Source organism: Natrix helvetica, assembly GCF_964273705.1.
Source record: "Natrix helvetica genome assembly, chromosome: Z".
NCBI lineage: Eukaryota > Metazoa > Chordata > Lepidosauria > Squamata > Natricidae > Natrix > Natrix helvetica.
The window spans coordinates 18,428,086-18,500,174 of NC_138554.1; the positions used below are offsets into that span (position 1 = coordinate 18,428,086).

The following is a 72,089-nucleotide window of genomic DNA, read 5'->3' on the forward strand; positions in this document are numbered from 1 at the left end:
TAACAGTAATAGTAGATTGGTTCAGGCTTTGCTGAAGCTGAAACGCAAGTAGGCCGTGAGAAAATGACCTTAAAAAGTGCTTGCATAGGATGTTGGCTAACTGCAACATTTAACTATAGCTGTTTGCTCGTTACAATATTTGATAACTGTTTTCTTGTTATTTGTGGGAAATTACTGAGTGTACTTTTCTTGTACGTGCTTATCTCCCAGCCTTTGTAAAACTATGCAATAAATGGGTTTGTGCAGAACACGTCAGGAGAAATGTAGCTTTCACATTCTCCAAGCTTTCTGTGCTTGCCTCCCTCGAGAAAACTCTTTGTGTGATGTCTTGAATTGCGGCTTTCGTCCACGCGTGGACCCTCCAAATTCCCGGTGAGGACCGGGGCTCGTTCTCCCTCCCATGGGAGAACCCTGAAGACCCAAACAGGCGAATCCGGACTTGAGTGTGTCGCAAACCTTGCAGCGACAGTCTTCCAATGAAGAAGAAGGAGCAGAGAAAACATAGGAGCAAAGAAGAGAGCAGGAGACACGTAATGTTCCAGTTGTTGGCTTTCACAATAGGAGTGTTTGAATGCAACCTGAAGATCACCATCACAATGAGTGTAGTTAGAGAGAGAAAAAGTGTCAAAGATGTTAGGGTTGTTCCCAGAGCATCTTTATAGGACAGGTAAGTCATTACTTTGGGAATGCATTCCTGCTGGTTTGTGTTAGGATACAAATCTTCTGGGCACAGCTCACATTCATCTGCATCTGAAGATCACAATCATAAACTCAGTATTAGAAGTTTCTACTAATATATTTCATACTTTTCTTCTCTTTATACATTACCCGAAAGGAAAAAAGTTTAGTATTAAACTCTACAAAAATCATTTGAAAGTACAAATTGTGTAAATATACCATATTTTTCAGAGTATAAGACACACCTTTTTCCCCCCCAAAAGAGGGTGAAAATCTGACTGTGTCTTATACAGTGAATACAGCATTTTTGGCCTCAGGAAACTCTGCCCCCTTCACAAAAATGGATGTGCTTAGCCTTTAGGAGGCTTGTAGAATGCTCCTAAGGGCTGATGAGGGCAAAAACGAGGGGGAAAGTGGCAATTCTTTGCTCATTTTTGCCTCCCGCCAGCCCCCAGGAGCACTCTACAAGCCTCCTAAAGGCTATGAATACCCTTTTTTGGTGAAAAACATGCCAAGTTTTCCTTACCCCCCCCCCTGCAGCCCCAAGAGCACTTTGCAGTCCTCTCAAACTCTCTGCATGCTCTGTTTTTCACAAAAAATGAGGTGTGCAGAGGGTTTGGGAGGTCTGCAGAATGCAAAAACTTTTTTAAAAAATTTACCTCTTCAAAATCTTGATGCGTCTTATACTCCAAAAAATACAGTAGCCTTTAATACACTATTCAAGAACATAAATATAATACTTTATTGGCCAAGTGTGATTAGGAAGGAATTTATCTCTGATCTAGAAGCTCTTAGTGTACATGCAAAACAACAAAATAATAACAATAATAATAACAAAGAATAATTATCATAGTAGTGATAATAATAGATATGGTAGTGGAAAAGATGAGAAAGATAAAAAATAATATAGCCATACTACATGGGTAACCGACATAAGACAGACCTGTGGAAATTAAGTGTTCAGCAGAGTGATGGCACAAGAAAAAAACCTGTATAAACCTGTAAAAAAACTGTTTTGTCATGCAATGTTCTGTAGTGGCATCCCAAGAGGAGTTATCAAAACAGTTTATGTTCAGGATGTGAGAGGTCAGGATGTGAGAGGTCAGGATGTGAGGGGTATTTTCTCAGCCCTCTTTCTGTCCTGCAGTATACAGGTCCTTAATAGAAAGTAGACGGATTGCAATAGTTTTTTTTCTGTAGACCTAACTATTCATGGAAGTCTATAGCTGTCTCATGTGGTTGCTATACCAAACCAGAGAGCTATAGAAGAGCAAATCACAGACTAAATAATAACTGTATTGAGCAGCTCCTTGGGTGTTCTGAACTTTCTGAGTTGATGCAATGAAGAAAATTCCTCGTTGCACCTTTCTAATAATGGTTCTAAAGTTAGGTGTCCATTTCAACTCCTGGGAGTTTATAGAACCTGAAAACTTGAAGGACCCTTACAGTTGGTAGGGTAGAATATTTGATCTACTGGTTACTGTATTTGGTAGGTTATTTGATCTACCGTTAGTAGTACTGCTAGAAAAGAATTTTCTAGAGTACACCATTTATTATTATTATTATTATTATTATTATTATTAATAATAATAATAATAATAATAATAATAATAATAATAATAATAATAATAATAATAATAATATTGAATTTATTAGCCGCTCCCTTTCCAAGCAGGACTCGGGGCGGCGTACACTAGAAACATATAAAACATAACACATGTGTACAAACACATAAACATACATATATACAAAGACATACATGTACGGAGGACGTAATAAATTACAACATTAGACAATTAAAACCATTTACATACCCCAATAATAAAACCCAATATACAATAAAAAATTTAAAATTTAAAAGACAGTCGGGAAAAACGAAAAAATTACGGTTGAGCCAGGCCAGATAGTTGAAAAAGGTGGGTCTTCAACTGTACACGGAAGGAGCGGAGATCGGAAATAATCCTGATGTCACGGGGGAGGTCATTCCACAGGGCTGGGCCCATCACAGAGAAGGCTCTGCTCCTGGGTGTCGCCCCCCGACACTGTTTGGAGGACGGCACCCGGAGAAGTCCCTCTCTGTGTGAGCGAATTGGTCGTAGGGATGTGTGGGGCAGGATGCGATCCTGCATGTAACTAGGTCCTGAGCCATGAAGCGCTTTAAAGATCATAATCAAAACCTTGAAACGCACTCGGTAGACCACAGGAAGCCAGTGCAGCTCGCGCAGGAGAGGTGTTACAGGGGAGTATCTAGTCCTCCCCATAATCACCCGCGCGGCCGCGTTCTGGACCAACTGTAGTCTCCGAGTGCATCTCAAGGGAAGCCCCATGTAGAGAGCATTGCAGTAGTCCAGGCGAGACGTCACTAGCGCATGGGTGACTGTGCGTAGGGCATCCCGGTCCAATAAGGGGCGCAATTGGCGCATCAGGCGGACCTGATGGAACGCCCCCCTTGCCACGGCTGTTACATGGTCATCCATGGACAGCCGGGCATCTAGGAGGACGCCCAAATTGCGCACCTGTTCCATGGGGGCTAGTTGCACGCCCCCAATGGCCAGAGATGGAAGCACCTGGTTGAACCGGGGGGCCGGAAGCCACAGCCACTCCGTCTTGGAAGGGTTGAGTTTTAGTCGGTTGCCATCCATCCAGACCCGTACGGCCTCCAAACACCGGGACATCATTTCGACGGCCTCATTGGGGTGGTTCGGGGTGGAAATGTATAGCTGAGTATCATCAGCATACAGATGATATCCCACCCCAAAACCACGGATGATCTCGCCCAGCGGTTTCATGTATGTGTTGAACAGGAGAGGCGAGAGCACCGATCCCTGTGGCACTCCACATGTGAGTGACCTCCGGGTCGAACTCTGCTCCCCTGCCAACACACGTTGCGTCCGGTCAGAGAGGAAGGAGCCAAACCACCGTAGAACGGTGCCCCTGACTCCCAACCCCTCTAGCCGGTGCAACAAGATACCATGGTTGATGGTATCGAACGCCGCCGAGAGATCTAATAGGACCAGGATAGAGGAACAACCCCTATCTCTGGCCCTCCAGAGATCATCCACCAATGCGACCAAGGCCGTCTCCGTGCTGTGCCCGGGACGGAAGCCGGACTGGCGCGGGTCTAGATAATCATTTTCCTCCAGGTGACGTGGGAACTGCTGTACCACCACACTCTCTACAACCTTCGCTAAGAAAGGAAGGTTTGAGACTGGACGATAATTGACTAGGTCCGTTGGGTCCAGGGAAGGCTTCTTGAGCAGGGGCCTCACCACCGCCTCTTTCAAGGTGGCCGGTAGAGACCCCTCACCCAACGAGGCGTTCACTAGGCCCAGGAGCCAGTCGCGCGTAACCTCCCAGGATGCCAGTACAAGCCAGGAGGGACACGGGTCCAATAAACATGTGGTGGGTCGCAGACGTCCACGCAACCTGTCCAAATCCTCGATGGCAACCGAGTCAAACTCCTCCCAAAGCGGTCCCTCAAGACTCGCCACGGGCGTCTCTACTGGACCACTGAAAGGGGCCCATCCCATCCGGATTTGAGCGACTTTGTCCTGTAGATATTTCCCAAACTCCTCTGCTCTGCCCTGTAAAGGGGCTTCCCGCGGTCTCTCAGACAAGAGGGAGCGAGTCACCCGAAACAGGGCGGCAGGGCGGTTATCTGCGGACGCAATAAGAGCGGCGCAATGTTGACGTTTGGCCGCTCTTAATGCCACAAGGTACGTCCTCAAATAGGCTCGTGCCTGTGCTCGGTCAAATTCGGAACGGGAGGATCTCCAACGACTCTCTAGGCGTCTCTTGTGGCGTTTCATCACCCTTAGCTCCTCGGTAAACCAAGGGGCCAGGGTGGTTCGTCGCCGCAGGAGAGGCCGCAAAGGCACCACCCGGTCTAGGGCCCCGGTAGTCGCACTATTCCATGCGTCTACCAGGTCCTCCACTCGGGGGCGGGTCAAGTCCACAGGAGGTGGCCCAAGCTCCGTCTGGAACCTATCTGGTTCCATCAGGCGCTTGGGGCGGAACCATCTAATACCTTCCGGTTCCGCCTCCCCGCAGCGGGGGGTAGCACCAGGGAAGTCAAGCCGGAGAAGTGAGTGGTCTGACCATGACAGTGGAATAATAGTTGGATCCCCTATTCCCAGATCACTCGTCCACTGGCCAGAGACAAAGACAAGGTCCAGTGTGTGGCCTCCCTCGTGAGTAGGGCCCTGAATTAATTGGGTCAGGTCCATGGCTGTCATGGAAGCCATGAACTCCCGAACCCCCTCAGACACTTCTCCCATCGACGGCAGGTTAAAGTCCCCCATCACTAAAAGTTTGGGGGTCTCAACTGCCACCGATGAGATCAGCTCGAGGAGTTCAGGCAGGGCCGCTGATGTATAGCGAGGAGCCAGGTATACTATCAGCAGGCCCAACTGCCTCCCAGGGCCCCATCTCACGACAAGGGACTCACACCCGGATGTCTGCGGCACCGTGAACTCTCTCGGCTCCAAGTCTTCCCGGATAATCACTGCTACCCCACCGCCCCTTCCCTGGGCCCGAGGCTGGTGAAATGCTCGATAACCCGGCGGGCACATTTCCACGAGGGGTAAGCCTCCCTCGTGGCCCAACCAGGTCTCAGTTATTCCTGCGAGGTCCGGCTCCCCCTCCAAAATTAGGTCGTGGATGAGGGGGTAATAAAATGAATAATGTAGGTGTAAATAAAGGAGAAAGATACTCCAAAAGAACAATTTTGAAAGTTTCTAGATATTCTCCTAGGTAGACTTTCACTTACCCATTTGCATTGAGATCCTCCCTGAAGGAGACTGAATGCAATCATACCAAGAGATTTGCTCCCCCGGCTGTATAAACTTGTTCTGTCCAGGATGGCAGTCCTCAACACAGGTAGATTTTGGCACCATCTGTTAATATTGCCCAGAAAAAAGAGTCTGTAGAATAAGAAACAACTTTCTTCTCTCACTGCTAATTCTGAATTACATATGTTTGAAACAGATACATCTTAGAAATTATGAATCAGGGTATTAACATCTTAGAGAGATTCCCAATATCCCAATCTTATGACGTTCATAATTATAATATTTCTCTATTGCTGCAGATATTTCAGTCCTTGCTACCAATTCAAGAGCAGTAAGTCCTTCTTTATCAATATAGCTCTTCCTGGCCTTTTTAACCCATAGTTCCTTTAATGAGTGATAATTAATTTTTTTTCCTGAAAAGTTTTTTTTTTCATTTTTCCATAACCACTCTTACATCATTAATCTTACAGTGAGTCATCTGAGTACAGTCTTTGTATCATTATACTTAACAATTACATCATTTTAATCTATTATCTTGCCTTTAAATTTACATTTCAATTGCCCTTTAATTCAACTCCTCCCCTATAATTCTATGTTCTTTTCCAAATTATTTAATTTTCTGTTTCTTTTTGTCTATATTCATTTTCTATTCAGTGATAAAAACATCCCCATATCTTATAATACTCCGAATCTTCCTTCTCTTTAATTGCCAATGTTAATCTGTTCATTTCTACACAATCTAATATTTTTTTAATTACCGTATTTTTCAGAATATAAGACGTACCTTTTTCCCTCAAAAAAGGTGGTGAAAATTTGGGTGCGTCTGATACACTGAACACAAAATTTTTGGCCTCCTGAAACCCCACCCGCTTTGCAAAAATGGCTGTGCATAGCCTTTAGGAGGCTTCCAGAGTGCTCCTGTGGGCTGGGGAGGACAAAAATGAGCGAAAAACAGGTCATTTTTTGCTCATTTTTGCCCCCACCCTCCAGCTCCCAGGAACATTCTATAAGCCTTCTAAAGGCTATGCATGCCCTTTTTTTGACAAAAAAAATGGGCCCATTTTTGCGAAAAATGGGCCGTTTTTGGGAGGTCTACAGAGGGCAAAAACTTTTTTTTAATTTGCCTCTTCAGAATCTTGGTGTTTCTTATAGTCCAGTATGTCTTATACTCTAAAAATATGGTACCTCTTCCTCTGAGGGAATTTTTCCCATTTTCCAATTTTGTGCAAATACAATTCCAGTTGTAGTTATTACATGAATAATTAAATATACATTTTCTTTATGATCATAACACAGTTAAAACACTCATTTCAGTTACAGAAAGTTAAGTGTTAACAGATTTTTCCTATTAAGTCAGAATTCTTCTAAATACTCGCCTAAAAACAACAATCCCCAAATAGTAAAGGACATAGAGATATTGAATACACCTTCATCTAGCTATTTCTTACTCATTACAGATAGGAAATTAATTCCCATGTGGAATTATCTAATAATTTCTCCTTCTTTCAGACATTTCCAAACGTCCCAGGCATTCCTTTCCATCTTGTTCCTCAGGAAAGCCAGAGCTTTGATACTTCAAACATATCAGTTTTCTTTTAAATTTCATAACCAAGTACACATACTTGAGAAATAAAAATATGAAAAGAACAATTGTGGTTTTGTTTTTTCCAATATAGCCTTCAGTCAACATTCTTGCCATTCTCCATAGCATGTTTGTGAAATACCACTTAGATCAGGGGTCTCCAACCTTGGCAACTTTAAGACTTGTGGACTTCAACTCCCAGAGTTCCTCAGTCAGCTTTGCTCTGAGAGTTGACGTCTCAAACTCAAGTCTTAAAGTTGCCAAGGTTGGAGATCCCTGACTTAGATGACACTGATGTTAAAAAGAGGAAAGTATAATAGTCCCAACCTGATGATACTTGTGATTGCACGTAACAGCACTTCCATTAATGGTGACTTCTTTTCCAGCTGAAACATTGGAATGGATTCTTCCAATTTGGACTCTCTGGAAGGATTCGTTGGGGAACGTCACCAAATTCATGATGTCATAGCCCATTGCTAAGTCTCTATTTTCATCAAGAAATATTTCATCGCCAGCATTATTGTTAAAGCGGACATGCCTCAAAATAGAATTAATCTAAATGGAAAGCAGAAAAATAGGTTACTATTCTAAAGAGTAAAAAAAAAAATCAGTGATCTCAAATTTATTTATTTGTTTCTTCCTTCCTTCATTAATTTAATCAAATTTTGAAACCCATCTCTCTGACAGAGGACTCTGGGCAGTGTACAAATAAAATAGAGATTTAGAAATCTCTATTTTGCAGTGTACAAATTTAAATATAGATTTTACAAAGAAAAAAAAAAGTCCAAGCATTCCAAGAATTCAAAAGGTTTATCTAAGTAGACCATGAATGGATAGCCATAACAGCAATATTTTTTTTCATCTGAATCTTTCCAGATTACCATAGATTCTTCAAATTTGGTCAAAACCATGTAAGATAGGAAATTTTCCCTAACTTTTTCCTGAGGAAATGAGACTTAAATTTTAATTACCTAATTTTCAAATCCCTTCTCCAGTGGCTCAACTTCCTGTTTGATGAACGATATTGAGAAATCTTTTGTTTCCAAGAAATCATGCTAAGGCCATGATTTTTTTTCTACCTAAAGTACAGTTAGTTTACAGATGTTCAAGAGCAATCCAGCTATATGCAATCATACGATTTAGGCCTTTTACTTTTTTTGTGAATGGCATTCAAAAATCATTTCTTCTTCTCATGATAGGAGAAGCAACTGGTTGAAATCATATTATAGCTGGTTGAATCTGAATCATAACTAAATCACAGCTAATTTAGAGTACTTCAACTACAAACAATCATACTTGAATCATGGTTGCACAGTGGTTAGAATGCCATATTGCAGGCTAACTCTTCCAACTGCCAGCAGTTTGATCCTGTCTGGCTCAAGGTTGATTCAATCTTCTATCCTTCCAAGGTCAGTAAAATGAAGACTCAAATTGTTGGAGACAATATGCTGACTCTATAAACTGGTAATAGAGGGCTGTAAAACACCATAAAGCGATATATAACTCTTAAGTGCTATTGCTATACAATTTCAGGAGCCTTTACTCCTTTGGGAAGAACAGTCAAAAATAATACTCGTTGTTTCTTCTTATCCTGATAGTGGAATTAGGCAATTGGCTGTTTTAGTTAATTCAAGAAAAAAGAGACTCAGAATGGATTCAATTATCAATTCTTACCCATTCTGCCAAATTTAGACTCAATTAGTGACTTCCGGTTTGCTTGGAGGATCGTTTTGAGCGCTCCGAAGGCTTCAGGGACTGTCCAGAGGAGTGGAAAGGGGAGAGAGGAGTAGGAAAGAGGAAGGGTAAGCAGAGAAGGGAAGGAGGACAGAACGAAAAAAGGAGGTAGGGAGGGGGATGAGAGATGGAGAAGAAAGTGAACGCACAAATATAGTGTATGGAGAGCAGAAGAGCCAATAACTGGGGGTTTTTCTTTTTCTTTTGGGGAGTTGATGGTAAGATGAATTGATATAAACATTTAATAATACAATGCGATATTGGCTATGTAATAGTATACATGTGATTTATATGTTATGAAAATGAAAAATAAAAAACTTTATGGAAAAAAAACCTGACTTTTTAGTCAGTATTTCACCATCTTGTGCAGTCATATTTGTAACAAGCATTGCTGTTTTTATTTATTTTAAAGCCCGCTTTAAAAGTTCCAAACTCATTTAATTTATTCATCAAACATTCTATAACACTATTGTGAAAATATAACTAAGTCATCCGCAAATGGTCTCAATTTGTAAACTTCCTTTTTTCATATTTTCTCATCTTGCCTAATATCTTTATTTAAAACTTATAATACCAATATAAACTGCAAGGAAGATAAGGAATGTTAGAATAATTGTCAGCCCATGCAGTGTGTTCCATGAATGAAAAACCACAGTAGTAGGGGTATTTTGTTTTTATTTAATGAAAGGAATTCATGGGGTCAGAGAAATATTGGGGTAGGGGGACAATGACTTACTAAGCAATGACTCCAGAAGAAATTGGATCTTCTGTAAATTTCTTTTCTGTGAAATAAGCAAGTGTCACGGATACAAATTCTCCAATTATAATGTCATCTGAAGGATTTGATGAATATGTGAAAAGTTCTCCCCTATAAGGATCCTTTAGGTGCAAACATTTTCTGAAAGAATCATTGAGCTTTACAGGCAGGAAGATTAGAAGAAGAGCTAGGAGTGCTTGAGAAAATCCCCAACTCCAAATAGCCATCACGACAGACAACAACAACTCTAAATTGTGACTAAAAAGAAAGAATCATGCTGTTTTGGCAATGATTTTATGCACTAAAAGCAACTTGTCAGAGCTGAAGTGGTTTTACAGCCATTGATTTTCTACCAGTAGGATATCTCTTGAATTTCTTACATTAATCACAGTCATTACAGCAATTGCAGAGAATCAAAACCCTTTTGAGAAAGAAAATCATCCAAGCAAGACGAGGTTAAGACCTGTTTCTTTCCCCCCAGGCATTTGGGAGCAATAGACTGAAGTCCTACGATGTTTAGTCGCAATTTTATATTCAATACTTCATATTGATATTTTGTGTAAGTTTATTACATAGGGGGATATTGTTTCTTATTATTTATTTGTTTGTTTGATTGTTTGTTTGTTTCCTGTCTTTATTATTTTTACAAACAACCCAACATGGTGAACATATCCAACACATTTCGCCTCCTATTGTCCCCATAACAACATACTATATGGGGTGTGCTAAGCTAAAAAAAAGTGACTGGCCAAAGTGACCCAGTTGGCTTTCATGGCAAAGGCAGGACTTGAACTCTTAGTCTTCTGCTTCCTAGCCTGGTGCCTTAACCACTAGACCAAAACATCTCTGCTTTGTTTATTTTTTAATTGTATTCCACCCACTCACATTGTTGTAGTAAGGCAGCCTTATAAATCTAGTAAATAAATAAATCAACAAACAGACAGTGCTGATATGATCCCTACAGCGGACATGGCCTAAATCAAATCTCTTTTGAATCAAATCACTTCTAAGAAAAAATGATAATAATCTCAGCATAAACTAAGAGGAAGTAAGACCTGATTTTTGCCTTAGCCCCGTGGGTAGGATTCAGTCAGTTCAGACCAGCTCAGGGGAACCAGATGCTAATTTTACATCTGGTTTGCCCAGTGGTGGGTTCCGGCCAATATGGCTTGGTACAACCATACCAGTAGCCGGGAGCAGCTGACAGCGTACTGATATGGTGGCCAGTTTGACCCACCTACCTTCCCATGTTATATACCTATTTTTAAAGCAATCGGCCAATTGCACATGCACACACAGCGTGCGACATCTGCACGACCTTTGACAAGCAGCTGGGTGTCGCAGAGGCGGTAGATTGTGCATGCATGCACAGCATGCATGCACAAACAGGACGCATGGCCCTGTGAGCAGCGTACTGGTACCGACAGGGAGAGGAATCCACCACTGGGTCACCAAACTGGTAGTTGCAAGGACTGGCTGGCCCCACCCACCCTGCCCCTTCCAGGAGTCTCCACGTGGTGTGTTTTGGATTCTAGGTAAGGACAGAACCTGCGCAGAGCCTCTGGAAGGGCAAAAAACGGGCCTCCTGGAAGTTCCAGAAGCCCAGAAATGGTCCCATTTCTGGCCTAAAGAGGGCCTCTGGAACCAGAGAGGGGCATGTTTTCGCCCTCCAGGAGGCTTGAGGAATGCCTCCGGAGCCTGGGGAGGGTGAAAAAGAGGCCTCTCAGAAGTTCGAAAAGTCCAGAAAAGGGCTCGTTTCAGGTCTCCAGAGGGTCTCCAGAACCCGGGGAGGCCATCCTCAAGGAAAGCCTCTGGAGCCTGGGGAGGGCAAAAAATGGGCCTTCTGGAAGTCTGGAAATAGGCCTATTTCCAGCCTGTGGAGGGTTCTCAAAAGCCCAGGAGAGACTGTTTTCCTCCTCCCAGAGGCTTGAGGAAAGCCTACATAGCCTGGGGAAGGCAAAAACACCCTCCCTGGCCATGGTGCAGGAGGCCTTGTAGCTATGCCCACCAGGGCCATGCCCACATAGCAACCAGGGAGAGAAGCGGTTGCTAAAAAATTTCAATCCCACCCCTGCCTAGCACAAATATATTTTCCCAGTGAAAACGAAGCACTGACTGAGCTATATATTCCCAAATTAGTCAGCAGCTACTTCTATAAACCACACTTTCCCAGGGTAACTAAAAATAAAACAGTAAGAAGGCCAAGGAATTATGGTAAATCTATAGAAAGAGATGATATTACATAGTAAGTAGGGCTCTCAGAAAAAAAAAGATCATAATTCCTTACATAGAAACAGTGTTCATATAATATTCTCACATTGGTTTCCCCCCCCCCCCCAAAAAAATACCCCAGCTGAACACTGAACACAATAAGTATATGAAATAAGAAATTAAATAAATGTTTTAACTATTATTAAAAATTCAATAAGCTTGTAACGCTAGACACAAAAATCCTGGTTTCTTCATGTTTACTCAGAAGTAATAAATTGGATGAAGTCATTAGTCAGTTCAAGTACAAGCTGAATATAGGAAAAGGAGACTGAAATTTTAATTTAAGAAAATGTTTGTGCCTTTTCTGTATAATGACATCATCTTAGTGAATCATGCAGCTGTTTCTCAGAATTCATTTTTCAGCATTTTCAATCCTCTTAATTTAAATACGGCCCTCTTGAGTTGAAGGCACATGTTTGATTGATGTGCCCTCTTATAATTATATGGTTCTTTATTTAAAGCATCCTGTCCATAATAGAAAGTCCATAAGAGTAAGTTCCATATTTAACTGAATGTCTAGGAATTGCATATTTGCATTTGAGACCACACGTATCAGTCCTGCAGTTGAGACCTTCTGCCTCTTTCTGTTGGCCAAACACCTTGAAGGAGAGTAAGTAAGGATCATATTAAAAAGTATAATCTTTATTGTCATTGTACTTAAATACAATGAAAAAGCCATAATATAAATACACCTCAAAAGAAGAAATCATAAGTAGTTCAGGGCTGAATTGGGGAGCCCATGGTGCTCTTTGAGTTCTTCACTTGCAGAAGTTGCATTATCCAAATAGGCATTTCTTTATCCAACTAGGCAATATCAGTATCTGCACTAGCACTAATAACATCAATGGAGATTCTCAATCATGGTTGTCCCAAAGGTGCTTTTTCAAAAGGCAACTGGACTTTCTTGGTTTGTTCCTTGAAAATGTTTCACTTCTCATCCAAGAAGCTTCTTCAGTTCTGCTTCTCATTCAAGAAGAACCAAAGAAGCTTCTTGGATGAGAAGCTTTCAAGGGAAAAGAAACGAAATGGTCCCGTTGCCTTTTGGAAAAATAATCAGCATTGGGACATGATATTGATCATGTTACCTAGCTGGGTAATGAAATGTCAACCAATAAACAACCAAGGTCAGAGAGAATCAAGGACCGCAATTATATCTTCTCAAAGAAAACATAGCTATATTCTCTCTAATTAGGCAACTACTCCTTATACAAAAATGCTTTGTTTGTCAGTGCTACATAGACACACCCTAATTACCTCATGCACCTGAGTAGGTATCTGATACATTACATCCAAGTAAATAAATGGTTGCTGGATGGAATCATATGTATATACTAATTTGTAAAAGTCTATAAGAGGAATTTAAATTTCACTGCCCTTCAGATGTGACTTTGCATCCACTGCAGGAAATAATAAGTCTTCATTTCTCTGGTCCAATATAACTCTTAAAAATATTTCATATTCCCAATGTTATCAGTTCCTCAGTGGGAGAGGATATCAATATCCAAGGATGTAAAGAAAAGGACAACAAATCATTTGCTTACATACCGCCAGAATAATATACTTAAGTTTCCTGTCAGGAATTTATCCTTATTTGAAATAAACCTATTGCTATCTGCGTATTATTCCAGTATTAAGAACATCAGCTCTGTGATTTTCTAAGGTTTATCCTACCCGTAAACATTAGACAACTATAATCTGATGAAGTGATAAAACTAATTGATACAATTCATTTATTACCTCCAGAAGATCTGTTTCTTTCCTACTGATTTCATAAAAGCTGCTTTTATCTCTTTATTCCTCAAGCTATAAATGATAGGGTTTAGGCTTGGGGTCACTACCGTGTAGAGCAGAGCAAGGATCCTGTCGCTGTCCTCAGAATATGCCCAGTTTGGCCGAATGTAAATAAAAATGATAGTTACATAAAAAATGCAAACCACAGTGAGATGTGAGGAACAAGTGGAAAATGCTTTGTGTCTATTCTTGGCCACTGGCATCAGGAGGATAGTGGAGATGATGAGGATGTAGGAATACAGGATGAGCAGGAAGAGTATCAAGTCAGCTAGCACTGTTAATGTAGAAATAGCCATTTCTATTTCATAGGTACTGGTAGATGCCAGCCTCAGAACAGGAATAAGGTCACAGAAAAAATGGCTGATTCTATTTGACCCATAGTAGGGAAGGGTGAAGATTAAAACACAGAGCCCCAAAGCCACAAAAACACCCCAGACCCATGACGCAGCAGCCAGCTTAGCACATTCCCTGTAGTTCATGATGTAAGGATATTGCAAAGGTCTGCAAATGGCAACATAGCGGTCATATGCCATGGCACAAAGAAGACAACACTCAGCAACACCAAACAGAAGGAAGAAATACATCTGACATCCACAGCCCCAAAATGATATAGTCTGGTTTTCTGATAATAGGTTCAGTAGCATCTTTGGGATGATGGATGAGGTGTAGCCAATTTCCAAAAAGGACAAGTTCCAGAGGAAGAAGTACATTGGGGTGTGAAGGGTGGGACTGACAGTGGTGAGGATCAAAACCAGGCTGTTGCCTATCAAGGCCATGAGGTAGAATATTAGAATGAAGGAAAACAGAAGTTCTTGCCTAGTCTTGAAATCTGAAAAGCCCAGCAAGACAATTTCAGTGATACAGGAGTGATTGTCTAGTTTCATGGTATCATCCATATTGAAACCTGGCAACTGAAGAGAAATGTTCAGTAAAGAATTAAAGAATTATTAGTAATTAATAAAGAGGTTTCACACTCTACAGACATACATTCTGCATATTTATTCAAAAGTAATTTCAATCAAATATTTGGAAACAGGGCAGGAAGAATTCGATTTTAATTTAGTGTCCTATGCATTTTGTCTTTGATTATATATTGTTAGCCAACCATTTCTCACAACTAAATTGTGAACATTTTCAATGTTTAGAATCTATTTATGACCCTCTTATGTTTAGAACATATACTTTACTCCTTATTTATTTGTTTGTTTGCTATTTCAGGGAGTCTATGCCTTGTAAGAATCCAATGATAATTAACTCTCGTTACTGGTTTTCTTTGAATTAAACAATTTTCATAATTTACCCTGAAATTCTGACCACTAGTTTGAATATTATCAGATAGATGGGAGTTTTCAAGTCTGGGAAAATTGATTTAAGGTGAAAGTTGTTTATCTCCCACTAAATACCATTTGTTTCTATTGCTTATCACCAATGATCATTTATTCCTGTTACATAAAGAATGTCCCTTTTCCTCTAAAGAGAATATCAAAATGTGCAGAAATTTCATACATCATCTCTCCTATAATAAAATAATGAAAGACTAACATAAGTTGAAAATAAAATTGTCATAATATTCCATTCAATATCATTTAAAAATTAAATTGTCTTCAACATGCGTGGTCAAAATCCAACCATCACCTTTGGTTAATTATGAGATATTGCTCTTACTTTTTTTGATGATGTCAAATTACTGAGATGTTTCTTCTTACAAAAAAAATAAATGTACTCATTGGCAATTTGAGTTTCTCAAGATTCTTTTGCTATACATATTCTCTCCTCTGAAAATATAAATATATATATTTCATAGTATTCTCATACATATTTCATAACATTCTCATCTCTGGAGGAGCCACTGGATTCCTTGAGGAACTGCAGTGAAACAAGGGACTATTTCTTTAACAAGATCACAAGACAGAACCCCAAGGATTCATTTTGGGAATTTGGTAAATGAATGCTAGAGGGCAATCTAGAGCTGAGGGAAAGTATTCCTTACCGTAGAGTTAACACCACCACACAGACATCCGTCTCAGAAGTTGGATATTTTCACATTCAATTTCCACAATTCTTTCACCACTTGCCATGTTTGCTTGTCTTATAGGAATTAGAGATCCAATTTGGTGTAGTTTATTTTCACTTTATTTTTGCTGACTACAATTACAAAGGCTATGCTCAGTCAGAGAAAATTTCAGAGTGTGGTTGACAATTTTGTTTCCAAGAGGGTCCTTGACATTTATCCTGCTTCCTCAGGGGTGGGATTCAAACATTTTGCTCTCCCTGGGCTCCAGAGGCTTTCCTAGAGTCTCCGGGAGGGTGAAAATGGCCTCCCCAGATTCCGGAGGCTCTCTGGAGGCTGTAAACGGGCCCATTTCTGGTCTTCCCGAACTTCCGGTAGACCCATTTTTTTGCCCTCCCCGAGCTTCTACGCGCACCCTGCACTTACCTGCATCCATAATTGGCTGCATGAGGGCTCCTGGGAGGGGTGGGGAGGGGTGGGCAGGCCCAGCCAGTATTGAGATTTGTGGGTTCTCCAAACTGCACAGAATTGTAGCTAGAGTTTCTCCTGAACCCCCGTGAACCCCCAGCAGCCCATCCTGAGGCTTTGTAATGCAAACTTTTTTGACATATTCTTTAGAACCCAGGAAGCCTGATCCTGAAACTTAAGACAAATTCCTGATTTCAGAATGTGCTTGGAAGAAATCTATTATTAGCCAATCTCTCCAGGGGCACATATCCACCTGCTGTTTTGCCATGAATCTGCAGCGTACAACCAAGGGGCTCCTTACAACAGCATGGAACATCTGGAAGGAAGCAGTTTCACCATCTCAGCCTGCTCCATGCCCACAAAGTGCCATGGGTGTTCCCTCTCCCAATTTTTCCACTTTCCACTTCAGGAAGCCAAACCAAAAAGGGACTGCATCCAATGAGAAGGCACAGTGGAGATGCATTACTTGTTCTGTACTGTGGATTGGCTGGAAACAAGTACCTTTTGGCAAATGGCACCAGCAGGAGGGTGCTTTAGAGGAGTGGTGGCAGACCATTGGTGGGGGAGAAATGCTAGCAGAGGGCCAGTTAATGATAAATGCCCATGATGAGTCAACTGCAGTGGGGGACTCACCATGGCATGGGTGCAGACATCTACTCCTGGTTAATTATCCTAGACCCACTTGAGTGACTGTCTTCTCCCAGTTGTTTCTATCTGTCCAATCTGCTCCAGTAGGATGGGCATACTTTTTTAGTCTGTATTTTTTGAACTATAAGATGCACTGGTTTGTAAGATGCACCAAGATTTCAAGGAGGTAAGTAAGAAAAAAAAGTCTTTGTCCTCCCCAGCCCCCAGAAGTACTCTGCAGGCTTCAGCAGGGCTGGGGGAAGGCAAAAATGCCCCCATTTTTCACTGAAAAAGGGCATTTTCCCCTTCCCCAGCCCTGCTGAAGCCTGCAGAGTGCTTCTGGGGGGTGGGGGAAGGCATAAACGCTCCCGTTTTCACCAATTTTTCACAAAAATGGGGTGTGGGGGGGAGCTTCGGGAGGCAAAAAATGGCTGTATTTGGTGTATAAGATGCACCAACATTTCCATGCTCTTTGGGGGGGGGGTGCAACGTATACTCTGCAAAATACGGTAGTCCCTTCAGCTAAAGTATGTCAGTTGGGAGAGACTGGAAGACATGCTTTTTCTGTCATAGTACTTGCCCTCTGAAACATTCTCCTTCTCAAGATTAGAATGACCTAACTGTGCTGGCTTTACATAAAATCTTAAAGACCTGATTATGCACCCAGGCTTGAGGTCAGAATACAGAATAACAGAGTTGGAAGGGACCTTGGCAGGGATGGGCTTCTATGGGTTCACCCTGGTTCAGGAAAACCCATAGCTAATGTTATGGCCAGTTTGTAGAACCTCCAAATTCCAGCCCTGGCTGGCCCTGCCCACATCACCCCTCCCCTACCAGGAGTCTCCACATGGCCCGTTTTGGGTGTGAAGTAAGTGCCAGATCCACATGAAGGCTCGGGGAGGGGGGGAAATGGGCCTCCCAGATGTTCCAGAAGCCTGGACCCTGGAAGCCTGGGAGAAGCAGTTTTCGCCATCAAAAAAGGGCTCAAGGAAAGCCTCCAGAGCCTGGGAAAGCCAAAAGTATTCCTTGCCCTAGAGTTAACACCACCACACAGACACCCATCTCAGAAGTTGGATATTTTCACATTCAATTTCCACAATTCTTTCACTACTTGCCATGTTTGCTTGTCTTATAGGAATTAAAGATCCAATTTGGTGTAGTTTATTTTCACTTTATTTTTGCTGACTACAATTGCAAAGGCTATGCTCAGTCAGAGAAAATTTCAGATTGTGGTTGACAATTTCGTTTCCAAGAGGGTCCTTCACATTTATCCTGTTTCCTCAGGGGTGGGCTTCAAACATTTTGCCCTCCCTGGGCTCCAGAGGCTTTCCTCGAGTCTCCGGGAGGGTGAAAATGGCCTCCCCAGATTCCGGAAGCTCTTTGGAGGCTGTAAACGGGCTCATTTCTGGTCTTCCCGAACTTCTGGTAGACCATTTTTTGCCCTCCCCAAGCTTCTATGCGCACCCTGCACTTACCTGCATCCAGAATTTGCTGCATGAGGGCTCCTGGGGTGGGGGGGGGGCAGGTCCAGCCAGTATTGAGATTTGTGGGTTCTCCAAACTGCACAGAATCGTAGCTAGAGTTTCTCGTGAACCCCCGTGAACCCCCAGCAGCCCATCCTGAGGCTTTGTAATGCAAACTTTTATAGCTATAATTATTTAAATATGATTTTATCTAGAATCATTTGCACTTGAAGACACAACCACCTACTGGCATTCATTAGCTATTCCTATAAACCTCCGATAATTACCCTTTTATAGCATATTCCCTTTTTTTCCAACTCACTATCTAAGGCTTATATCTAATTGCTTTTACCAATGCCAAGACATACAAAAATAATTAAACATTATCCATTAACATTTTCTTATTGTTATTATAGTTATCTAAAGAAAAAAAATAGAAAATTTTTTTTTGTCATTTATATCACATCTCCTCCCCACCGATCCAAGAAAAATTACATCTTTATAATAAAATCTAAACAAAAACATATTAGTGAAATTGATAATTTTTTTCCCAGGTCGCAATTTACAGTTTATATCCAAATTATTTTTACTAATTGAGATTATTACTTCATTATTATTATCATAATGAGTTATTAATTAACAAATAAACATTTTAAAGAAAACATTCTAAAAGTGTCTAAGAAATCCTACTTATTAATCACCAAAGGTTAACTAAATTTTGGATTATCAACCTTCATTATCATCCTATGTCTTTCTAGTAACAAAACAATCTTATCTCCTTAGCCAGTTGTTGCATCAATTCTCTTATGAACTTCTTTATAAGGTTTTTAAAAACTTCTTTCCGCACTTTTTGGCTTGAAAGATCTATCATATAACCTCGTTGCCCTTGAACTGTCCTTCTAAATCTGTTTCTCTTCTTAATTCCATCATCAAATCCATATCTTGACAGGAGGGTTGAGCTCCAGATCATCAAGTATATAATAATAATCAGGTTCATTTTTCCATGTTCCCTTCTTTCCACTTTCACTCATAGGTGTTCCATTATTAGGTTCATCTGTTATCTTGTCTTTATCTTCTATATCTTCACTCTCTTCTTTAATTTTTGAAGCTCCAGTCCCTTCATCTTTTATTGAGCCAGACAATAATCTATCTAACTTCTTATCAAACCTCTCAAATCCTTCCAATATCTTTAGAATTCCATCCAAGAAATCCTGGTAGCTTAGGGTTTCTTCATCTGTATATGAATGCATATTTCCCAGAAGAAAAGAAAAAGTTTAAAATCCACTGCCACTCTCGCCTTCAATATCTCTTTTATGTATAAAAATATTTTTGTTTTAAATTTGCTTAAACATAAGATCCTTTTATTTTTTTCAAAAAAAATGAGGGTTCTATCTTTTCTTTTCTTTCCCTTCCCTTGTCCAAAATATTCCACAAAGACACCTGCAAGAAAACAGTTCGTGTCCTTGAGCCGGTATCAGTCTCTACTGACAAGCTGCAAACCCTCTAGTTACAATGTCAACAAACTCAGAGAAAATAGAGCAAAGGATACTTTGTTTCAAAAAGAGAAAAAAACCAAGTTCTGGCTTCCGAATGGCAGATTCAACTTTCTCTTATTCGTATCAAGCTTAAGGGAAACAAAAATCTCTATACTTTTATTAAATGTCATTAATAAAATGTATTAATCAGTAAGAGGAAGGATTATTAAAGTGGAAAAAGTTTTAGATCAGCCAAAAAATAAAGGTAGCACAGATTAGGAGAAAAAATCAATTCATTCACTTAAGAGGAGAAACGGGAAGCATTCCAATCACTTCACAAAACGCTGTTACATAGAAGAGGAAAAAAAACTTTCTAAGGCAGTCCAATAAAGATAAATTTCGCCGCTTTATTCTTTTGCTTAAAGGACTAATTTATCTTTTTTTAAAAAATTCAGCAATCATTCTCAAAGATAAAAATCTCACCAGCTGGACTCACTTTCACTGCCTTCTTTCCGGAGCCGTCTCCAACTTTGTCAGTCTAAGGGCTGTCTGTTTACCGCCAGCTTGGAGAACTTCCCTTGGGTCAATCAGGGACTTTGTGGTGTCCCTGAGACCAGCAAGGATTTGTCTCCCTGTCACCATCTCTCCGGGACGGTTTTGGTCCATACGGACCATGCAGCTGGTAAATGAATCAACAGTGGTCTTGGACTATCGAGACCGCACGTTGTGTCGTCGCAACGTCTGGCTCATTCTCCCCCAAAAGATCATTTCTTCTAATGCATTATCAAGACAACATCTTCCAAGAAGCTCATTCAGGCAAACATCTGATTCATCAAAATTGGGCTCCATTGTTTATTTTTTAAAATCAGGGAATAAAGGTTCTTATTCATCTATGAGTAACAGTAGATTTTCTGGAATTATATGATCCACCTTTCTGAGAACCTGTTTACCTTCTAAAATAACAGCAAAAATCTGCAAAGTCTCCCTGGATAAAAATAAATTTTACAATAACTTTTTAGACAAGTATTTATGAGGAAATATAATTAAACACCTGCTTACATAACATATGGCATGCAGGCTGCTTCTTGAATAAGGTTTCACACAATGTTGAAATAAATTATAAATATTGACTGAATTACAAACCATAGAAATCTTCTATTATTCCTGAAAAAAATCAATGGTTGAAGATTCTTATACCCTAGAAGATGTTAAATTCATTTTTATTGCCAATAAATTGATTGATTGAGATCCTTTGCCATCTGTTCACACTGAGCTGTTTGTTTTTATAATCCATAGCCAAGGGTCCATTTGCATAGATACATACACAATTTACAGTCATTGCTGGTTTGGGTGGCACTTTTCAGTTGGACTAATTGTGTGGGCTCTAACTGTGGCTGACCAGAGAATATGCATGTATGGTCTCTTGCATCTCACCTTGTTCCTTCTGCCCTTCAGACCACCTCCCTCTTCTCCCCCTCTCTGCATTTCTCTGAGCTGCCTGGTAGCCTTCTTTGTAGGAAAATGACCAGTGAATCCTTTACCTAAATACCAGCAAAATGATTAACTTCAGTTCTCCTTGTTTTAAGCAAATCAATTCCCAGCTCTGTGTTATTCCAGAGTTGAGAGGAATGCCTTCTCTGGAAAGTTCTAAAGTTTATTCTACAAATATCTCAGGGACGTGCGGTCAGGGGAGGCAGGGGAGGCAGAGCCTCACCTCTCTTCGTGAAATAATAGTATATAATATTATATACTATATATATATAATATTATAATATTATATACATCCGTCCGGCCGCGCCCAGGAGCTGCAGAGGCAGAAATGTTGTCAGCGCTCCCGGATGACAAAGGCACAAAAGCGACAGGAGCACGAAAGCGACAGGAGCGCGAAAGCGACAGGAGCGCGAAAGCGACAGGAGCGCGAAAGCGACAGGAGCGCGAAAGCGACAGGAGCGCGAAAGCGACAGGAGCGCGCGAAATCCAGCAGAGGCAGGAAGGTTCTCGTCATTCCCCAGTCGCTTTTGTGCCATCGTCATCCGGGAGCGCCGACAACATTTCTGCCTCCGCAGCTCCCGGGCACGGCCAGACGGAGGTAGCCACAGCGACACCGAGGCAGCCTGATCCTCGGTCGCTCTCCCGCCGGACTGCCTCGGCGCCATTCTGGCTACCTCCGTCTGGCCGCGCCCGGGAGCTGCGGAGGCCGAAATGTTGTCGGCGCTCCAAGATGACGAAGGCACGAAAACGACTGGGGAATGACGAGAACCTTCCTGCCTCTGCTGGATTTCGCGCACTCCTCGCGACTGCAATATGAAGTCGCGAGGAGCGCGCAAAGTCCAGCAGAGGCAGGAAGGTTCTCGTCATTCCCCAGTCACTTTCGAGGAATGCGGAGCGCGAGCCGGCCGAGCACACTCAGGAAGGCGGAGAATGGGATCACGTGTGCTGGAGACTGAGGCAGCCTGAGCCTCCAGCACACGTGGTCCCATTCCCCGCCTTCCTGATGACGTCACCAGCCTCACCAGCCATAAACCTCACCGCATGTCACTGAAATATCTGTAGGACAACTGTAACCTGATCAAACCAGTTGATACAATTCAATTATTACCTTAGGAAGACTGATTCGTTCTTATCGATTTCATGAAAGCACCTTTTATCTCTTTATTCTTCAAGCTCTAAATGATGGGGTTCAAACTTGGGGTTACTACTGTGTACAGCAGGGCAAAAATCCTGTTACTGTCCACAGAATCTGCTGAGTTGGGACGGAAGTAAGTGAAAATGATGGTTCCATAGAAAATGCAGACCACAGTGAGATGTGAGGAACAAGTGGAAAATGCTTTGCGCCTGTTCTTGAACATTGGCATCAAGAGAATACTGTAGATGATGAGGATGTAGAAATAAAGGATGAGTAAAAATAGTATCAGGTTGCTTAGTAATGTAGAAATGGCCATCTCGTTTTTGTAGGTATAGGTAGAGGCCAGCCTCAAAACAGGCATAAGGTCACAGAAAAAATAGCTAATTTGATTTGAACCACAGAAGGGAAAGGTGAAGATTAAAACCGAGTACCCCAAACCTACAAAAACACCGGTGGCCCATGACACAGCAGCAAGTATAGCACATTCCCTGTGGTTCATGATATATGGGTATTGCAAGGGTTTGCAAATGGCAACATAACGATCATATGCCATGACACAAAGAAGACAACACTCGGTGACACCAAAGAGAAGGAAGAAGTACATTTGACATCCACAGCCCCAAAAGGATATAGTTTGTCTTTCTGATAATAAGTTCACTAGCATCTTTGGGCTGATGGATGAAGTGTAGCCGATTTCCAAAAAGGACAAGTTCCAGAGGAAGAAGTACATTGGGGTGTGAAGTGTGGGACTGGAAATGGTGAGGAGCAAAACCAGGCTGTTGCCCATCAAGGCTATGAGGTAGAATATTAGAATGAGGGAAAACAGAAGTTCCTGCCAAGTCTGGAAATCTGAGAAGCCCAACAGGACAATTTCGGTGAGGCAGGAGTGATTGTACTGATGAATGACAGTATCATTCATGTTAAAACCTGGGAACAAAAGTGGACTGTTAAATAAAGAATTAAAGAATTATTCTTAACAATTCAATAATCTTCTCACACTAGAGATCAAATCCAGATTTCTTTCTATTTACTAAGAAGTAGTAGATGGGATCAAATATTTGGAAACAGCAAAGGAAGATTGCAATTTTAATTTAGTGTCCTATTCATTTTGCATTTGATTATGTCATATTTGTCAATCATTCTAGGAAACTTTCTCACAACTCATTTGTGTACATATTCATTGCTTAGAATTTAAAATGGCCATCTTAAATGTAGGGCACATACTTTATTTTTTATGTATTTGTTATTTCAGGGATGCCGATCATAAAAAGAATTCAATAATAATTAGTTCTGCTTTGACTGGTTTCCTATGAAATAAATTGAATTTTCATAAGTAAAACTGTGCCCTGAGATCATGACTGGCAATAGTAAAATCCTCAGGTGGTTGAAGGATTTCAGTTAAAGAAAGATGATTTAGAATGAAGGCAACTCAATTTCCCGTTTCTCAAATGCAAACTAATTCCATGTATTTTCATTATTTATTTCATTATTTATTATCATTTCATTTCATTATTGCATTATCATCAATTATGGCCCATTCTTGTTACATAAAGAATGTCATTTTCTATCGAGGCAGAACATAAAAATGGACCAAAATTCAGGTATCATTTCTCCCTGGTTCAAAAGAATTAATTGCTAATGCATAGCAAACAGCGAAGATAAAACTCTCATGACTTTCATTTAAACATAATTTATATATTAATTTACCTATATTCCAGATGCAGAGTGTCAGGAATCAAAATGCAGGACATGACCTTTGATAAATGATGCTGTAGTGATCTTACTTTATGTATGTCTTTCAGATGATTTCCAATAGAAGATATGTTTTTTCTTATGGAAAATTGAAAATATTCTGCAATATTCACTGGCAATTTGACGTTTTCAAGATTCACCTTTCATAAATAAGTTTTTATGTAGTCTCTTCATTAAAAATAATCTTTATGTAGGCTGCGTGCATCAGCCAATATCCTCATCACAACAAGGGCCAATAGATTCCTAAAGGATTTAAAATCCCAGAGATACTAGGAGACTTTATCTCTTTAATAAGATCTCATGACAGGAGTCCAAGGATTCGTCCTGGGGATTTTTTAAATGAATATTTAGAATATTTCTAAATGAATATTTCATGAGAAGAGTACTCCTCTGCTCACAATAGAATCCCTTATGTCACAGGCTTGAAATTTTGGACTTGGACAACTTGAAACTATGCCACGTACGGTCTGACCTAAGCATAGTACACAAAATTATCTGCTACAACTTCCTACCTGTCAATGACTACTTCAGCTTCAACCTCAATAATACATGGGCAAACAATAGATACAAACTCAAGATAAACTACTTCAAACTCAAAATAACAACTTCAGCAACAGAGTGGTCAATGCCTGAAATCCTCTACCTGACTCCCTTGTTACATACTCAATCCCCCACAGCTTCAACCTCAAACTGTCTACCATGGATCTCACCCCATTCCTAAGAGGTCTGTAAAGGGGGCAATCATTTCATTATTGCATTATCATCAATTATGGCCCGTTCATGTTACCAGCATGCCTACCGTCTCTGTCCTACTGTCTCCATTTATTTGTACTCATACCTGTTATCTTGTACATGTTTGACAAACTAAATAAAATAATAAATAAATATCAGAAGACAGTTTCAACCTCTGGAAAAATATTGTATTAGTAGAGTTAAGAAATGCACTGAGCTCAGAAGCTGGATATTTTTGTGTCCAAATAGCCCAATTCCTGGACTATTTGCTTATCTTATAAGAATTGGAAAGTCAGTTTGGTGTAGTGATTAAAAGACCAGGCTAGAAATGAGGCGGCTATGAGTTCTAGTATCATTTAAAATAGGTTGGTGTCTTTGGGCTAGTCATTCCTTCTCAGCTCTAGGAGGAAGACAATGTCAAACTGCTTGCAAAATCTTATCAAGAAAACTTCAGGGACTTGTCAAGTTCATTGCCTAGGCAACCCACAAAAAGTTTATATGTCTTGTCCTCTTGTCCAAACTCCAGAATCACCTGATAATTTCAGTTCCATTCAGGTTTCTTCCACACTCACTGATGCTCATACTAATTGAATCTCAAAGTGTGGGCTTTATTCATCATAATTAAACTATCCATTTTGTTGGTTTTAACACTAAAGAGTTACCAAAATGAATGAGTCAGCAGGCATTGATTTTGAGCTTCTACAGGTAGTCCTCAAATTACAAACAGAATTGAGCCCAACATTTCTGTTGCTAAGTGAGACAGCTGTTAAGTGAATTTTGTCCCATTTTACGACCCTTCTTGCTACAGTTGTTAAGTGAATAACTGCAGTTGTTAAGTTAGTAACATGGTTGTTTAGTAAATGTGACTTCCCCATTGACTTTTCTTGTCAGAAGGTCACAAAAAGTGATCAGATGACCACAGGACACTCCAACTGTCATAAATATGTCAGCTACCAAGTATCTGAATTTTGATCATGTGACCATGGGGATGCTGCAATGGTCATAAGTGTGAAAAACAGTCACAAGCCACTTTTTTCAATGCCGTTGCAACTCTGAACTGTCACTGAATGAACTGTTATACGTCTAGGATTACCCGTATCAATCAGACTTGGCTTTTGCAATCTTGAAAGTGCATGAACTGCTGTTACAGTGAGAATTGGTTTATCATGTTATTTACATGGCAGGTGGCTGAGAAAAGATCCTGGCATACTTTGGCATAAGAAGCACTAATTGATATTACATACTCATCTAAATTTAGCAAGAGGCCTAATCTAGCCAGGATTTCAGGTGGCTTACAGCACAAAACAAGAATATCAAAAAATATCCTTGAATATACAGTAGTGGCCAAAATTGTGGAAATGCTTGGGGAAAAGTGTACAGTATTTTTGAGGCTTGATGGCTAATAACACCACTTTTTTTGGGGGGGGAGTGGCACCATAAAATTATATATCAATGGAAGGATAATTTAATCAAGTATGTAATGCAATAACTTTTATGAAGGATTTACTAGAATAGCAATTATAAAGAAAAGTGAAACATAGAAAAAACAAAATCTACAAAAAATGATATATAGATATATACGCCATTTCATCTTGTATACACCCAGATGATTTTCTTCTGTCACTTAGGCACAGTCTCTAAATTCTCTCTTTTACCAGCGGCTTCCCTGGACACAATGATGAAGAACGCGACGGAGCTGGAAAGGTAAAAGGCGCAACTCACTTCTCCCCACCACCTGCCACTCCTCGCTAAAGGGTTGGCAGGGAAGGGAACCAGGCAGACTGCCTTTACCATTGAGGTGGGGTGGGCAGTGTTTTTTTGCATGAGAAGGAACAGGTGGGAGGGGGTGAGCCACATTACTGGCCTGCCTCTCTTTTTGCGTGGGAGGGAAGGACGGGGGGTGGAAGCACTTTGCTTCACCTTCTGCAGTTTTTGCGGTGGGCCCTCTGGTGGTACAGTGGTAACGGCGGGGACCAGTTGAGCATGCGCTTTAATAGTTGGGGCAGACTTATTTTGGGGGGAGGACTTATTTTCGGGGGAGGGCTTATTATGGCGCATGCTCTGAAAAGCCCGATTGGGCTTATTAGCAGGGCATGGCATGTCTTATTTTTGGGAAAACACGGTGTATATATGTGTGTGTGTGTGTGCGTGCGTGCGTGCATGTGTGTGTGTGTTACAACCCCTGGTATGCCCAAATATGGGAGGGAGCTCACTCCTCCCTCTTTCTGTCCTTTCGGCTCATCACAGAAAACCATCCAGGCAGAAACCCATATTTTTATTTTTAAACCAAAGTTAAACAATTTTATACAGAATACAGTTTAAAGATATAATATTACTGGATGGTTTTGGGATGATGTGATGAAATGCCATAATGTAAATTTATTCTAAGCTTAGAATATCTCACATAAAAGGAAGTAATAATGGTGGCAAATAAATAAATGTTTAATAATGATAATAATTGTATGCATATATAAAGGATTGATAATATGAGATTTTATATACTGTAAGTGATGACTGTGGTGAGGAGGCACAGAAGTTTTGTAACCAATCGTCACACTGTATGTAACTGGAGGATGGCTTTTATATTTTATGTTTGTTTGTGTTGGTCTGTTTAAAAATTTAAAAAATTGTTTAAAAAATATAAGAATAAAGAGAACCATGTCATATGCTGTTGGCTCATATGTCCCATAGAAGTTGAATCATCTTGACAATGGCTTCTTCAAATACATAAGGAGGACAAAGATCTTCAAAGAAGCTGATTTTAGGAAGAATCTGCTGTTATTGTAATTGAAATCGATTGCTTCTTTTTAATAATCAGAGGAGAGATATTCTTATCCATCTATCAACCACTGCAGCATTTCTGAAATTATGTTACACCTTTCAGAGAGCTCAGTGGCTCAGTGGCTCCTAAATCAATATTTAAAATCTGCAAAATGTTTCTAGAGAAAAGGCATTTACAAAGGTAATATAGAACTAATGTCACCCGTTTACTTAGAGTATGGTATACAGACTATTTTTTGGATAAGGTTTCAGATAAATTAAGAATACTGAATGAGTTCCAGACAATGGAAAATTTGCCATATTCCTGGGAAAGGTAATGAGTGAAGATTCTAGAAAATGCTTAATTTGTTTTTATCTCCAAGGAAGAAAGTTACTGATTAAGTTCCTTGACTTACTATTGATACCACGATGTGTGCTTTTAAAACCTATGACCAGTAGTATAATCTACCTTGTATTGCTGATATAGGAGGCTTATGATGAGTTAAGCTTTAGTCATTTCCCAATTGGACTACAACAATGGAGTCTGCATATTGCTCACCAATGAACCTGTATGGTTTCTACCTTCTGGCATCTCATCTTGATCCTTCTACCTACCTCCTCCTTCTCAACCCAACACTTATTTCTCTACATTTCTCTGAACTGACTGCCAACCTTTCTTGTAATCCTTTACTTATATGCCATCAGAATGATTAATTTCAGTTCTCTTTGTTTTTAAGGAAATTATTCCAAGATATGTTAGTCCAAAAATAAGATGACCTGCTTTGGTACCTTATAAGGTTTATTCTACAAATATCTGTGGGATAACGGTGATACCTTAAAATTGATTGATATAGTTGGATTATTACCTTAAAAAGACTGTTTCTTTCTTAATGATTTCATGAAAGCACCTTTTATCTCTTTGTTCCTCAAGCTGTAAATGATGGGGTTCAAACTTGGGGTCACTACTGTGTACAGCAGGGCAAAAATCCTGTTACTGTCTACAGAATCTGCTGAACTGGGATGAATGTAAGTGAAAATTATGGTTCCATAGAAAATGCAAACAACAGTGAGATGTGAGGAACAAGTGGAGAATGCTTTGCGCCTGTCTTTGGCCAGTGGCATCATGAGAATAGTTGAGATGATGAGGGTGTAGGAATAGAGAATGAGCAAAAAGAGTATCAAGTCAGCTAGCACTGTTAATGTAGAAATGGCCAGCTCATTTTTGTAAGTATAGGTAGATGCCAGCCTCAGAACAGGAATAAGGTCACAGAAGAAATGGCTAATTTGATTTGAACCACAGAAGGGAAAGGTGAAGATTAAAACCGAGTACCCCAAACCTACAAAAACACCGGTGGCCCATGACACAGCAGCAAGTATAGCACATTCCCTGTAGTTCATGATGTATGGGTATTGCAAGGGTTTGCAAATGGCAACATAACGATCATATGCCATGACACAAAGAAGACAACACTCGGTGACACCAAAGAGAAGGAAGAAGTACATTTGACATCCACAGCCCCAGAAGGATATAGTTTGTCTTTCTGATAATAAGTTCACTAGCATCTTTGGGCTGATGGATGAAGTGTAGCCGATTTCCAAAAAGGACAAGTTCCAGAGGAAGAAGTACATTGGAGTGTGAAGGGTGGGACTGGAAATGGTGAGGAGCAAAACCAGGCTGTTGCCCATCAAGGCTATGAGGTAGAATATTAGAATGAGGGAAAACAGAAGTTCCTGCCAAGTCTGGAAATCTGAGAAGCCCAACAGGACAATTTCGATGATACAGGAGTGATTGTCGATTTTCATGGTATCATTCATGTTAAAACCTGAGTACAAAAGAAAACTGTTAAATAAAGAATTAAAGAATTATTCTTAACAATTCAAAAGGCTTTTCACCCTGTATCTTATTTCCTTCATGTTTCCTCAGAAATAGTAAATTGAATTAAATCTTTAGCCATAAGGAAGACTGAAATTAAATTTTGTTTTTAAATGTATTTCTTGCGCCCTTTGCATTTGATTATATCATGTTAATCAACCATTCAAGGAACCATTATGACAAGTGGTTTGTGAATATTATTCAGAATTGAATTTGTCCTGAGATTATGACTGGCAATTGTAAAATCCTCAGGTACCTGGAAGATTACAATTTGAAAAAAACAGATTTAGTATAAAGCCAAATTACTTTTCCATTAAACACAGTTAGCGTTAATTGCTTATCATCAATTGTAACCCATTCATGTTCTATAAAGAATGCCATTTTCTATCTAGAGAGGAACATAAAAATGTGCAGAAATTTCAGGCATCATTTTTCTCTGGTTCACAAGAATGAAATGCTAATGCATTTTTAATTAAATAATAATAAAATAAAACTGTCATAGCATTCTGCTTAGAACCATTTAAAAATTAAAGTCTCTGTCTTCAATATACATAGTATCAAGAGTCAAACCACCAAACTGACCTTTATTAAATTATGAGATTTTGATCTTATTTGGTGAATGGTTTTCTGATAATTTCAAATAGATGGCATATTTCTTCTTAGAGAATTGACAATGTAGTAATGTTTAGTAGCAATTTGAGACTTTGAAGATACTTCTGCCATCTGTCCTTTGGAAAAAAATATTATTTGATATTTACATCCACAGACATCACCAACTCTGAAAGAGCCACTAGATTCCCAGAGGATCTCAAACTCAAAGGAGACTGGGGAATGTTTTCTTTAGCAATGTCTCATGATAGAAGCTCAAGGATTCATCCTGGGAATTTAGTAAATGAATACCAGAGGGCAATCCAGTCCTAGGTAAAATCATTCCTTTCAGCAGAGTTAAGAAATCCATTGGCCTCAGACACTGGATATTTTTGTGTCCAATAAAATAGAATAAGAGTTGGAAGGGACCTTGGAGGTCTTCTAGTCCAACCACCTGCATAGGCAGGAAACCCTACACCACTTCAGACAAATGATTATCCAACATCTTATTTAAAATTTCCATTGTAGGAGCATTCACAACTTCTGGAGGCAAGTTGTTCCACTGATTAATTGTTCTGTCAGAAAATTTCTCCCTACCGTGTTTCCCCGAAAATAAGACAGGGTCTTATTTTCTTTTGCCCTACGAAATATGGCCTTATTATAGGGGGAGGGCTTATTATTTTCTGGGGCAGGTGACAAGCGAGGCACGCCTTTTACCTTTCCATTGTGTCCAGGAAAGCTGCTGATAAAAAAAAATCCTTATCGCAAGTTCAATCAAACTTCTTGAAGTTGCAAGAAGGGTTTTTTTTTTACCAGGGGCTTCCCTGGACACAATGGTGAGGAACCCGACAGACCTCGAAAGGTAAGAGTCACGCCTCGCGGCCCAACACCGCCCACCTCGCCCCAATGGTAAAGGCAGCCTGCCTGGTTCCCTTCCCAAGGAGTGGCAGGTGGGGGGGAGAAGCGAGGCGCGCCTCTTACTTTTCCAGGTCCGTTGCGTTCCTTGCCCTTTCATCCAGTGAATCCCCTTGTAAAAAAAATCTCATGAGTTCAACTCGCAAGGATTTTTTTACAAGGCGCTTCACTGGATGAAAGGGCGAGGAATGCAACACAGCTGTCAGTCTCTGGTAGCGCTAGGATGCGCATCTCGCTTCTCCCCCCACCCACCTGCCACCCCTCACTAAAGGGATGGCAGGGAAGGGAACCAGGCAGGCTGCCTTTACCATTGAGGCGAGATGGACAGTGTTGGGCTGCGAGGCGCACCTTTTACCTTTTCAGGTTCGTTGCGTTCCTTGCCCTTTCGTCCAGTGAAGCGCCTTGTAAAAAAAAAACCTCGCAAGTTGAACTCATGAGTTTTTTTTTTTTTACAACGGGATTCACTGGACAAAAGGGTGAGGAACACAACGAACCTGAAAAGATAAGAGGTGCGCCTCGCTTCTTTCCACCCCCACCTGCCACCCCTCACTAAAGGGGCGGTGGGGAAGGGAACCAGGCAGGCTGCCTTTACCATTGGGTGGGGTGGGCAGTGTTTTTTTGTGTGAGAGAAGGAACAGGCGGTAGGGGGTGATCTCATTGCTGGCCTGCCGCTCTTTTTGCAGCAGCTCTTTTTTGTGCAGAAGGGAAGGACAGGGGGTGGAAGCACTTTGCTTCGCCTGCCGCTGTTTTTGCAACAGGCCCTCTTTTTGCCCTGCAAGCTGTACCGGTAGGTAGTACAGTGGTAATGGGGGGAACCCATTGCACATGCGCTTAAATAGTTGGGGGTGGGCTTATTTTCAGGAAAGGGCTTATTATGGTGCATGCTCTGAAAGGCCCGATTGCGCTTATTAGCAGGGCATGTCTTATTTTCGGAGAAACACAGTAGTTCTGAGTTGCTCCTCTCCTTGATCAGTTTCCATCCATTGCTTCTTGTCCTGCCTTCATGTGCTTTGGAGAATAGTTTGACTCCCTCTTCTTTGTGGTAATTCCTGAGATATTGGAACAATATCCAATTTCAATGGTTCTCTGCTTGCCAAGGTTGCTTATATGAATTGGAATATCAGTTCGGTGTAGTGATTAAGGCATCAGTCTAAACATGGAGAGACTATGAGTTCTTGTTCCACTTTAGGATGACATAAGTTAGGTCACCTTGGACCAGTTGCTCTCTCTCAGTCGTGAGAAGTAGACAATGGCAACTTGTTTCAGAAATTTTACCAAAAAAGTGCAGGGACCTGTCCAGATAATCACCAAGAATCAACACTCTTTCAAATTCATTCCCAAAACAGTACAAAAGGTCATTCAGCAGCATAATTGATATTGTTCCTATTCAGTATTTCCCGCCATAGGTATGAATAATAGAGTAGAAGATATTTGAACAGAGCCCATTCAATGTCTCCTTTTCTTCCCTGAACTACAGATATGCCTATTGATTTAGTTTCATTCATATTTCTCCCATTCTCACTGATACACCATTTGAATCTCAAACACAGTGTTTCATCCTTCATAATTCACATTGTTGGTTTTAACACTAGTGTGTTACCGAAATTGTCAATGAGGAACAAGCATTGATCCTCAGCTTCTAACCATCAGTCTTGGCTTTTGTAATCTTGGGAATAGCAACAGCACTTAGACTTATATACCCCTTCACATTGCTTTACAGCCCTCTCTACGCAGTTTACAGAGTCAGCATATTGCCTCCAACAATTTGTGTCCTCCTTTTACCCACCTTGGAAGGATGGAAGGCTGAGTCAACCTTGAGCCTGGTGAGATTTGAACTGCCAAATTGCAGGCAGCCAGCAGTCCGCAGAAGTAGCCTTCAGTACTGCACTCTAACCACTGTCCCATCATGGCTCATGATCATAAGTCACATTTTTAGTACTGTTGTAAATTTGAATGGTCACCAAATGAACTGTTGTAAGTTGAGGACTACCTGTATTATATACTATTTGCAGTCATTGCTGGTTTAAGAGGCACCATCCATGATCACCCAAGTTTTAGTATCTTCCCAGCTGAATTACCACAATGTGGTAATTACATTACTATTACATTACTACTACTACATGTGGCTGTCATTGAAAAGTTGTGTATGGCACAGAATGAGACACTCGGTGCAATTTTTGGATGTGATGCCCAGATAAAATCCAGCCCCTGCCACTTCTGGACGTCTATTGCAGTTGCGAGGAGCGCGCAAAGTACAGCAGAGGCAGGAAGGTTATTGGCGCTTCCATGAACCCTCCTGCCTCCGCCGGTTGCCCAGCTGGCACAACCCTGCGCGCGCACCTCCTCCTCCTCCTCTCTCCTCTTCCTCTTCACTCCCCAAAAGCTCTTCTCCTTACCGAAGCTTAGCGGGAACCGGGTGAAAGGGATGGGAGGAAATATATATTATAATTTATTATTATATATTATATATTATTTCATGATGAGAGGTGAGGCTCTGTCTCCCCTGCCTCCCCTGACTGCACGTCCCTGACATGATCTCCTCAAGCTGGACTTTAAGTAGTCCAAGCACAATTTAAAAACAATACTTTACACTTGCAATGGACAAAGTGTTATCAGTTCCTCAATGGGAGAGGATGTTGATATCGGTGGATTGTTCTGGATGATCTCAAGCTTTGTGTTGCTTACCTCAGTCCTTCAGGTCTAAACACTATCTCCTCCTTCCTCTCACCCTTTTTCCCCTCTACATTTTTCAAGCTGTCTAGCAGCCTTCCTTGTAAAGAAATGGCTAGAGAATTCTTTACTTACACACCACCAGAACAATCAAGTTATATTTCCTGTCAGGGTTCTCTCCTTAATTTGAATAAATCTGTTTCCATCTTAAGGTTATTCCAGAGTTATTCCACAGCTCTGGTATCTTCTAAGCTTTATTCTACCCATACATACACGTGACAAAATTCTAATCTAATGAAATGACAAAACCAACTGAAACAATTTAATGATTACCTCAGTAAGACTGCTTCTTGGTTACTAATTTCACGAAGGCAACTTTTATCTCTTTGTTCCTCAAGCTGTAAATGATGGGGTTCAAACTTGGTGTCACTACTGTGTAGAGCAGGGCAAGAAATCTGTTAGTGTCCACAGAATATTCCGAATTTGGACGAATGTAAGTAAAAATGACAGTTCCGTAGAAAATGAAGACAACAGTGAGATGTGAGGAACAAGTGGAAAATGCTTTGCGCCTGTTCTTGGCCACTGGCATTCTGAGAATAGTGAAGATAATGAGGATGTAAGAAACAAGGATGAGCAAAAAGGGTGTCAAGTCAACTACCACTGTTAAAACAGCAATGGCCACCTCATTTTTATTAGTATTGCTGGATGCCAGTCTCAGAACAGGCATAAGATCACAGAAGAAATGGCTGATTCTGTTTGACCCACAGAAGGGAAGGGTAAAGATTGAAATTGAATGCCCCAAACCTAAAGAAATACCAATGGTCCACGAGGTAGCAGCAAGCGTAGCACACTCCCTGAAGTTCATGATGTATGGGTATTGCAAGGGTTTGCAAATGGCAACATAGCGGTCATATGCCATGGCACAAAGAAGACAACACTCAGTGACACCGAAGAGAAGGAAAAAACACATTTGACATCCACAGCCCCAAAAGGATATCGTTTGTTTCCCTGATAATAGGTTCACTAGCATCTTTGGGCTGATGGAGGAGGTGTAGCCAATTTCCAAAAAGGACAAGTTCCAGAGGAAGAAGTACATTGGGGTGTGAAGGGTAGAATTGAGAATGATGAGGATCAAAATCAGACCATTGCCTACCAAAGCCATAACATAGAATATTAGTGCCAAGCAGAAGAGAAGTTCTCGCATAGACTGGAAATCTGAGAAACCTAGAAGGACAATCTCAGTGAGACAAGACTGATTGATTTTTTTCATTGTTTCCTCCAGGCCAAAGGCTAAAAACAAGAGGAACATTAAACAATGAATTCAACAATTATTCTTTAGAATTACTAACAATATAATGGGTTTGTCACATTGGAGACCTATATATTGCTTCCTTTAGTTTCCTTCCTTTAGCTCTTTCTTCAGAAATGGTAACTTGGATGATGTTCTCTACAAAAGGAAAATTACAATTTTAATTTAGCAGTGTCCATTTTGGATGCGATCATTTCATCCTTATGAATCATGTAAACCATTCCAGGATCCTTTCTCAGAAGTAATTTGTCAAAATTGTCAATCTTAAGACTTTAAAATCGATCTTCTTTGAGTTAATAGTGCATATTTAATTGAAGGTGCCACTCATTTACATTTTCTTTTGTTTGTTGGTTTGTTTCACTCCAAATTTTACATTGTTTATGGAGATTCTGACTGGAAATGCTGAATCCTGGAGTAGATGGAGTATTGGAGAAAACTGATTTAGATTTTTAAAAGCAGCTCAATATTCCATTAAATGCAATTTGTACCCATTGTTTGCCGTCAGTGATCAGCCATTCCTACTAGATAAAGACCTCTTTTTCTATTTAAACAGAGCATCAAAACATGTTGAAATATCAGTCAGCATTTTTCCCATGTTCAAAAGAACAATGCACAATCGTTGAAAATAAAAGTCTTGTAATATTTCACTCATTTAAAAGCAAATTTTCTTATCTTGAGCATGTAAGGAATCAAACCACCTAATATAATCTTTGATAAAATATGAGGTATTAATCTTGTGGCAAAACCTTGCCAAGAAAACAGCACAGGCTTGTCCATGCAGACTCTGAGAATCAGACAGGATTGAACAGAAGAGAGATATTTATTCAAATTTCTGGAAGATCTGAAATCCCAGAGAAATTGGAGGACTTTTTCTCTAACAAGGTCTCAGAACAGAAGCACTACCTGGGGATTTGGTAAATGAAATACCAGAGGAAAACCTGGATCTTGGGGAACATCTTGCTTACAGCAAAGTAAGGAAATCTGGTGGCCTCAAATACTGGATATTTTGGCTTACAATTACCTTGTCTACCTGATCATTTGCCATGTGGCTGGTCTTACACAAATTGTGACCCCAGAAATAAAGCCCACCAGTGGCATAATTTATAATGTCCTGTGTCATGGGGATCAATAACCACATAGAAAATCTTAGGACAGACATATTATGATATGTTGAAGTCATCTAAATTTTAAAGGCTGTTCATCTAACCAATATTCCAGGTGCTTACGTTATAAATCAAGGTAATAATAAATATCCATAAGAACATTCTCCATAGTTAATCAGTTAAATCCTAAACATTAAAAAACATCCCCTTAGGGACAAAATGAGACACCAATAGAGAGTAGTCTTCAGTCCCTTGATGTTCTTTGCCCTGAACCATTTTGGAGAAGACACAATTTAGAATCCCAAAAGTGCTTTTCCAAAATAATAATAATAATAATAATAATTTTATTTGATTAGCCGCACCCCTCTCCCGAAGGACTCGGGGCGGCGTACAATCAAGCAGATAAAAATACACATAAGACAAACAAAAGACATCCTGGACTTCCTGGGGGATTTTTTGGAGACTTTTTGCTTCCGATCCAAGAAGATTCTTCAGCTCTGACTGGATGGTGGGGAATGAAAGGATTTATACTCTTTGCAGACAGCTGGTCATTTGCATTCTTTTCGTGAGTGGTTAAGGCCATCTGGAAGTTTAGCTGTGTAGTCAACGTCACCTGAGTGGTGTAAATAACAATAGCACTTAGACTTATATACCTTCACTGTGCTCCTCTCTAAGCAGTTTACAGAGTGCGCATATTGTCCCCAACAATCTGGGTCTTCATTTTACTGACCTTGGAAGGATGGAAGTCAACCTTGAGCCATTCAGAATTGAACATGCTGAAGAGCATGTTGTGTGGAATTATTATTCCCATGTTTAATCCTTTGATCTACATCAGTGGTTCCTAATGTAGGGTCCATGCCTCACAGGGCGGCAATTTGATTTTTAATAGGAGCAATTTGAACCTTGTTTAAGCCAAATTAATGGCCTTTTAGGCTTTCTCCGAGTGAACAGTTCACTTTTTGAGTAAAGTAAGAATTATACCGATCCATCTTCCAACCGATCCAACGATCCAACCGATCCATCTTCCAACCGATCACCTGGCCAACATAAGATCTTCCCACCTAGTTGTGATCGTGGACATTTCTTTCCTCCCATTAGATCCTGGCTTATTGATTTTAACATCAACAGCACCCTGACTTTGTCATAGCTTTTTACCATTACGTATTCGAGGTCGGACTTGCTCCAGCTGCGGGAATCCCCCCTCTCGCAGGCATGGCCCTTTGCCCCCTCCGGGGCCCACCTTGATGACGGGTTTGTGAACCCAGAGAGGTGGAGGAAGCGCAAACTTAGGGGGTTTTTAATGAAATGTTTTCTATCCTTTTTAGGGGGCTCCAGGGTGGGGGGGCGGGGGCGGGTGGGTCAGATCAGGAGCGATGTGAGAGCTGGGCCTCCAGGTGTGGTCGTGAGCAGAAGGAGCGGAAGGGAGGAGGAGGGGGAGGATATCATTCCTATACAGGGCTCTTTAATTCCAACGGTCGCAGGGAGGGGCAGATACGAGGACAGATTAAGAACTTATAGTCGGTTGGGAGACCGTGGTTGCTGGTTACACCCGGTCGCTTGTACCAATCCCCGCGGTCTAGGTGGTCAAGAGTTACAGACCCAGGGCCTGAGGCTGTTGTTATGCAATGCGAGGTCCGTTGTTCACAAGGCCCCCCTCATTCACGATCTAATTTTAGAGGGGGAGCCGGACCTCGCGGGAATAACGGAGACCTGGTTGGGCCACGAGGGAGGTCTTCCCCTCGTGGAAATGTGCCCACCAGGCTACCGAGCATTTCATCAGCCCCGGGCCCAGGGAAGGGGCGGTGGGGTGGCAGTAATTATTCGGGAGGACTTAGAGCCGAGGGAGTCTACTGCGCCACAGACGTCCGGATGTGAATCCCTTGTTGTGAAATGGCGCCCTGGGAGACAGTTGGGCCTGCTGATAGTATACCTGGCTCCTCGCTATACATCAGCGGCCCTGCCTGAACTCCTCGAGCTGATCGCATCGGTGGCGGTTGAGACCCCCAAACTTTTAGTGATGGGGGATTTTAACCTGCCATCGATGGGAGAAGCATCAGAGGGGGTTCGGGAGTTCATGGCTTCCATGACAGCCATGGACCTGACTCAAATGATTCAGGGCCCGACACACGAGGGAGGACACACTCTGGACCTCGTTTTTGTCTCTGGCCAGTGGTTGAGTGATCTGGGAGGAGGGGACTTAACCATCACTCCCCTGTCATGGTCAGATCACTCACTCCTTCGTCTTGACTTCCCTGGTGCTACCTCCCGCTGCGGGGAGGCGGAACCGGAAAGCACTAGATGGTTCCGCCCCAGGCGCCTGATGGAACCAGATAGGTTCCAGACGGAGCTTGGGCCACCTCCTGCAGCCCTGACCCGCCCTCGGGTAGAGGACCTGGTGGTCGCGTGGAATAATGCGACTTCCGGGGCCTTGAACCGGGTGGCGCCTTTGCGGCCTCTCCGGCGGCAACGATCCACCCTGGCCCCTTGGTTTACCGAGGAGCTGAGGGTGATGAAATGCCACAAGAGACGTCTAGAGAGTCGTTGGAGATCCTCTCGTTCCGAACTTGATCGAACACAGGCACGAGCCCATTTAAGGACGTACCTTGTGGCATTGAGAGTGGCCAAAAACAATATTGTGCCACTCTCATTGCATCCGCAGAGAACCGCCCTGCCACCCTGTTTCGGGTGTCCCGCTCCCTCTTGTTTCAGAGGCCGCGGGAGGCCCCTCTACAGGGCAGAGCAGAGGAATTTGGGAAATATCTGCAGAATAAAATCGCTCAAATTCGGAAGGATTGGGTCCCTGTTAGTGGTCCAATGGAGACGTCCGTGGCGAGTCTTGAGGAATCGACCTGGGAGGAGTTTGACTTGGTTGCCATCGAGGATTTGGACAGAATGCGTGGACGACTGCGACCCACCACATGTTTATTGGACCCGTGCCCTTCCTGGCTTGTACTGGCATCCTGGGAGGTTACACGAGACTGGCTCCTGGACCTAGTGAACGCCTCGCTGAGCGAGGGGTCTCTCCCGGACGCCTTGAAAGAGGCGGTGGTGAGACCCTTGCTCAAGAAGCCTTCCCTGGATCCTTTGGAGCTGGCCAATTATCGTCCTGTCTCCAACCTTCCCTTTTTGGCGAAGGTTGTAGAGAGTGTGGTGGCCTACCAGTTTCCACGGCATCTGGAGGAAAATGATTATCTAGACCCGCGCCAGTCCGGCTTCCGCCCCGGTCACAGCACGGAGACGGCCTTGGTCGCGTTGGTGGATGATCTCTGGAGGGCCAGAGATAGAGGTTGTTCCTCTATCCTGGTCCTATTAGACCTCTCGGCGGCTTTTGATACCATCGACCATGGTATCCTGCTGCGCCGGCTGGAGGGGTTGGGGGTCCGGGGCACCGTTTTGCGGTGGTTCGGCTCCTACCTTTCTGGCCGGACGCAGCGTGTGTTGGCAGGGGAGGAGAGGTCGACCCTACGCCCCCTTACTTGTGGGGTGCCACAGGGGTCGGTCCTCTCACCACTCCTGTTCAACACATATATGAAGCCGCTGGGTGAGATCATCCGTGGTTTCGGGGTGGGATACCATCTGTACGCTGATGATACTCAGCTGTACTTTTCCACCCCGAACCACCCCAACGAGGCCATCGAAGTGATGTCCCGGTGTGTGGAAGCCGTACGGATCTGGATGGATGACAACCGACTCAAACTCAACCCCTCCAAGACGGAGTGGCTGTGGGTACCGGCTCCCCGGTTCAGCCAATTAATTCCATCATTGGCCATCGGGGGCATTCAACTTGCCCCTGTGGAGCGGGCGCGCAATTTGGGCGTCCTCCTGGATGCCCGGCTGTCCATGGATGACCATGTGACAGCCGTGGCAAGGGGGGCGTTCCACCAGGTTCGCCTGGTGCGCCAATTGCGCCCCCTACTGGACCGGGACGCCTTACGCACAGTCACTCATGCGCTGGTGACGTCTCGCTTGGACTACTGTAACGCTCTCTACATGGGGCTTCCCTTGAAATGCACCCGGAGGCTACAGTTGGTCCAGAACGCAGCCGCGTGGGTAATTATGGGGAGTACTAGGTACTCCCATGTGACACCATTCCTGCGCGAGCTGCACTGGCTTCCTGTGGTCTATCGGGTGCGTTTCAAGGTTTTGATAACAATCTTTAAAGCGCTCCATGGCTTAGGACCTAGTTACTTGCGGGATCGTATTCTGCCCCATACATCCCTGCGACCAATCCGCTCGCACAGAGAGGGCCTCCTCCAGGTGCCGTCCACCAGACAGTGTCGAGGGGCGGCGCCTAGGAGTAGAGCCTTCTCTGTGGCGGGCCCAGCCCTGTGGAATGACCTCCCCCCGGATATTAGGAATACCTCTGACCTCCGCTCCTTTCGTGTAAAGCTCAAGACCCACCTTTTTCAAGTTGCTGGCCTGGCTCAACTTTGATCCAACTATATCGCTCCTGACGGGTTTTTTATTTGGGGTATTTTAATTGCATTCAATTTATTTAGGGGTTTTTAAACATTGTGTTTTTACTTGTTTTTATCTATCAGTTCACCTCCTCCTTGTATATGTCGTATATATGTCTTGGTATATGTTTTGTTATATGTATGTCGATATATTTATTTCCTATGTTTTGTTGTACGCCGCCCCGAGTCCTTCCGGAGAGGGTGCGGCTAAGAAATAAATATTTATTATTATTATATGTCACGGGGGGGAGGGGCATCAGGATTTTAAAGATGGTTAGGTGGAGCATGCCCCCCCCCAAAAAAAAAGTTGACAACTACAGGTCTACATCCTTTGGAACAAGAAAGTGAAAAGAGCCTAACTGTTCACCAGTTCCAATAGAAGAGAATATATAATAGATAGTTTGGGGTACTTGTGGCTCTCTGACCTTCGGCATTGCTCGCAGAAGTTTTATTACCCAACTAGGTTATATCATAAGAGCTAGTGAATGTGAGGTTTATTCCCTATTTATACACAGTAGCTTCCCCTGCCAATGTTGGTGGAGATGCAGTTTTCTCCATAATAGTTCCTTGATCAGGGTATTGGTGTTTCTTTTTTTTACTTGATTGTTTGTTTGGTGTTAATTCCTGATTATCTAGTGTTGGAGAGGAAGAGGCCTAGTTTTAATACCAGGGAGGTTAACTTTGTGAAGTAAATAAATAAGTGGCAAAGGAAACATGATCTTAACAACATGCATGTTCACAGCAATACAATACAATACAATAGCAGAGTTGGAAGGAACCTTGGAGGTCTTCTAGTCCAACCCCCTGCCTAGGCAGGAAATCCTATACCATTTCAGACAAATGGCTATCCAACATCTTCTTAAAGACTTCAAGTGTTGGGGCATTCACAACTTCTGGAGGCAAGCTGTTCCACTGATTAATTGTTCTAACTGTCAGGAAGTTTTTCCTCAGTTCTAAGTTGCTTCTCTCTTTGATTAGTTTCCACCCATTGCTTCTTGTTCTATCCTCAGGTGCCTTGGAGAATAGTTTGACTCCCTCTTCTTTGTGGCAACCCCTGAGATATTGGAACACTGCTATCATGTCTTCCCTAGTCCTTCTTTCTATTAAACTAGACATACCCAGATCCTGCAACTGTTCTTTATATGTTTTAGTCTCCAGTCCCCTAATCATCTTTGTTGCTCTTCTCTAAACTCTTTCTAGAGTCTCCACATCTTTTCTACATTGTGGTGACCAAAACTGAATGCAGTATTCCAAGTGTGGCCTTACCAAGGCATTATAAAGTGGTATTAACACTTCACATGATCTTGATTCTATCCCTTTGTTGATGCAGCCTAGAACTGTGTTGGCTTCTTTGGCAGCTGCTGCACACTGCTGGTTCATATTTAAATGGCTGTCCACTAGGACTCCAAGATCCCTTTCACAGTTACTACTGTTGAGCAAGGTACCACCTATACTGTACCTGTGCATTTCGTTTTTGTTGCCTAAATGTAGAACCTTACTCTTTTCACCATTGAATTTCATTTTATTAGATAGTGCCCAATATTCAAGTTTGTCAAGATCCTTCTGTATCTTTAGCCTATCTTCTGAGTGTTGGCTATTCTTGTCAGCTTGGTGTCATCTGCAAATTTGATGAGTTCCCCATTTATTCCTTCATCCAAATCATTGATGAAGATGTTGAAGAGTATTGGGCCCAAACAGAGCCTTGGGGTACTCCACTGCATACTTCTCTCCATGTAGATGCAGTTCCATTGAGGACTACACGTTGAGTGCAGTTGGTCACCCAGTTACAAATCCATCTGGTGGTGATGCTGTCCAACCCACATTCTTCTACTTTATCTAGTAGTAGGTTATGGTCTACCTTATCAAAAGCCTTACTGAAGTCCAAACAAACTATATCAACGGCATTCCTCTGGTCCACTAATTTTGTCACGTTATCAAAGAATGCAATAAGATTAGTCTGGCATGATCTGTTTTTGACAAATCCATGTTGACTTTTGGCTATTACTTTGTTTGCTTCTAGGTGTTCGCAAATTCGTTGCTTGATTATCTTTTCCAGAATCTTTCCTGGTTTTGAGGTCAGGCTGATAGATCTGTAGTTTCCTGGATCTGTTTTTTTTCCCTTTTTTGAAGATGGGAACCACATCTGCTCTTTTCCAGTCCTCTGGTAGTTCCCCGGTGCTCCAGGATCTCTGAAAGATATAGTTCAGTGGTTCTGAAATCTCGTCTGCCAGTTCCTTCAGAATCCTGGGGTGTAATCCATCCGGTCCTGGTGATTTGCACTCGTCTAGGGTAGACAGGTGCTCACTTACCATTTTCTTCACTATTTCAACTTGTGTTCCTAATCTGATTTTTGTGGTGCTGTTTTTGATAGGTTGGACTGTTTTATCCCTTTGTGTAAAGACAGATGCAAAACATGAGTTAAATAGTTCTGCTTTCTCCCTGTTGCTTGTCACCTTCTTGCCACTTTCTCCCAGCAATGGACCAATTGTTTCCTTAACTCTTTTCTTGTTTTTAGGAAGAAGCTTTTTTTTTGTTATTTTTTACTTTTGTGGCAAGCCTTTCTTCATTGTGAGCCTTAGCTTTCCTCACTTCATCTTTACATGCTTGGGCTATTTGCTGATATTCTGCCTTAGTTATGTCCCCCCCTTTCCACTTTTTGTACTTATCTTTTTTGTCTTTCAATTTGTCAGAGAGTTCTTTATGCAGCCATGCTGGTTTCTTTTGGGAGCTGTTGTTTTTCTTCTTCATTGGTATTGTGCTAGACTGGGCTTTTGTAATCTCATTTTTCAAAATTTCCCAAGCTTCTTGAGTTGTTTTCCCCTTGAGGATTGTCATCCATGGAATTTTTCCCAAGCTCTCTCTAAGTTTAAGTCTAAACAGAGACACAAGTCCCCCAAAGGCCAATAAGTTTTCCTTAGGAGAGGGAGTACAAATGAGGAAGATAAGATGAGAAAAAGAAGAATTGAAAATAAAAATGCAGATAGAAGATTTCACTGGGATATACAGTCACAAAGAAAAAGCAGAGAAAGGAGTTCTCCCATGTCACTTTGCTTTTTGTTTGCCAGCTGTGCTTAAACTCTAAGACATATGGTAGACTGATCTGACTCTTATCACTAAGCTCACTACGCATGTCCACATTCTTTCCCACATCATTATTGCTTCTTTGTTCACCTGCCAAGAAGGTAGGCAGGAACGCTGCCAAAATTTAATCATTGGATAGTAAGTTTTGTTTTCATTTTCTTTACAATAAAATGTATTTCTTAGAATATATATTGGGTTTATTTTTCTTAATTATAAAGTATACTTCAAGGAAAAACCACGGTTCATCCCTCATTAAATACAATTATCCCAGGAGGAGAACAGGGCTGAATTTCCACCCTGACATCCCAAAAAAGGAATCACAAAATAGTAAGGAGAATAGGGAAAACGCTGGGAAAAGTTACTAGAATAATAAAAATAAATACTCTGAAGAAAAGATACAATAATAAAAATTAGGAAAAAGAAAAAGAAGTTAGGGGAAAGGGGGAGAAGAAGGGGGGAAATTAAAACTGGATTTTTTTGAGGCCCAAGTGAAAATTGTTAAAAGGGGAAGAAAGGGGGAAAGAGTTACATTAGTAGACTAAAGAGAGTAGTAGTAAGATTGTTATTGTGGTGTAACTAATTAAGAAATAAGGAAATGATAGTATATTGTTAATTGTAGAAAAAAATTGAAAGAAATGCTGTCTATGTTTAAATTGAATTAGATAATGTATGCTGTTTATAGTAAAATATACCAATGGAGAAAATAAGAAATGATAATTTGGTGTAACTTTGAAGGGACAATTGAAGATATTGTTTATGTATTAAGAAAAAATAATCATAAAGATGAAAAATAATGGAAGAGAATAATTGAAAGTGAGAAGGAAACTATGATATAAAAAGGACTATGTGAATGAGAGGATGTAAAAGAAAAAACCGGACAACTCTTTGTTCCTATCATATGTATCATTTGTATTTAAAAAGAAAAAAAACTTGAATGGAAAAAAAGTTTGCCTTGGGGGAGTTCCAAAATAGTAGGCACAAAACTTGTCAAAAAGTCCAAGGGTCCAAATATAGAAGGTTCATCAGCCAGTTCAAAGAGTCAGAGTCAAAGTCCTGAGGTTTCACGTTGGGAGACAAGGCACACAGAGTCTAGGTAAACCAACAATTGTGGCTAACAGAGAGACTGGAGCTTGCTATTCTTAAACAGAAGCAATTCCAATGTCCATGGATATTCTCAGTCATCCAGGTCAATGTTACTCATTTGGAAGGGTGAATCCCAATGTTACTCATTGTTGGCAAGACTGGAGCTTGCTATTCTTAAACAGAAGCAATTCCAATGTCCATGGATATTCTCAGTCATCCAGGTCAATGTTACTCATTTGGAAGGGTGAATCCCAATGTTACTCATTGTTGGCAAGACTGGAGCTTGCTATTCTTAAACAGAAGCAATTCCAATGTCCATGGATATTCTCAGTCATCCAGGTCAATGTTACTCATTTGGAAGGGTGAATCCCAATGTTACTCATTGTTGGCAAGACTGGAGCTTGCTATTCTTAAACAGAAGCAATTCCAATGTCCATGGATATTCTCAGTCATCCAGGTCAATGTTACTCATTTGGAAGGGTAAATCCCAATGTTACTCATTGTTGGCAAGACTGGAGCTTGCTATTCTTAAACAGAAGCAATTCCAATGTCCATGGATATTCGCAGTCATCCAGGTCAATGTTACTCATTTGGAAGGGCGAAGTTCTTTTCTTGCATGGAGCCTTACAGAATGTGTTTGATCTGCTCTGCTCTGCTCTGCTCTGCTCTGCTCTCTGCATGGTGAATTCTTGCACTGGGAAGCAATATATCCTCATTTTCAGACACCGGCAGCAGCTGTGCCTATTGGTTACCGGATGGCCCCATCTCCTTTGTTTGCTAATCAGGCAGCAACACTGGAACTGAATGCTAATTGTCAGTCTCCTCATATGAACCTGAACTTGTTATGACAGTGACAGCCTTCCTTGTAAGGAACCTACCAATTTGTTATGACAGTGACAGCCTTCCTTGTAAGGAACCTGCCAATCCTTTTCTTAGATTGTATCAAAATAATAAATTTAGGTATCCTGACATGGCTCTCCCCTTTTTCTTGAATAAATCTAGCCCCATCTCTGTGTACTTCTAAAGATAACAATGACTACTGTTATTTTCTAGAATTGCTTCTATCCATAAATATGTGCACAAGAAAAGTCACCCTATGAAAGGATGAAACCAACTGAAATAACTGGATTTTTACCTAAGGAAGACACATAACTTTTCTACTGTTTTCTTGAAAGCAGCTTTTATCTCTTTATTCCTCAGGCTGTAAATGATGGGGTTCAAGCTTGGGGTCACTACTGTGTAGAGTAGGGCAAGGAACCTGTTATTGTCCTGAGAATTTGCTGAGTTGGGATGAATGTAGGCTGCAGTGATTGTTCCATAGTAGAGAAGAACAACAGTGAGATGTGAGGAACAAGTGGAAAATGCTTTCTGCCTGTTCTTAGCCACTGGCATCATGAGGATAGTAGAGATGATGAGGATGTAGGAAAAAAGGATGAACAAAAGGGGTACCAGGGCAAACACCATGGTTAGTATGGCATTGGCCACTTCATTTTTGTAAGTATCAGTGGAAGTCAGTCTTAAAACAGGCATAATATCACAGAAGAAATGGCTGATTCTATTCAACCTGCAGAATGGAAGGGTGAAGATTGAAACAGATTGCCCCAAACCCATCAAAATCCCAAAGACCCATGATACAGCAACAAAATTAACACATTCCCTGTAGTTCATGACATATGGGTATTGCAAAGGTTTGCAAATGGCAACATAGCGGTCATATGCCATGACACAAAGAAGACAACATTCAGTGACACTAAAAAGAACAAAGAAACACATTTGACATCCACAGCCCCAAAAGGATATAGTCTGATTCTCTGATAATAAGTTCATTAGCATCTTTGGACTGATGGAGGAGGTATAGCCGATTTCCAAAAAAGACAAGTTCCAGAGGAAGAAGTACATTGGGGTGTGGAGGGTAGGGCTTAAAATAGTGAGGATCAAAACCAGGCTGTTGCCCATCAAGGCTATGAAGTAAAATATTAGAACCAGGGAAAATAAAACCTCTTGTATTGTCTTGAAATCTGAGAAACCTATCAAGATCATCTCAGTCAAACAGGACTGGTTGTCTTTCTTCATAGTATTGTCCAGGTTGAAGCCTAAGGAAGCAAGATGAATCTGACATAAGCATTACATTCCTCTTTTAGCAATTTCAGCTTTGAAGAATAAGAATGGGAAGTTTGAACATTGGTTTTGAAGAATATCATGGATAGACTAGAAAATAACCAAGTGGACCTAATAAAACATGTCAAGCCAGAGTTCTTGAGACACAAATCATCAGATTTAAACTAATTTATCTTGGACATATTATGGGAAGAAATAGGTTTCTGGAAAAAGCTTTGTTGCTGTGAAAGGTAGAAGGAAAGAGAAGAGGGAAACAATCAGCAAGTTACATAGCCTAAATTGCAGTGACAATAAATGCATCCTTGGAAAACCTAATGGACCAGATTAGGGATAGATCATTAAGCAGACAATTTAGAGTCAACACTGATTTGATAGCAACTAATTGATCAATCAATTTTAGCAGCTGTTAACAATTAATAGCCTTTTAATAATAGATATCTATATCCTGCATCCCTCACATTTACTCAAAAGAAGTCAACTGGGTCGTTATTGAAAATTGGAGACTGATGATTTAAATTTAGTGCCCTACACATTTTTTTTTTGCAATTATATCATTTTAATGAATCACACAGTCATTCTCTTTTTTTTCAGAAATTGTCAGAATTTCCAATGTTCAGAATTTAAATAGTTTGAGTTTGAGGGCACAGATTTGATTTCAAGGTGACACATCTTTGTTTAATTCTTCATTATTTCAGAGATTCTGATCATTGTAAGAATGAAAGCTGTTACCGAGTTTCCTTGAAATAAAAACTTTTTATAAGTACATTGCTGATGATAAAATTATCTTAATATTCCTCAGACTATTAATCAAAAATAAAACTTCTTTCTATGAAGTTGTCTATCTGCCGGAACCATCCCACCAAATCTGACCTTGATAAATTATGAGATTTCAGTCTTACTTTGTGAATGGTTTTCTGGTGGTTTTTTATAGAGATAATATTTCTTCTTAAGGAACGAGCCACATGCTGTAATATTCATTGGTAATTCAAGGTCTTGAAAATTCTACTGCCATAAATGAGTCTTTATGCATTTCTTCCTCAGGAAAAAAAATGAAATACTGTAGGCTGTTTAGTGGAGCTAATATTACCAAATTTGAAGAAGCCCCTGGACTCCTAGAGGTTCCAAAATTCCAGAGAGACTGGAGAATTCTTTCTCTAACAACATCTCATGAAACATCAAAGGTTTCATCCTGGGGATCTGGTAAATTAATACCAGAAGACAACCTGGACCAAGGGAAAAGCATTCCCTACAGCTGAGTTAAGAAACCCAGAGGATACGGGATATTTCCCATGACTCTCTAACCATTTGCTGTGCTAACTCACTCATATAGGGAATTTAGTTCAAAAGATTATTACAATGGCATAATAGATATTCAAGTTCAAGTTCAAGTTTATTTGATTTATAGACCGCCCCCTCTCCCCGAAGGGACTCGAGGCGGTGTACAGGAACCACATTAAAAAACCATATACATAATAAATACTCTTAAAACCAAATTAAACCTAGAGCCCTGTACAAATTGTTAAAAATTAAAACACGACCTAAAACCAACCCATCGAATTTAAAAATACAGGCTTGGGGTGGGAGAGCTGGAATTAGGCCAGGCCAGCTAAATTGAACAGGTGTGTTTTTAGCTTCCTGCGGTAGGAGCGAAGATCTCTAGTTGTTCTGATATCAGGGGGAAGGTCATTCCAGAGGGTCAGGCCCATCACAGAGAAGGCCCTTCCCCTGGGTGTCGCCCGCTGGCATAGCCTAGTGGACGGCACCCGGAGAAGTCCCTCTCTGTGTGAGCGGATCGGCCGAAGGGATGTATGGGGCAGGATGCGATCCCGCAAATACCTAGGTCCTGTGCCATGGAGCGCTTTAAAGATGATGATCAGCACCTTGAAACGCACCCGAAAAGCCACAGGTAGCCAGTGCAGCCCACGCAGGAGAGGTGTTACATGGGAGTACCTAGCGGCTCCCAAAACTGCCCGTGCGGCCGCATTCTGGACCAGCTGCAGCCTTCGGGTGCATCTCAAGGGTGCCTAAAGTCCTGCCATGGAATCAACAACTGTGTGAAAACTTTTGGGGCTGATTTTAATATTACTCCTCTTCCTTGAGCTTCAGGAAGTTCAATTTTATTTCAATTCCTTTCCCTTTTCTTCCATATCACCTGATGCTCACATGATGTGGATCTCAAATAGTATAGTTTGTTTATAATTAAATATTCACATTGTTGGGTTACCTCTGGTGATTCATCTAGAATCTCCTATGATACGTGAAAAATTGAAATTATAAGCAAATCAGTCCTGGCTTTTGTAGTTTTAAGAGTACATATTGCTGTTGCTATGATAGCAGTTTTATCAACTTAGTAGAAATTGAATAGTTCACAGGGGAGCCAGGTCAGAGTACCATTTATTAATTACTTTATTGATACTCAGATTTACTGATTGCTCCATCTAACCCAGATTCCCTAGCCCAGATTTCAATGAGGAACTATTTTTATGTTAGTTTTATAGTTCTCTTATACTTTATTAGACCTCTTACTGAAACTGGAATGACCTTACAAGAAAGATCTGGATTTCTGCATCCAGTGGCAAAAGGGAAAATCTAACCAGCTAGCTCCTTGCATAATTGTTATGTCACCCAAATTGTAATTACTCCATCTGTAAATGTTTTAAAAAAGGACTCCAATAGGTTTGTCAGTGAAGAATAAGAAGAAATATTTCAATAGGTAAAAGGTCAAGGTTCCCCTTGCACATATGTGCTAGTTGTTCCTGGTTCTAGGGGGCAGTGCTCATCTCTGTTTCAAAGCCGAAGAGTCAGTGCTATCCAAAGACATCTCCATGGTTTGTTTGTTTTGTTTTTATTGGATTTATATGCTGCCCTTCTCCCAAAGGACTCAGGGTGGCGTACAACATTAAAAAAAACACATCCCAAAAGTAAAAAAGAAATTAAAAACATATCCAAAAACAACAAACCAAATTGATAGGACAATACATTTAAAAATGAGTTAAAATTAACAGGCCAGGCCAGCTTGCTGGAAAAGCCAACTTTTTAGGGCGTGTCGGAATGACGGGAGGTCAGGGATTATGCGAAGCTCTGGGGGCAGCTCATTCCAGAGGGAAGGCGCTCCCACAGAGAAGGCTCTCCCCCTGGGGGTCACCAGCCGACACTGTCTGGCCGACGGCACCCTGAAGAGGCCAACTCTGTGGGATCATACTGGACGGTGGGAGGCTACTGGTGGCAGTAGGTGGTCTCGCAGGTACCCTGGGCCTAAGCCATGGAGCGCTTTAAAGGTCATAATTAATACCTTGAATCGCACCCGGAAAACAACCAGCAACCAGTGCAGGCCGCCTAAAAGGGATGTAACATGGGAGCACCTAGGTACCCCCATGACAACCTGCGCGGCCGCATTCTGGATCAGCTGAAGCCTCCGGGTGCTCTTCAAGGGCAGCCCCATGTAGAGAGCATTGCAGTAGTCCAGGCGAGAAAGGACGAGGGCATGAGTGACTGTGCACAGAGCAACCCGATCCAGGAAGGGGCGCAACTGACTTACCAGGCGAACCTGGTAAAAGCCCCCCCTGGTCACGGCCGTCAGGTGTTCTTCTAAATTAAGCCGCGTATCCAGGAGGACTCCTAGATTGCGAGCCTTCTCTGAGGGGGTTAAAATTTGTCCCCCTATCGTCAAAGATGGAACAAGATGTACAAATCGGGATGATGGAAACCACAGCCACTCAGTCTTGGAGGGATTGAGCTTGAGCCTGTTCCTCCCCATCCAGATCCGCACAGCCTCCAGGCATCGGGACATCACATCGAGGGCATTGTTTGGGTGGTTTGAGGTAGAGATAAAAAGTTGGGTATCATCAGCATATTGATGATACCATACCCCAAAACCACGGATGATCTCGCCCAGCGGTTTCATGTATATGTTGAACAGGAGGGGCGAGAGAACTGACCCCTGGGGCACCCCACAAGATTCATCGCTGTCAACTTGCCCAAATCTACCCAGTCAGAGTCCAAGCCTGTCCGGATCTGAGAGATTTTATCCTGCAGATACTGAACAAATTCTTCAGCCCTACCCTGCAAGGGGTCTTCCCCAGTTCCTTGGTTAAGTAAGGAGCGGGTGACCCTAAACAGGGCGGCTGGGCAGTTATCTGAGGACGCAATAAGAGTGGAAAAATATTGTCATTTTGCCGCTTCTATTGCCACTAAATAGGATTTAATATGAATTCTTACTAGTGTTCGATCTGATTCGGACTGGCTGGCCCTCCAGCCACTCTCTAGGCGTCTTTTCTGGCATTTCATCTCCCGGAGCTCCTCGGTAAACCAGGGAGCCATCCGGGATCGACACTGGGTCAGAGGCCACAAAGGCACAACGCGATCTAAGGCCCCAGCAGACACCCTATCCCAGGCTTCCACTAGGGCATATGGTAATGTGGCCAGCATGACTAAATGGCAAAGGTGCACAGAATGTTGTTACCTTCCCACCAAAGTGGTCCCTATTTTCTACTTGCATTTTTATGTGCTTTCAAACTGCTAGGTTGGCAGAAGCTGGGACAAGTACCGGGAACTCACTCTGTTAGGCGGTGCTAGGGATTCGAACTGTCAACCTTTCTGATCAGCAAACTCAGCGTCTTAGCCACTGAGCCACTGCGTCCCTTAATATTTCAATACAGGATAATAAAACACTGATCTCATATAAATGATAAATGGATCCATGATAAATGGATAAAGGTTTTTTTAATAATAAAGAATAGCATTTGTTTATTATTGTTGCAATTCTAATAAGACCAATATATCCAGGAATATTTTTTAAAAAATCAAAATTAATCTAATGTTCCTATGTGGTACCATCTCTGAATTCAGTGCTCAGTTGTATATATACTTGAATAAATAATACTCTCTGATATTCCTTTATCTCCCTTTCCATGAAAGTAGTAAATCTCCAATACTCCTATTTCTACACCTCAAATTAAAAGCTCCTAAGCCAGATTCATCTTCCCAGCAAAAATAAAGGAATGGAACAAAGACAAAAATATCACAAGAAATGTGAGATCTGGGAAAGCAAAAGATTAAAACTTCCTACACAGAAATTGTGTTTATAGAATATTGCCTTCTTGTATTTCAGAATCTCAACTGACTTGGTCATCTTCCTCATTGTTTCATTCACACACACACCGATTGCTACTGACTTCTTGAAAGGATACTTTATCTCTTTCCCTTTGCCACCCTTTTCTTTAGACTTTTTGAACAGTCTGGCATTCTTCCTTTTCAATAAATTGACAGGTAACCTTTATCTGAATTCTATCAGAATAATATACTTAGCAGGACATGGTGGTTCAGTGACTAAAACAATGGGTTTGTCAATCAGAAAGGTTGGCAGTTCAGCGGTTCAAATCCCTAGAGCCACCTAACGGAGTGAGCTCCCTTTACTTGTCCAAGCTTTTTGCCAACCTAATTGTTCAAAAGCATGTAAAAATGTAAGTAGAAAAATAGAGACCACCTTTGGTGGGAAGGTAACAGTGTTCCGTGAGCCTTCGGCATTTAGTCATGCAGGCCACATGACCACGAAGATGTCTTCGAACCGTGTTGTCTCTTCAGCTTTGAAACAGAGATGAGTACCACCCCCTAGAGTCGGGAACGACTAGCATATATATACGAGGGGAACCTTTGCCTTTACTTTTAAGACTCTCTCCCTGTTTTAAATAAATCTATCCAGATCATTCTCCAGTAAAGATTCATTCTGCCACTAATATATACATTTTACCTGATATTTATGTTCACAACAATTGAATTCTGTTGAAGAGAACAAATGTGTGGGTACACTAAAATTATTCAGTAAAGAAGATCTGCTTCCTTGTTACAGATTTCATGAAAGCAGCTTTTATCTCTTTATTCCTCAAGCTGTAAATGATGGGGTTCAAACTTGGGGTCACTACTGTGTAGAACAGGGCAAGAAATCTATTACTATCCATGGAATATTCTGAGCTGGGATGAATGTAGGTAAGAATGCCAGTCCCAAAGAAAATGCAGACTACGGTGATATGTGAGGAACAACTGGAAAATGCTTTGCGCCTGTTCTTGGCCAGCGGCATTGTGAAAATAGTGGAATTGATGAGGATATAGGAAAAAAGGATGAGCAAAAGGGGTGCCAGAATAACTACAACTGTTTACTGTGGCAATGGCCACCTCATTTTTGTAAATATTGGTGGAAGCCAGTCTTAGAACAGGCATAAGGTCACAGAAGAAATTAGTGATTATATTTGATCCACAGAAGGGAATGGTAAAGATTGAAATTGAATGCCCCAGGCCCACAGAAACACCAGTGGCCCATGATGCAAGGTTAGCACATTCCCTGAGGTTGATGATAGATGGATATTGCAAGGGTTTGCAAATGGCAACAAAGCAGTTATATGCCATGACACAAAGAAGACAACACTCAGTAATACCAAAGAGAAGGAAGAAACACAATTGAATTCCACAGCCTCAAAATGGTATGTTCTGGTTGTCTGATAATGCATTCACCAACATCTTTGGGCTGATGGAGGAGGTGTAGCCAATTTCGACAAAGGACAAGTTCCAGAGGAAGAAGTACATTGGGATGTGAAGAGTAGGACTGGTAAGAGTAAGGATCAAAACCAGGCTGTTGCCTATCAGGGCTATGAAGTAGAATATTAGAACCAGGCAAAATAAAAGTTCTTGTACTGTCTGGAAATCTGAGAAGCCCAAAAGGACGAACTCAGTCGAACAGGACTGGTTGTCTTTCTTCATAATATTGTTGAGACTGAAGCCTGAGAACACAAAATGAATGTGAGATAAAAATTACAGTTGTTTTCAATAATTTCAACCTTGAGGAATAACAATGGAAAAACTAATTTTTATTATTTTAGAGATTCTGGCCATTATAAGAATGAGCTCGATTTTTACTGATTTGAATTAAGAAGTTTTTACTGCTGATGATAAAATTTTCTTAATATTTCTCAGTCTATCATTCAAAAATGAAACTTATTTTCATGAAGTTGCGTACCCACTGGAACCATCCCACTGAACCAGACCTTGTTATTTATGAAGTATCAATCTTATTTTATGAATGGTTTTTTGGTGATTTTTATAGAAATGGAACAGGGGGTTGGACTAGAAGACCTCCAAGGTCCCTTCCAACTCTACTATTGTATTGTATTATATTCTTAAGGAACACTGCACATGCTGTAACATTCATTGGTAATTCAAGATCTTGAAAATGAGTCTTTATGCATTCCTTCCTCAAGAAGAAATGTATAATGTAGGCTGTTTATAGGAACTGACATTAACAAGTCTAAAGAAGACTCTAGACTCCTAGAAGTTCCAAAATTTCAGAGAGATTTGAAGACTTTTTCTCTAACAAGGTCTCATGAAAGAAACTCAAAGATTGATCCTGGGAATCTGGTAAATTAATACCAGAAGACACCCCGGCCCCAGGGTAATACACTCCCTACAGCAGAATTAGGAAACCCAGTGATCTCAGATACTGAATATTTTCATTTACAATTTCTGTAACTTTGAGATAATTTTAATATCTCTCCTCTTTCCTGAGTTGAAGAAATTCCAATTTATTTCAGTTCCTGTTCCATTTCTTTCATTTCACTTGATGCTCATACCAGTGGCGGGATTCAACTGGTTCTGTGGGCATGGATTTGTGCCCATGGCTTGGTGGGCATGGCAGTGGAAGGATACTGTAAAATCTCCATTCCCTCCCCACTCCAGGGGAAGGTTACTGCAAAATCCCCATTTCCTCCTGATCAGCTGGGACTCGGGAGGCAGAGAATGGATGGGGGTGGGGGCAGTCAGAGGTGGTATTTACCGGTTCTCTGAACTGCTCAAAATTTCCACTACAGGTTCTCCAGAACTGGTCAGAACCTGCTGAATACCACCTCCTGCTCACACAATTTGAATCTCAAATAATATAGTTTGTTCATAGTTAAATATTCACATTGTTGGGTTAAGTAGTGATTCATCTAGAATTTTGTATGATTGGGGGGATGAAGAAATTGAAATTATGAGCAAATCCATCCTGGATTTTATAATTTGAAAAGTGCATAGTTGTGTTCCTGTAATAGCATTACATACTAGTAGGAATTCTGGATAGTTCACAGGGGATCCAACTGGGAGTAGCATTTATGAATGTTTTATTGATATAGAAATTTACTGATTGCTCCACCTAGCCAAGATCCTCAGAAATGATGTCATAAAATATATTTCAAAAACATCTATATTTTTATTAGGGTGGCAGAGACATGACTTCAGAGAAAGGAGGCAGACATGGTTACAGAAACAAAATGATGTTTTAATCCCAGGAAACATGGAAATCCTGAGAAAGAAGCTCTAATTGACTCCATCTTCACTCATTCAGGTATAACAGGCTGAGTCAAGCTTTCAGGATTCTGTTATTGTAATCTGCATCAGGTTAACAGATTAATCTGTTCCAACAGAGTTGGAAGGGACCTTATGGGTTATCTAGTCCAGCCTCTCTCTCCCCGCGCCCCCGCTCAAGCAGGAGACCCTACACCATTTCTAAAAAAATGGCAGTCCAATCTCTTCTTGAAAGTCTCAAGTAATGAAGCTCCCAAAATTTCCAAAGTCAACTTCTATTCCATTGGTTGATTGTTCTCACTTTCAGAAAATTCCTCCTTATTTCTAATCTCTCCTTGTTCAGTTTCCATCCATTATTCCTTGTCTGGCCTTAGAAAATAGCTTGACCTTCTCCTCTCTGTGGAGCACCTGAAATATTGGAACACTGCTATCAAGTGGCAGAATTTCAGTCAATCTGATGGAGTCTATTTCAAATCTGGGCTACATGGAAAGAATAACAGCTAAATTTCATTAACAAACACCCAAACTTTCCATTAAGCTCAAAATGAGCTTAGTATTCTTCACTTAGCTGATACTCTGCCTTGGAAGATTTAGGAAAAAGAAGCATCTAGTGCAGTGGTTCTCAACCTTCCCAATGCCGTGACCCTTTAATACAGTTCCTCATGTTGTGGTGACCCCCAACCATAAAATTGGTGTCTTGGTTCCTAAGACCATCGAAAATACGTGTTTTCCAATGGTCTTAGGTGACCCCTGTAAAAGGATCATTCGACCTCCAAAGGGATCACGACCCACAGGTTGAGAACTGCTGATCTAGTGGCACTTCTGAACATTAAAAGGGAGGGGACTAGAGGTAGTGTATAGACAGTTCTAACCGGTTCTAGTGAACCAGTAGTGGAAATTTTGAATAGTTTAGAGAACCAGCAAATACCACCTCTGGCTGGCTCTGCCTCCATCTATTCGCTGCCTCCTGAGTCACAGTTGATCGGCTGAGTCTTCTTTTGTTGTCCTGCACAGGAGAACAGAGCTGGAAAGCAGGTTAATGGGGTGGGGAGGGAATGGGGATTTTGCAGTAACCTTCCCCTGCCACGCCTACAAAGCCACGCCCATAGAACCGATAGTAAAAAAATTAAATCCCACCACTGGATGGCACCATACTAGCCAGTTGAGACAAGGTCTTCCAGAGGGAAAGACACTACTTAGCTGGCCAGTTTCAGACTATTATTCAAATCACAATAAAATAGATCTATATGGATCTAGGCTCATATCCCCAGAAGGCCTGATCATCTGAAAGATATCTATAGAGATTCTTAGTCATCTAGATCATGGTTGTCCCAAAGATGCTTCCTCAAGAGGCAACTGGACTTTCTTTTCTTGAAGATGTTTTTCCTTGAAGATGTTTCACTTCTCATCCAAAAAGCTTCTTCAATTCTGACTGAAGCCCTGAAGAACTCAAGAACTGAAGAAGCTTCTTGGATGAGAAGTGAAACATCTTCAAGGGAAAAAATCTTCAAGGAAAGAAAGTCAAGTTGCCTCTTGAAAAAGCACCTTAAGGACCTCTTGATGATGGTTTCTTCTAACATATCAGGAGGGTGAACATCTTCAGGGCAGCGGATTTAGGAAAAAGATTTCTGTCATCCCATAATCTGCAAATGGGGACCATTGCTTCTTTTCAATGACCAGGGGAAGAATATTCTTTTCCATCCATTTCTATCAAATCAAAATTTAAGGAGTTACCTTCTCCTCCCTCCAGAGAACTAAATGACCCAGAAATTTTAAAAACAAAAACAAAAATCTGGCAATACTACTTCCCCTTATCATTAGTAAATCTTCAATGGAATGCAAACATTAAAAGGTTGTAATCATAGCACCATAAGGACTATCTCTCTGAAATGAACATACTTCAATATCTGATTTAGATAAGGGACTAATTTTATGTTAAATGTTTTGCCATTCTCATATACCTTTTCAACGTTCTTACTGAAATGCTACTGTGGCTGCAATCTGTTCTGGAATGCCATTTGGATAATATCGAGGGGAAGATTTGGGTTTTTGCATTCAGTGCCAGAAACAGAGACCTAACTAGCTACCTCCTTGCATGGTTGTTAGGTCATCCGAACTATAACTACTCCATCTGTAGATGTTCAATCGGGGATACAATAAGTTTGTTAGTGAAGAAAGAGAAAAGGAAATATTTCTGTACAGGATAATAAAACATTAATCTCATATCAATGCATAAATGGATGGTAAGAAAGAGCATGGTTTATTATTGTTGCTAATTCTAATAAGATCGCTATCTCAGCGAATATTTGGGGAAAAAATCAGAATTAGTCTAAAGTTCCTATATGGTACATTTTTTAATTCAGTGCTCAGCTGTATATGTAGCAATAGCACATAGATTTATATACACCTTCACAGTGCTAAATAATACTGTCTGATGTTCCTTGATTTCCCTCCTTCAACTGTCTACCATGGACCTCACCCCATTCCTAAGAGGTCCGTAAAGGAGGCGTGCATAAGCGCACCAGTGTGCTTACCATCCCTATTCTACTGTCCCCATTTATTTGTATTCATTTCTTTCATTCATATCCATGTTTATATTTATACCTGCTATCTTGTGCATGTTTGATAAACTAATAAATACAAATGCAAATGAAAGTAGTAAACTAGTATTTCTGCAGCTCAAGTTAGAAGCTGCTCAGCCAAATATATATTTCTAGAAAAAATAAAACACCATCACAGCCACGTCATTTCAAATTATGCAATCATCTCATCTACAAAAACACTTTTCCAGAATAACTATCAGCTCAGACATAAAACCTTGCAAAGGCAAGAAATGATGGTAAACTTGGAGAAGACAAGATAGCACAAGTTCAAAAGAGTTCTGGGAAAGAAAAATATTGTAATTCATTACACACAGAAATCACATTTATGGAATAATGCCATCTTGTTTCGTTCTGTTTTGTTTTTCAAAAAAAATCCCACAACTTATCTTGGCAGTCTTCCCCAATGCTTCATAATCACACCCAGATTGCTACTGATATCTTAAAAGCATCTTTTATCTCCTTCCTTTTTCCTCCCTTTTCTTTAGACTTTAAGAACAGCCCAGCAGCTTTCTTTTTAAATAAATTGGGCTATATTAACCTTTGTTTGAATTCTATCACAATAATAAACTTAGGTTATCTTTCAGGACTTCCTCTTTGTTTTAAAACAATCTGTCTGAATCCTTCTTTTGTAAAGGGTGAAATCTGCCACTGGTATTCCCTGAAGTCCATTCTAGTCTAGAAATATGTGCACAATAACTACATTGTGTTGAAAACATCAAACCTATGGCTCTACTTCTATTACCACATAAAGAGGATCTGTTTCCTTGCTACAGTTTTCCTGAAAGCTGTTTTCATCTCTTTATTCCTCAAGCTGTAAATGATGGGATTTAAACTTGGGGTCACCACTGTGTAGAGCAGGGCAAGGAATCTGCTACTGTCCATGGAATATTCTGAGTTGGGACGAATGTAGGTAACAATGCCGGTTCCATAGAAAATGCAGACCACGGTGAGATGTGAGGAACAAGTGGAAAATGCTTTGTGTCTGTTCTTGGCCAGCGGCATTGTGAAAATAGTGGAAATGATGAGGACGTAGGAAAAAAGGATGAGTAAAAGGGGTACAAGAATAACTAGAACTGTTACTGTGGCAATGGCCACCTCATTTTTGTAAATATCGGTGGAAGCCAGTCTCAGAACAGGCATAAGGTCACAGAAGAAATGGCTGATTCTGTTTGACCCACAGAAGGGAAGGGTGAAGATGGAAATAGATTGCCCCAGACCCACAGAAACCCCAATGGCCCATGAGGCAGCAGCAAGCTTAGCACATTCCCTGAGGTTCATGATAGATGGGTATTGCAAGGGTTGGCAAATGGCAACATAACGATCATATGCCATGACACAAAGAAGACAACACTCGGTAATACCAAAGAGAACGAAGAAACACATTTGACATCCACAGCCCCAAAAGGATATGTTCTGGTTGTCTGATAATAAGTTCACTAGCATCTTTGGGCTGATGGAGGAAGTGTAGCCAATTTCCACAAAGGACAAGTTCCAGAGGAAGAAGTACATTGGGGTGTGAAGGGTAGGACTGAAAATGGTGAGGATCAAAATCAAGCTGTTGCCCATCAAAGCCATCAGGTAGAATATTAGAACCAGGCAAAACAGAAGTTCTCGCATAGACTGAAAATCTGAGAAGCCTAACAGGACAATTTCGGTCAAACAGGTCCAGTTCTCTTTCTTCATTATCAAAACCTTAGGAAAAGGAGAAAATACAGATTTAAATAATTCTTCATAACATTTTTTTAAAGAATGATCTAAACTTGCTATCCTTGAAATCTACATGACTACACCACAGTACACTACTAAACACTGAGCTTGTTGATCAGAAAGGTCGGCATTTGGCAGTTTGAATCCCTAGTACAGGTCTCCTGTGTGAGCAAGGGGTTTGACTAGATGACCTCCAAGGTCTCTTCCAGCTCTGTTACTATTACTGTATCAATAAAACCTTTCATGCAGTTGTACAGCAGGAAGAACCAACCCACCAAACATGAACCAAAGGAAATGCATTGACCTTACTTTAGATTTGCTTTCTGATATTTTTAGAAAGACAGAAAATTTCTTCTCACGGAAAACCTGAAATCAAAATGAATGTCAGCTTGCCATAAGTGACTCTCCATGTATCTCTTTCTGTGGAGAATTTTTTTCTCTATGCGACATTTCAGATCAGCCAACATCAAAGGAGTAAATGAATCTATAAAATCGCTTGATTCCTAGAGGACCAGAAATTCTAAAGAGACATAAAATACTTTTTTTCCTTTAACAAGATCGCCTGACAGAAGCCTGAGGATTCATCCTGGGGATTTGACTAATGAATGCCAGAGGACATCCTGGATCACGGGGAAGCATTGTTTTAAAAAGGTAGTAAATCCAGTGCCCCCAGATGCTGACTATTTTGGTTTCCATTATAATGCCAATCAATGGGATAATTTATATTGTTCCTGATTACACTATCTATCATGATGACAAATAATCACATGGAAAATCTGTGAGCTATGGGTACTTTTAATGTATCTCCTCCTTCCTGGCTATAAAAATGGCAATTTATTCCATTCATAGTTTCTCATATTATCTGATGTTCACACGATTTCAGTTTCAAACAGTGGAGTATAGCAGGGCCTGCTATGAGTCATTGGAACCCATTGCAATGGTTTAATAATGTAAGTTTGTTGTGGAACTCCATTGCTATATTGGCTATTCATGTTCCAAAATTGTTCATGAAATCAACCTCTGATCTTAAAGTCAGATTTATTGTTTGTGGTTTCCCTCTGTTTTTTATCAGAATATATTTATGACAATGCACATAGCATACATTCTATGCCATTCATTGAAAAAGCTAGGGTGGCGCAGGGATTAGAATACAGTACTGCAGGCTAATTCTGCTGACTGCCAGCAGCTCAATTCAAGATTGACTCAGCATTCCATCCTTCTGAGGTTAGTAAAACGAGGACCCAGAATGTTGGGGGCAATATGCTGATTCTGTAAACTGCTTAGAGAGGGCTGTATATAAGTCTAAGTGCTATTACTATATAAAGTGTACATACCAAATACTACATTCTGTGGAGGGGTTTCTGGGAGATACTTCATACATGACAATAACAATTCCATAATTCATGTTCCCTCCAATGAAGTGGAAAGTCAAGACTGAGAAAGTTCTTTTATATTTCTCCTCAGGAAATGCTGAAGATGGCCAATAAAACTGCAGGAACACTACCATAATAAAATCCAAGGTTGCCAAGCAGTGGTGGGTTCCAGACCCCGGCACAGCTGGTATGCTTGAATGGGGCCGGGTGTCCTAGACTCACGCATACGCACACCACCACCCTGCAACACCCAACTGCCTGGTGGAGGTCACACAGGCGCTGAACGCCGTGCGTGCATGCGCAATGAGCCAGTTGTGTTAGTAAACAGACATGGAACACAGGCGGGCAGGTGGACCAAACATACCGCCCCGAAGCCACCACTGGTGCCCAGGTTACATCTGAGCAAGATAGAGAGATACTCATCTCAGGTAGGATGGCTATTCTGCAAGGAGAAGGTACTCATAAATGAAATGGTTGGTTCCCTTGGGTCTGCAAAAATAGGACATGGTCAGTGTCTGAACTACTGGAGATACTACTGTACAACTAGACCAGATAGTTGGGAAGAATCTATTACCTGGGACTAGACTTTGAAGTTCATAATGACCTAATTTATAATGACACTATAAATTAGTAATGCCATGATTATAACGAGTTAAGACTTACTGTAAGCAAACTATTGTTCAGTGAATATATATGTAACTAGCTGTAAACCCATGCTTCGCAATGAAACTATGTGATTAGGCAATGCAGGAGAAATCTGGTTCATTCCAGTCCAATCCATTGGCTCAGTGGTGATTGGTGGTTGAAACACATAAGGGAATATCACTCCCACCGCCTTGAGTCCAGAAGCAGTTCCATAGGTGGAAGGCATAGACATTTTGGTGAGGTACCGACGTTTAATACTGTAAGGAGCCCAAGAGCGCTGAGTGAAGGAGTGGAACTTCTGCCAGTTTGAAGTGAGGTGCTAGAATGTGAGGCAACTGGCTGTTGGAACAGAGTTCTTTTCAGGTGGGGAGAGGGAGTAGAATGTCTAATTTCTTAGCATCAGAGCGTGTTAATATAAGGCAAGTGGCAATTGGAACAGAATTCTTTTTAGGTAGGGAGGGGAAATAAAACTCCTTAGCATCAGAGCATGTTAATTACTGCATACAAAATATTAATTATCTGATGGTCATTTTGAAAAACCCTTTCTTAGTGAGCACCTAGAAGCCAAGAGGAACATATGTGCCAAATTTCAAGTTTGTAAGCTTTACACTTCTGGAGATTTTGTGATGAGTGAGTGATACTTGGCCTTTATATATATAAACTCTTGTAAATATCATATTCCTGGCTTGCTTGATGAGAAAAAATAAGATAACAGTATCTTAAAGTAGAAGAAAATACTGGAAATAAAGTATTAAAAATGAGTAAGCAATCAAGGAAATAATGCCATATAAAAGACAATTAACCATTTTTATTAACCCTATACAAAACCAAGAAATAAAAGACAATAGAAAAAATGCTAACTATTGCCAATTTTAATTTCATATTCAAAGCTTTACTCTTTTTCTAAATGATGCAAATGCCACTACAGTTTACAATACAATAGCAGAGTGGGAAGGGACCTTGGAGGTTTTCTAGTCCAACCCCCTGCCTAGGCAGGAAACCCTATACTGTTTCAGACAAATGGCTATCCAACATCTTCTTAAAGACTTCCAGTGTTGGGGCATTCACAACTACTGGAGGCAAGCTGTTCCACTGATTAATTGTTCTAACTGTCAGGAAGTTTCTCCTCAGTTCTAAGTTGCTTCTCTCCTTGATTAGTTTCCACCCATTGCTTCTTGTTCTACCCTCAGGTGCCTTGGAAAATAGTTTGACTCCCTCTTCTTTGTGGCAACCCCTGAGATATTGGAACACTGCTATCATGTCTCCCCTAGTCCTTCTTTCTCTTAAGCTAAACATACTGCTTAGCTAAACTTACCCAGGTCCTGCAACCGTTCTTCATATGTTTTAGTCTCCAGTCCCCTAATCATCTTTGTTGCTCTTCTCTGCACTCTTTCTAGAATCTCCACATCGTTTCTACATCGTGGTGAACAAAACTGAACGCAGTATTCCAAGTGTGGCCTTACCAAAGCATTAAAAAGTAGTATCAACACTTCATGTGATCTTGATTCTATCCCTCTGTTGATGCAGCCTAGAACTGTGTTGGCTTTTTTGGCAGCTGCTGCACGCTGCTGGCTCATATTTAAATGGTTGTCCACTAAGACTCCAAAATCCCTTTCACAGTTACTACTGTTGAGCAAGGTACCACCTATACTGTACCCGTGCATTTCATTTTTGTTGCCTAAATGTAGAACCTTACTCTTTTCACCATTGAATTTCATTTTATTAGATAGTGCCCAATGTTCAAGTTTGTCAAGATCCTTCTGTATCTTTAGCCTATCTTCTGGAGTGTTGGCTATTCCTGCCAGCTTGGTGTCATCTGCAAATTTGATGAGTTCCCCATTTATTCCCTCATCCAAATCATTGATGAAGATGTTGAAGAGTACTGGGCCTAAAACAGAGCCTTGGGGTATTCCACTGCATACCTCCCTCCATGTAGATACAGTTCCATTGAGGACGTTGAGTGTGGTTGGTCAGCCAGTTACGAATCCATTGAAGGCCAACAACCAAATGCATTGAGCACTCTTTACATGACATATAGGTACACATGTTTCTTTGGTGGTGGCCCTCTTCTTGACCACATCAGCAATGACACCAAATGGCAGGAAATGGGCATTGAGGCAATACGTGAGAAAATATGGGAGAAATGGCTACAGTGGTATGACCATGTCCTCAGCCACTATCACACACAGTTGTCTATAATCACCTTCCACTTTACACAGATGGCAAGTGGTCAAATGGGAGTCTGAAGTAAAGATGTCAAAACACAATAAATGTAGACATAAAAATTGCTCAGATGGGAGAGAGCCAGATGTCGCAATGACACAACGTGCAGCCTCGAAAGTCCGAGACCATCATTGATTCTTTTACCTGCTGCAAGGTCCATATGGACCTAAACCATCCGAAGAGACAGTGACAGGGAGACAAATCCTTGCTGGTCTCAGGGACACCGCAAAGTCCCTGATTGACCCAACGGAAGTTCTCCAAGCCAGCAGTAAATAGACAGCCCCCAGGCTGACAAAGTCGGAGACGGCTCTGGAAGAAGGCAGTGAAGGCAGTGAAAGTGAGTCCAGCTGGTGAGATTTTTTCTTTGAGAATGATTGCCCAAAGAAAAAAATGTTTAAAGATAAATTAGTCCTTTAAGCAAAAGAATAAAGCAGCAAAATTTATCTTTATTGGACTGTCACTTCAATCCACAAAATGTTGTTACATAGAAAAGGAAAAAAACTTTCTGTTTTTTTCCTTTTCTATGCAACAACATTTTGTGGATTGAAGTGATTGAAATGCTTCCCATTTCTCCTCTTAAGTGAATGAATTGATTTTTTTTCTCCTATTCTTTACTACTTTATTCTTTGGTTGATTTAAAACTTTTTTTTACTTTAATAATCCTTCCTCTTACTGTTTATTAAATTTTATTAAAGACACTTAGAGACTTTTGCTTTCTTTAAGTTTGATACGAACAAGAGAAAGTTGAATCTGCCATTTGGAAGCCAGAACTTGTTTTTTTTTTTAAACAATGTATCCTTTCCTCTATTTTTTTTATTCTGTTGATGTTGTAACTAGAGGGTTTGCAGCCTATCTGTAGAGACTGATAATGACTCAAGGATATGGACTGTTCCCTTGGAGGTGTCTTTGTGGAATATTTTGGACAAGGGAAGGGAAAGAAAAGAAAAGATAGAACCCTCACTTTTTTTGGAAAAAATTAAAAGAATCTTATGTTTAAGCAAATCTAAAACAAAAATATTCTTATACATAAAAGAGACATTGAAGGCTAGAGTGGCAATGGATTTTAAACTTTCTCTTCTTTTCTGGGAAATATCTATTTATATACAGATGAAGAAACCCTAAGTTACCAGGATTTTTGGGATGGAATTCTAAATATATTGGAAGGATTTGAGAGATTTGATAAGAAGTTGGATAGACTATTGTCAGGCACAATAAAAGATGAAGGGACTGGACCCTCAAAAATTAAAGAAGAGAGTGAAGACACAGAAGATAAAGATAAGATAATAGATAAACCTAATAATGGAACACCTATGAGTGAAAGTGGAAAGAAGGGAACATGGAAAAATGAACCTATTATTATTATATACTTGATGATCTGGAGCTCTACCCCCCTGTCAAGATATGGATTTGATGACAGAATTAAGAAGAGAAACACTTTTAGGAGGACATCTGATAATCAAAGATATGTTAATTTTAATACCAGTTCAAGGGCAACGAGATTATATGATACATCTTTCAAGCCAAAAAATGCGGAGAGAAGTTTTTTAAAACCTTATAAAGAAGTTCTTAAAAGAATTGATGCAACAACTGGCTAAGGAGATAAGGTTGTTTTGTTACTAGAAAGACATAATGAAGGTTGATAATCCAAAATTTAGTTAACCTTTGGTGATTAATAAGTAGGATTCCTTAGACACTTTTAGAATGTTTTCTTTAAAATATTTATTTGTTAATTAATAACTCATTATGATAATAATAATGAAATAATAATCTTAATTAGCAAAAACAATTTGGATATAAACTGTAAATCGAGACCTGGGAAAAAGATTTATCAATTTCGCTAATACATTTTTGCTTAGATTTTGTTATAAAGATGTAATTTTTCTTGGGTACTTATAAACTTTACTACCGTGTTTCCCCGAAAATACACCATGTCCTGAAACTAAACCCTTGCGACATTTTTTGCGTGCGCAAAAATATAAGCCCACCCTCGAAAATAAACCCTCTGGACAATCCCCCCCTCCGACCAGGCAGAGCACCGCTCGCCAACCTAGCGGTATCCCGAAGGCACCAAGCCACGGGAATGAGGTGGGGGCAAAGGCGCTTGCGTTGCTTGGTGCTTTCGGGGTACCGCTAGGTCAGTCAGCGGCGCTGGGCCCAGCTGAAGAAGGGGGGGTTGCTGGGCAGCTGCTCTCTTGCGAGCGGGCTCCCGAAGAGCCGGGCACAGCCTCAGGGTCGAATGGCTGTGTTGCGCTGTCGCAGCAGCAACGCAGCAGCCATGAGGTGACCAAGCTTATGAGCAGCCGCCCGGCAACCCCCCTTTCCAGCCGGGTACAGCGCCGTTGACCGACCTAGCAGTACCCGGAAGGCACCAAGCAACGCGAGCGCCTGTTTGTACGCTCTATGGTTGTACAATCTGCAGCCCACAACCATAGAGCGTACTTCCAGAGTGGCATCCATCCTCCGTGCTTTGAAAAAAAAAACCAAGCGGCGGACGGCGCCAGCAGCACAGATGCCCTTCGCGTGAGCGGGGAGAGGAAAAGCCGCTGCGAACTCCCCTCCAGCCATGCAGAGCCCCATTCACTCACCTAGGGGCATTCCGAAGGCACCAAGCCACGGGAGGCGGAGGGCGGCGAACAGGCGCTCGCGTTGCTTGGTGCCTTCTGGGTACTGCTAGGTCGGTCAGCGGCGCTGTACCCGGCTGGAAAGGGGGGTTGCCGGGCGGCTGCTCATAAGCTTGGTCACCTCATGGCTGCTGCGTTGCTGCTGCGACAGCGCAACACAGCCATTCGACCCTGAGGCTGTGCCCGGCTCTTCGGGAACCCAGTCACAAGGGAGCAGCCGCCCGGCAACCCAAAAATAATAAGCCCTCCCCTTTAATAAGCCCAAGGCCATATTTCGTGGGTCAAAAAAATATAAGCCCCTGGCGTATTTTCGGGGAAACACGGTAACAAACTTTTGTTTAGATTTTATTATAAAGATGTAATTTTTCCTGGGTTGGAGGAGAGGAGATGTGATACAAATGGTTTAAATTTTTTTTCTTTTTTCTTTAGATAACTACAATAATAATAAGGAAATGTTAATGGATAATGTTTAATGATATTTACATGTGTTGGCATTGGTAAAAGCAATAAAAAATGGAATATGCTATAAAAGGGTAATTATTGGAGGTTTATAGGAATAGCTAATGAATGCCAGTAGGTGGTTGTGTCTTTAAATACAAATGATTTCAGATAAAAGCATGTTTAAATAATTATAGCTAAATGACAATGAGGGTACATTGATGTCAAAATATATAAAGATTTTCTATCTAAAATGTAAATCAGAAATATGAAGGGTGTATAAAGAATGATTGTGGTAGTAATGCATGAAATTTATTTGTAACCAATCAACATGCTTTCTACAAGATGTAATGAAGAATGTTTTTTTTTGTGTTTTTGTTTAATTAAATACAATAAAAAAATGTCCCAAAAAATTGTTCAGATGGACCCAGATGCTCCTTTGATCGTGCAAGATAAGGTAAAGATAAAGGTTCCCCTTGCACATATGTGCTAGTCACTCCCAACTCTAGGGGGCATGTGCTCAGCATGACTAGGTGCCAAAGACGCATGGAATGCTGTTACCTTCCCACCAAGGTGGTTCCTATTTTTCTACTTTCATTTTTACATGCTTTTGAACTGCTAGGTTGACAGAAGCTGTGGCAAATAATGGGTGCTCACTCCATGATGTGGCGTTAGGGATTTGAATCGCTGAACTGCCGACCTTCAGATTGACAAGCTCAGTGTCTTAACCACTGAGCCATCCCATTCCCCTTCTCATGATAGTGTTCGCCAATCCAAAAATTAGATTCTGCCCTTGCAGGAATAAGGCTAGGAAGATGATACTAACAATAACATTTCTTTTCTATATTGTAGTTCCATCTACTTGCTGTCGTATTATTGTGTTGATGTACTAATAATCAAAAAAATAAATTTATAAGCATATGTGATTTAAGTCAATATATCACACATGGGAATCCTAATGGCCTCTGTTCCTTATGGCTCCTGTTGACATTATTGTTCTAAGAAAATGGCTAATCAATACTTTTCTAGCATACAATCATAATAAATTCTGCTTTTCTTTCAGATCTCATCTCTTATTAACTCTACCTCTGATGGGAATCATTCCAGAGATGAGAGTAATGGCATTTTCCAGAGTTCCTTCTATACCATTAATACGTGGATAAGATGGTGATTGTTGAAGAGAAGAATGATTGATGCAAAAGAATCTTATCAATTATTATTGGATTGTTACATTGAATTATAACCTAAAGGAAACCCATTTCCTTGACACTAATGTTTTGAATGCAGTTTTTATCTCTTCATTCCTCAATCTGTAAATGATGAGGTTCAGGCTTGGTGTCACTACTGTATAGACCAGGGCAAGGATCCTGTTATCATCCACAGAAGATTCTGAATTGGGATGAATGTAGGTAACAATGATGGTTCCAAAGAAAATGAAAACAACAATGAGATGTGAAAAACAAGTGGAAAACGCTTTGTGCCTGTTCCTGGCCATTGGCATTGTGGGAATAGTGGAGATGATGATGAGGTAGGAAAAAACAATGAGTAAAAGGGGAACCAGGCCAAATACTACAGTCAGTGTGGCAATGGCCACTTCATTTTTGTAAGTATTGATGGAAGTCACTGTCAGAACAGACATAAGATCACAGAAGAAATGGCTGATTCTGTTTGAACCACAGAAGGGAAGGGTGAAGATTGAAATAGATTCCCCTAAACACATGGAAATTCCAAAGATCCGTGAGATGGCAGCTAGTTTCACACATTTCTTGTAGTTCATGATAGAGGGGTATTGCAAGGGTTTGCAAATGGCAGCATAACGGTCATATGCCATAGCACAAAGAAGACAATACTCAGTGACACTAAAGAGAAGGAAGAAGCACATTTGACATCCAGAAGGATATTGTTTGGTTTTTTTGAGAGCAGAATCACTAACATCTTTGGGCTGATGGTGGGTGTGTAGCCAATTTCCAAAAAGGACAACTTCCGGAGGAAGAAGTACATTGGGGTGTGAAGGGTGGGACTGGCAATGGTGAGGAACAAAACCAGGCTGTTGCCCATCAAGGCTATGAGGTAGAATATTAGAACCAAACAAAACACAAATTCTTCCATAGACTTGAAATCTGAGAAGCCGAACAGGAGAAATTCAGTCATGCAGGACTGGTTGTCTTTTTCCATGGTATCATACACATAGTAACCTCAAAAGAGAAAAGAAACATTGAATAATTAAACAATTATTAAAATTCTTTAGAATTTATACCTATATCCTGCTTTCTTTGTATTACTGTGAAACAGTAATATGGATTAAATCCTTGGAAATAGGAAAGGAAGCATGAAAATTTACTTTTCTGTCCTGTAAATTTAATTGTGATTATATATCACCTTAGTGAATCACAGAATCATTCTAAATTTTTTTCCCAGAACTGAATTGTCCTCAAGCTCTCAATTTGGTCCTTCAGGTCTATATGATCATTTTTTAAATTGGTTAGTCTACCATATCAATTCTGAATTGATACCTTTATTGTGAGAGTACATGTGTGCATTTAGATTGGATGAGCCTTTCTTCCACCCAACACAATACAACTACAATATGATAGTTTCTGTTACTAATTTGGGTGCCTATAGCGCTACTGATAGAACCAGTTCGGGGGTGTGGCTGGCCAAGTTACTACCTTCTCGGCTGAACCAATCTGAACCGGTAGGAACCCACCTCTGCAGGAGTGGTGCAGTAGTGCAGTGGTTTAAAGATGCTGACCTTATTGGCTGGAAAGCTGGCAACCTGGGTTCGAGACCCTAGTGCCACACAATAGGATGAGCTCCCATTACTTGCCCCAGCTCTTGTGCACTTAGCAGTTCGAATGCATTCTAAGACAAATAGATAAATATGTGATACTTCAATGGAAAGATAACCGTGCTCTGTGACATTATGTTGGAAAGGTTTCAGATAGCGCTGGCTCAATGTTCTTGAAACAGAAATGAGTACTGTCCACTACAGTTGGCAATGATTAGCAGAATGAAATCTGAAGGGACTCCTATTTGGAATACTAGCACAAATATTCAGATATAGAAAAATGTATTTCAAAGGTGTTAAAATATTTATGATTCTGTCTGAAAACCAGCTGAGTATCACCTCTGCCTTGGGCCTGTCATTTTCTCTCAGCTTTAGAAAAGAGACCAGGGCAAAACATTTCTGAAAAATCTTGCAAAGAAAACTGAAGAGATTTGTCCAGGAAGTGTCTGTGAATCGGATAGGATTGAATAAAAGAAGAGAGAAAAATAAGGGGAGGATTGGATATTGGAGACAAGTGGCTTAGATCAAAGGAAAATTAATTTCCCATTAGTTGCATCTTGTCTCCATGTTATATCATCAAGATCAGCTATTCCTCTAACATATCGAATTATCTTTTCCATCTAGACAGACCAATAAAACATACAACTTTAGGAAGAAGGAGGAGCCATGTCGCGAATAGCTCAGAGAAGGTGAGAATGAGGCACAAGGTTTATTTTATTTTATTTATTTGTATGATTATTTTATTAAATACATAAATATCATAATATGTTGCTATTATATATCTATTTGCAATTTACTCAAATCCTTGCATTGTAGTGCACTAATTTGCATTTAATTTCAGCAAAACCTGACGAGACATTTCTTCTTCCACACACAGCATCTCTGAAATTAGAGGGAATAATTATACAGAAAAGATCAGTGGGAATATTGGAGATGGTTTGCCCAATAATTTGGCATTCAATTGGGAGAAAGCTATGAGTGGGTTGAGGAAGGGAAAAAATGTGTGTAGGGGGGTCAGTGGTGAGATCCAGATCCTGTTGCAACTGGTACAGTTGAAACGGGGCCTGGGGTCCTCCACATGAATGCATGCACAGCACCTGCACATGTGCGCATGCATCTTACCATCCAGCGATGCCTCCGTGACACTCCAGCTGCTCAGCAGAGCATTGCACAGGCGCTGTATGCACCATAACAATGCGTGGAAGTGCCGAAGGGTTTAAAGACAGGTTAGGAGTGCGGGCAGGTGGATGGGCTCCCCGGGCAGGCTCTGGTACAACCGTACCGGGGCGTATCACCTGCAACACACCACTGGTGTGTGTACAGTATATCTCCAAATATATTTAAATCTACATACTGAAAACAAATTGCCACTTTCCTGATAATGTTATTTCTCTGTTTTAGTTACACCTACTTCCTTCTGAATGTTGTGTTGATGCAACAAAAATAATAAAAGAGATTTATAAGCATATTTGGTTTAAGTCATATATCACTTGTGGGAATCCTTACAGCGTCAGTTTCTACTAGATTTTGGCATCACTGTTCCAAGAAAATAACCAGACAATCCTTTTTCTTGCATTCAATCATAATAATAAATTTAGCTTTCCCTTCAAGAGCCATGGTGGCACCGTGGTTAGAATGCAGTATTGCAGGCTAACTCTGCCCACTGCCAGGAGTTCAATCTCAACAGGCTCAAAGTTCCATCTGTAGTTGGATAAAATGAGGATCCAAATGATTGGGGGTAATATGCTGACACTGTTAACCTTTTAGAGAATACTATAAATCACTATGCAGCAGCATATGTCTAAATGCTACTGCTGTTGCTGTTCAGGACACATCCCTTGTTTTAAAAAATCAACCCCAAGATCTGAATTATTCTACTATTAAGGTTAAAATCAGCCACTGCCATTTTCTAGAGTGCAATCTATCGCATAAATATATACCTAAAATGATAATTTCTCAAAAAAATGAAACTGATTGATATATAATGGGATCTTATCAATTATTATTGGATTATGATACTGGATTTCTACCGAAAAAGACCCATTTCCTTGCTATTGATGTTTTCAATGCAGCTTTTAACTCTTTGTTTCTCAAGCTGTAAATGATGGGGTTCAAACTTGGGGTCACTACTGTGTAGAGTAGGGCAAGAAATCTGTTGTCGTCCTGAGAATTTGCCGAGTTGGGCTGTATGTAGGCAGCAATGATTGTTCCATAGTACAGGAGAACAACAGTGAGATGTGAGGAACAAATGGAAAATGCTTTGTGCCTATTCATGGCCACTGGCATTGTAAGAATAGAGGAGATGATGAGGAGGTAGGTAAAGAGGATGAACAAAAGGGGGACCAAGACAAATACCACAGTTAGTATGGCATTAGCCACTTCATTTTTGTAAGTATCGATGGAAGTCAATCTGAGAACAGGCATGATATCACAGAAGAAATGGCTGATTTTGTTTGACCCACAGAAGGGAAGGGTGAAGATTGAAATAGATTGTCCCAAACTCACAAAAGCACCAATGGCCCATGAGATGGCAGCTAGATTAGCACATTTCTTGTCGTTCATGATATATAGGTATTGTAAGGGCTGACAAATTGCAACATAGCGGTCATATGCCATAGCGCAAAGAAGACAACACTCAGTGACACT

At 41.0% G+C, this 72,089-nt stretch overlaps 6 protein-coding genes across 6 annotated transcripts in view; all 6 read right to left on the minus strand.

The window, feature by feature from the left end:
- Positions 1-11,676: 11,676 nt before the first annotated feature.
- On the minus strand, positions 11,677-23,192 carry LOC309401327 (olfactory receptor 10A4-like; the record flags this gene model as incomplete). The annotated part of the gene is made up of 3 exons (XM_081970394.1): positions 11,677-11,719; positions 13,550-14,139; positions 22,830-23,192. The coding sequence occupies 3 exons, from the start codon at positions 23,190-23,192 to the stop codon at positions 11,677-11,679; spliced, it is 996 nt and encodes a 331-aa protein (XP_081826520.1).
- A 5,192-nt stretch (positions 23,193-28,384) lies between these two features.
- On the minus strand, positions 28,385-29,332 carry LOC309401328 (olfactory receptor 10A4-like; the record flags this gene model as incomplete). The annotated part of the gene is made up of 1 exon (XM_081970395.1): positions 28,385-29,332. One exon carries the CDS (start codon positions 29,330-29,332, stop codon positions 28,385-28,387), a length of 948 nt encoding a protein of 315 aa, XP_081826521.1.
- Positions 29,333-33,897: 4,565 nt separating this feature from the next.
- LOC309401329 (olfactory receptor 10C1-like) lies at positions 33,898-34,833 on the minus strand (the record flags this gene model as incomplete). The annotated part of the gene is made up of 1 exon (XM_081970396.1): positions 33,898-34,833. One exon carries the CDS (start codon positions 34,831-34,833, stop codon positions 33,898-33,900), a length of 936 nt encoding a protein of 311 aa, XP_081826522.1.
- A 10,894-nt stretch (positions 34,834-45,727) lies between these two features.
- Positions 45,728-46,669, minus strand: LOC309401330 (olfactory receptor 10AG1-like; the record flags this gene model as incomplete). The annotated part of the gene is made up of 1 exon (XM_081970397.1): positions 45,728-46,669. One exon carries the CDS (start codon positions 46,667-46,669, stop codon positions 45,728-45,730), a length of 942 nt encoding a protein of 313 aa, XP_081826523.1.
- Positions 46,670-58,386: 11,717 nt separating this feature from the next.
- LOC309401331 (olfactory receptor 10A4-like) lies at positions 58,387-59,331 on the minus strand (the record flags this gene model as incomplete). The annotated part of the gene is made up of 1 exon (XM_081970398.1): positions 58,387-59,331. One exon carries the CDS (start codon positions 59,329-59,331, stop codon positions 58,387-58,389), a length of 945 nt encoding a protein of 314 aa, XP_081826524.1.
- Positions 59,332-71,453: 12,122 nt separating this feature from the next.
- The window catches only part of LOC309401332 (olfactory receptor 10A4-like), a gene marked incomplete at both ends in the record, with an annotated part of 957 nt that continues 321 nt past the window's right edge, over positions 71,454-72,089 (minus strand). Inside the window, one exon of the mRNA XM_081970399.1 lies at positions 71,454-72,089. This exon is cut by the window's right edge and continues 321 nt beyond it. Within this exon, the coding sequence (XP_081826525.1) occupies positions 71,454-72,089 (636 nt within the window).